The sequence below is a fragment of the Chelonoidis abingdonii genome, chromosome 2 (genome assembly GCF_003597395.2).
Source record: "Chelonoidis abingdonii isolate Lonesome George chromosome 2, CheloAbing_2.0, whole genome shotgun sequence".
Classification (NCBI taxonomy): Eukaryota; Metazoa; Chordata; order Testudines; family Testudinidae; genus Chelonoidis; species Chelonoidis abingdonii.
Window position 1 is genome coordinate 18237736 of NC_133770.1, and position 57304 is coordinate 18295039.

Consider the following 57304-nt stretch of genomic DNA (forward strand, 5'->3'; position numbering starts at 1 on the left):
CCTTCTATAATGAGATAACTGGCACTGTGGATATGGGGAAAGCAGTGGATGTGAAGTATCTTGACTTTAGCAAAGCTTTTGAAACGGTCTCCCACAGTATTCTTCCCAGCAAGTTAAAAAAGTATGAATTGGATGAATGGACTATAAGATGGTTAGAAAGCTGGCTAGATTGTTGGGCTCAACGAGTAGTGATCAATGGCTCGATGTCTAGCTGGAAGCTAGTATCAAGTGGCGTGCCCCAGGGTCGGTCCTGGGGCCGTTTTTGTTCAACATCTTTATTAATAATCTGGATGATGGGATTAATTGCAGCCTCAGCAAGTTCGTAGATGACACTAAGGTGGGGGGAGAGGTCTAGGTTGGATATCAGGAAACACTATTTAACTGGGAGAGTGGTAAAGCACTGGAATGGCTTACCTAGGGAGGTAGTGGAATCTCCATCCTTAGAGATTTTTAAAGCCTGTCTTGACAAAGCCTTGGCTGGGATGATTTAGTGGGTGTTGGTCCTGCTTCGAGCAGGGGATTGGACTTGAAGACCTCCTGAGGTCTCTTCCAACCATACATAATATTCTATGATTCTGTAATTCTAAATCAGAGAAACAGAGATCTTTTAGATTACAGCCTCGCTTGTTCTTGCGGCAGGCATTTGAGCAAAGCCCACTTAACAAAAAACAAAGGTAAATATCAGAGTTCTTGAGATCCTATTCATACTCTGTAGAAGCATGGTTCTGTCACTCACTTAGTTGGGTATTCACTACAGACTTCATCATAAAACATTAACCGAATTCTTATGGCGCTAATCATAAAGAGTCAGTTTTGTTCATAAACCAGCCCATTTAGGGACTGTAACTGAAAACTTTCTGAAGCCTTAGTAAATTGTCGGGCTATCTGAAGTCTTGGTAAATATCCACTTCAGAATTAGAGCTATAGCATATGTCCAGGTAAAATTATATCATCCCTATCTTGTTAGCCTTGAAAAGATTTTAAAGAGACCAGATAATATAAAAGTACAATCCTTTTATATAATTGAAAATTGTGGCTGGATCTTGGAAACGATTTTGAAATGGGCAATATCTAACAGGCAAGGTCACAGCTAATTTGATTTAATTTATTGAGCTAAACAGACTGACGGTTAATGAGTTTTTACAGTACATACTCCATAAAGGGATATTTATTGTTTAAGCTGCTATGTGGTAAGGAGGAAAACACTTTCTATTATAGGGTAGCCTAATAATGTTTGAGTTATTTGTAGTGGGCTCTATGGAGAGTGTAAGATTTTAAATGTGCCTATGCATTGACAGTACTTGACAGTGCAGCTCCCTAGCTTTGTGTGGAAAGGGTGCAGTTTACCTGCATCGCACTCTCTGTCTGCTTTTATCCTGACTTGTGGGGAGAGCACCTCTAGGCATAGGAAGGCAATTCAATCTTCAGGATACCCGTTATTACTTTTGTAATGTGGACACTTGTGCATGAGGCAACCAGTTGTTGTAGTCTCAGATATTAACTACTTTTGCTCGCTATTGACCAGAGCTAGATAGCAACCAGTGATCTAATGCAGTAGATTTAGGTTCCACATTGGAGCACCCATTTCCAGAGCCTTCTGTTTCTCTTCTCTGTTCATCGGATATAAAAGGAATTTTTCTGACTCTCTCAACCTACTTGTAATGATTTCTTCATACTCTCCATTCTGTTGTCAAGACAATTTATCAATTAATTGTCACTGCTATGAAGTAGGTAAATATCACCATTTCACAGATGCAGGAAATTGAGGTAAAGAAGTAGGGTGGAGTGATTTAAATTGCCAAGTGGAAAGCCTTGATTTAAATAATTGATTGTAATCAGCCTTTTCCATTTGTATTTCAGTTATTTGCTAAAGAAAGGCACATTCTGATTAGTTGATATAACCATTAAAATGTGGATTTACAACTAAATAACACCTTTACACTAAATTTAGTACATCTTTTTGCTATATGAGGGGGAATACATTTTAACTATATACACTTACTTAAGCAATTATATAGCTTAATATTTCAGATTCTTATAAACTGTTCATGTTTAGTATGTTACAAAATGGTGAATGATACGTTACTTATTTACTAGATAATTAACTTTTTGCTTCTGATTTGTGTCAAGCTACATGAAGATGGTATTTAATTAAACACACAAACCAGCATATAACACTTATTTTTATTAAACAAAACCTTAAATGTTTTGGATACTACACTTTTTTTCAAAACATGTTTCACGTTTAGAGCTAAATGATTTACTAAAGGAACAGAGGGATTAACTTTAGTCAGTGAATTAAACAGATTATTTCAGGTCATCCTGGAAAATTTTCACATGTGCCTAAGTGAAAGTGACTGGAGCTTAGATTCTCACTTGTCTAGATCTCATCTCCTCCTTCCTCATTTTTATTCATAGACTGGAAGAATGAGACAAGTTTTCCTGCTTTTTCAACTCCCTGTTCTATTTCTCAACTTTGAATGAATGAAGAACATATTATTTCTGTGCCCGCAGAAGAGGCTACTGTCTGTTTGAGTCTTCAGAATACTCTGGTTCCAGGTGCTTTGCTAGTAATATCTATCAATAGAGTCATGTGACTTTCTTTTAAACTTCAGTAAATGTGTAGTGTTTGAATGGTTCACCTCCAGCCTTGAAATGTATTATGGCTGTCACTACTGATGGGTGATATTAGATGCCCATGTCATAGGAGCAGCATCTTCTTCAGTGGTTAGGCATCTACCCTGGATTGATAATTTTCACAAGAAAATGAGGCGGAGTAAGTGCTAGATCCATCTGCTTTTTTACTGCCTGCAATTTAACTGTGCTATCGGGTATTTCTTTCTCCAGTGTTTCAAAGTTATTTCCAAATTTCAACAGCATTGCAATACAGCAGCAATCTTTCTGCAATTTGTCCAAGGCCATGGAAATAGGTTTCAGTATATTCAGTATATCTTCTACATTTCTGTTTAGTCCAATGTTCACTGCTTTGGCTGTGCTAATTTCATTTATTTTGTTCTCAATTTTCTTCACAAATTGTCGTCAGACTAGGCCAGTTCTTAATAAGTAGCTCAAAACAGTCAACCACTGAATTCCATCATAGTTCTTGCAGGAGAATTAGTTTGGATTCACTTGCCATCTTCAGTGAAGCTGAAGGAAGTGTTTGTAATGGAAGTATTTTGCAATTTCAGCAACATTTTCCTTTATTTCCGGAGTTGTATTTCAGTTTTTGGCAGAAAGATGCATCAAATAAGCCCTGTGTACACATTTTAGAAGTGTCAGATTCTCTTCATTATTTTCTAGATTTCTTCTAGTTTTTGTTGCATTTGCAGCATTGTGCGGGACAAAGCTATGCACTTGACGTGAATTTTTGTTCAGTTTGTATTTGATGCATCTAAAGACCTACTGAAAACTCTTTTAGGTACACAAAACTTGGCTATGCAGGAAATACGGAACCACAGTTCATTATTCCATCATGTAAGTAACTTTTGCCGCAGCTTCTGATGTACAAAGTTATTCACGAAAATGATGAGGAATAAATAATTTTCTTTCCAGGTCTTAACTCAGTCTTCCAAGGTCTCTTTCCATATTTACTATATCTGCATCCTTGACTCGAGTATAGCTAATGAAAACCCCTTCCTGCAGTTTGCCAGGTCTATTCCTCATTAAATCAGCTTCTGGTTGCTATGACTGAGATGAAAAATACCTAGTACCATTTCCTTCCTATCTCTATTGTTTTTCTTCCAGGACTCTGGCTTAGACAGAATACAAGGTACTTCCTCTCTACCTGACTCTGTGGTTACAGCTTGGGTAGTATGTGGGAGGCCTCTTGTCAATTTAAGTACTGAAATGCAGGTACCACTTGGCAGCAATGTGTATCCATCTTTATGCTGACTAGAACTCTAGACAGAGTAAAAAAACCCAACCAAATATTAAATAACAGTGTCCCTGGGTGGGAGTCATATACGGTATACTCCTATATATCTGAACCTCTTCATTATCAGAATCCCTTCCTTGTCCCCCAGCATGAGATACATGCTGCAGACGGCATAGAATTCATGTATCTCATGCTGGGGGAACAAGGAAGGGATTCTGATAACGTGGCAGTTCGGATAATAGAGCAGATCCCCCAGCCAGACTGTGAGGAGGAGGAGGAGCAGGACAAATCCTGAGCTGCAGGGGAGGCCACCTTGCTGTTGAATGGCTCTTGCAGCAGTGCAGGGAGCCTGTTGCAGCCCAGCCGTCATGGGAGTCAGTGAGCAGGGTTGTGACAGCTGAGCTGCAGAGGGCTCCCTGTGCTGCTCCAGGCTGGTGTTACCCAACCCGGCCAGGTGCAAGATTTAGGGAGGGAGGCTGCAGTCCTAATAGGGCAAAGCAGAGATCCCTGGCCAATATTCTGCTTTACCCTGCCAGGACCACAGCCTTCTCTGCACCTTGTACCTGCAGGGATAGGATATCACTGGCTCTACAGCAGTGCAGGGAGCCCTCTGCAGTTCCCCTATCATGGCAGTGGGGCTGTGACACTGGAGCTGCAGAAAGCTTCCTGTGCTGCTGCTGGGCTGATGACACCTAATCCCTGCAGGTGCAAAGTGTGGGGAGAGGCTGCAATCCTTGCGGGGCAGAGTAGAGACCCCTGGCCAGCACTGTGAGGAAAAAGAAGAGCTCCTGGCTGTGGGAGAGGCCACCCTGCAGCTGAATGGTTCCTGCCCTCTCAATTATCTGAATAAAATTAATAACCCTCACACTATTCAGATAAGAGGAGGTTACTTACCTGTAACTGGAGGTTCTTGGAGATGTGTGGTCCCTATCTGTATTCCACTCAGGGTTATACACCTGCTCCTGTAGCTGGAGCTTTTCAAAGTAATATTGCACAGTGTCACAGCATGCGCCCTTGTCTTGCCTCCTGTTTTCACCCAAGGTGAAAAAGGGTGGGGCGAACTGGCCATGTCTCCAGTTCTTTCTCCACTGTAGACCTACAGAGCCGTGGCAGAGGGGAAGGAGGGTGAGGTTGGAATACAGATAGAGACCACACATCTTGAAGAACCCCAGTTACAGGTAAGTGACCTCCTCTTCTTCAAGTGATCGTCCTTGTTGTATTCCCCTGAGGGTGATTAATAAGCAGTACTTAGATAGGAGGAGGGTGTGAGGAAGATGGTCCTTTGTTCTATGCTTCTGCTGCTGCACCAAGTGAGGATAATGAGAGGAAAAGGTATGTACCAAACTCCATGTGGCAGCCTTACATATGTTTGCAAGGGGTTTGTTGTGGAGTACAGCTGTAGTCGATGCTTGTGCTTTCATGGAATGAGCTTGTATCCATTCTGGTGGGGAGAACCTTGACAAGTGATAGCAGCGCGTAATGCACTCTAAGACCCACTTAGAGATTCTCTGGGTGGAAATGACCTATCCTTTAATTCTCTCCGCTATGATGACAAATAGTCTGACAGACTGCCAGAATGGCTTTGTCCTAGCGCCCTATGCACATTGAGGGAATGAAGCCACTGTTCCTCATTCAAGGCATGTGGTTTTGGAAAGAAGGTAGGCAGATGTATGAGTTGGTTGAGGTGGAACTGGAAAACTACCTTTGGCAGAAACTAGGGAAGCAGTTGTGGTAGACCTTGCCTTATGGAACATGGTAAAAGGGGGGTTTGCCATCATGACTCCCAGGTCACTAACCTTTCTCGCTGAGGTAATGGAGCAAGGAAAGTGACTTTAATGGAGAGGAGAGAGAGAGAGGGTAGGAGGCCAGCAGTTCAAAGAGTGAGTTCACTAAAGAGATAAGGACCCATTGGGAAGCAATGGGCTGAATGAGCAGATATTTACGTAAAAGGCTCTTCCAGAATTGGGTGGTCAAGGTGTGGATAAAAATGGAATGCCCTTCCACTGGAGGATGGAAAGTACTAATGGCTGCTGCATGCACTCGCATAGAGCTGAGAGCCAGCTTTGGGGGCAAGATCTTGCTGTTGGGCCCAGGACTTGTACCCTTTAAGGTTGGAAGGGACCATTGTGTTCATCAAGTCTGACTTCCTACACATTGACTCTATTTCTCCATGTTAGGTAGTCTCACACCTATTGTCAAACTATCTGTAATGAGCTATCTTGATTATCACTATGAAAGTTTTTTCTCTTAATTAATTAGCCTCTTAGAGTTGGAAAGGTGGGAGTTGTCCTACCATGTTCTCTGTATGTATATATATCTCCTCACTACATGTTCAGTACTATGCAGCCGATGAAGTGGGCTGTAGCCCACAAAAGCTTACGCTCAAATAAATTTGTTTGTCTCTAAGGTGCCACAAGTACTCCTGTTCGTTTTGCAGAACCTAACCCAGCCATTCCTAAAATAGCCCCCTAAGCTCTGGTTGAGTTATTGAGGTCTTCAAATCATGGTTTAAAGACTTGAAGTTATAGAGAATTCACCATTTACACTAGTTTAAATCTGCAAGTGACCCAGGCCCAATGCTGCAGAGGAAGGCGAACACTCTCCCCCCCCGTCTCTGCCAATCTGACCTTGAGGTGAAGTGTGTCCATTTGCCTGATAGCATCGCCTTGTGGAGTCCTTTCGGCTACTGGAGAGGATATCTTGCACTGCCAATGAGCATTCTCGTACTAATGGAAGTGTCCATCCAAAACCTATTCTGTCAGTTATAGTGTCCATGGGTCTGGATGCCTGGGTCTGCCATTGTTTTGTGTCAGAAGTTCCAGAAATGTCTGTAGCAGGAGTGGAGGTTGTTTCAACAGACAGAGAAGACGAGGGAGCCAGAATTGGCGAGGTCAGATTGGAGCAATCAGAATGGCTGTCACTTTCTCCTGCCCGAGTTTATGGAGGAAGCAGGGTAGGAGTGTGTGTGTGTGAGGCATAGTTCATCTGATCTGACCACTCCATGACCAGAGCATTGCCAGTGAGTGGGCACAGAGTCCTCTCCTGGAGCAATATTGGGTACATTTAGTGTTGGTGTGAGATGCAAAAAGGTCTCTGATTGGTGTACCCCAGGGACCAAAGATGTCCACGATTGTGTCGTGCAACTCCCATTTGTAGTCAGTTGCAAAGTTCCTGCTGAGAGAATCTGCAATCACATTCTCGGTGCCAGGCAGGTAGGCTGCTGATAAAAGGATATGTAGTTTGATGCACCATTCCCAGGGGGAAATCACTTCTATGCACAGTGCTGGGGACCTCATGCCCCCTTGTTTGTTTATGTAGTATACTGTGGAGGTGGTGTCTGACATGATGAGGACGTGGCAATAGTGGATAGCTGGTAAGAACTCGTGGCGTTCTTTGTGTACTGCCCTGAGTTTGAGAATGTTTATATGCATCCTGGCCTCTTGTGTGGTTCAGGGGTCTTGTGTCATGTGATCTCCAGTGTGAGTGCCCCAGCCTGAGAGTGATGCATCTGTTATGACTGTCACGGTCGGTGACGATAGGAGGAAGGGCATCCAAGAACAGACTTGTATTGGGTCTATCCGCCATTGAAGAGAGGAGATGTCTTCTGGTGGAAAGTTGAGCATGGTGCATAAGGGAATAGACTCTTTGCAGCCATAGCTGTAGACAGTGAAGGTGCAGGTGGGTGAAGGAGGTGATGTATGTACACACTGCCATGTGCCCTAGGATGGAGAGGTAGGACCTGGCGGAGACAGAAGGATTGGACTTTATCTGTGCTATTTGCTCCACTAGGCTCTGGAATCTGGCTTGTGGCAGATAAGCTCAGGCAGAGGTTGAATTGATGCGAGCTCCTATGAATTCCAGGGGCCGAATAAGGTACAGAGTTGATTTTTCAACATTATTTCTCACTTCTAGGTAGGAGAAGAGTAGGAAAAGCTGGAATGTGCATGCTTTCATGGCTAGGCCCCAACGCGGGGTCTGTAGCATGGATACTGGTTGATCTGGATCTCCAGGGTAGGGGGAGTGCTCTTGTATTGCTCAGACTGATGTTTGGGAGGTGGGGGGACTTCCTGACCAGGATCTGACTTTGGGCCCACAGGGTGCTTCTTGAGGTGGAGAGCTCAGCCTTCCTGTGTACGGGCTGTGAAAGAGAGGCAGATACTGCCATGTGGCCTTCCCCCAAACAGTATAAACGGTGTTGGTGTTCGTTGCTGATGGAAAACGAGCGAGGGCAGGAAGCACAGACTTTGAATCCTGGCATCTTCAGCATAAACCAGTACCCAAACCTGGGAGCTGCATGCGGGTAAAGGGGGGAGAGATTGTTTGGGGAGAAAAACTGATGAAGTGGCGTCCCAAATCCTTAATTATAAAAAATACTATGAATTACCAAAATACAACGAAAAACAATAAAATTTTAACTAAGGAATCAAAATAACTGCTTTTGTTAAAATTTTTTTGAAAATGCGTCACTAACAATGAGAGGGCAGCAGAAGCTCCAACTTGGACCACATGGCTGTGAGAAGGAACCGGAGACATGGACGATCTTCCCCACCCTTTATCGCCTCAGGCAAAGCCATCAGGCAATACAAGAGTGCATGTGGGGACCGCCAGGCAATACTACTTTGAACAGCTCCGGTGGCATGGTGTTTGTGCATAACTCTCAATAGAATACCATAGGGACCATCACTTGAAGAAGAATCAGCAATATACCACACCACTTTTTGTGGTGCATATGTGCTGTGCCCATAGCATATTAAAATGGTCTCGTTATTTGGATTTGCTACCTATTTTTTTATTGATCCATATTAACACCAAAAATGTTCAAATCTAAATTTGATACCTTTCTAAACTCCACTGATTTTAGTTGTCCTTTATTTCAGTAATGTCTTGTAGTCTTGTATCTTACGCTTAAAAACTTTGTATGGACTATATATTATCTTAACTTTGAGGTGCTAGTTATGCTTCTGCTGTATTTGAAAAGGTTTATGGGGGACTTTGTTCAGTTAATCTAACAAAACATCTAGTTTTCTAATGTCCATGGTATTTTTTTGCCTACCTTGAATGCTGATTTTTTTGGATAGATGCTACAAGGAAAGGAAATAATAAATAAGCCCAGATGTCTAAGGAATTAACTGGGGAAGCACTCTCTATGAGAACTATAGTGCAGTAACTATGCAGTTAAGTTAACATAGTTTTAAGTATTAAAGCAGTTTTCTAAATCAAAAGAGTTTATAAAGATGTATATATGTGTTGTGCTAAATAGGTTTATGTATTCACCATATGGTAGAAAATATTTCCAATAACTATTAATTTAATGTAAATCCTGCTTTTGTCAATTGGAATGTTTTGGGAGGGTCTGGTGTATGTTTCTGAAAGAAGTTTTCAAACTGAAGAAGTCCTTTGTCCTAATACTATTAGAAGTACTCTTAAGTGATTATTCTACATAATGCTTGTTCTCCATTATAGGTGGTTGAGTGCGTGATTCTGGCTTACTGAAACAAGATTGTAAATAAACAGGCTACATTTTATTCTGTTTTTATTTATAGTTTGCCCTAGATTTCTTGCTGCTTAATCTTTCTGTCTACACCAGCCTTCTGCTAGTGATTTTAGTGATAGTTGCCGCCTGCTAAAAGCAAGCTTGTATGTCTCAATAGGCTTCTCTGTAGGGCTGCAAATTGATTTTTTTTTCTACCAGCAAGAATAATGGCTCAGTAATTTAATGTTTTTGAATATTTTCTTCTTGCTCCCACTTCCTCCTCTTTCTCTTAATTCTCCAACTTGCCTGGTATATTGAGACCCAGAAAAACCTGTCATTTCCTCACTTCAGGAATGCCTACTGGATTGGAAATCAAAAATACACAGTTCTCTTGAATGCTGTAGTTGGTAATAGGGGAAATTTTTAAAGTGGTGTGAGTGTGTGAGTGAGTAAGAGAGAGGGGATTTAGTCACAACTCTCACTGATGTTAATTGGAGATAAATGACCAAATCCCCTGCACTGCACTGAAAATGTATCTTAACATATTAATGTGTCAGCTTATCACTTCCTACGTGCCAGTCTTTGTTTTCGAGAAAAGAAGACTTGCTTGCTTTATTTATATCAGTGGTCTAAATCCTGCTTGTTTCTCTAACACTTAACACCTCACATTGTTCTATGTTTAGAAAAAGTTTCATTTTAATGTATTCTTTTGTGATGGTTTGTTTGTTTGTTTGTTTGTTTAGGTATTGCAATCAGAGAGTCAGCAAAAGTAGGTGACCAAGCCCAGAGGAGAGTATTGAAGGGAGTTGATGATTTAGACTTTTTCATAGATGAAGCCATAGATAAATCTACCTATGCTACGAAAGTAAGAATATATAATGAAGCTTTAAACATCTTTCAGAAATCTTTTTGAATTGACTCTGTATTTTTATTATTGTAGATGGTTTAAATGCCTGTAAAGAAGATTTGAAATAAACACTTATCTGAAGTTTGCTATCATTAAGTATACTAGTAATTGCAGTTGCAGAATGAAAGGATTGAATTTACGGTAGTTGGCTTCAGTTTAGCATGTGCAAATTTGGTTGGTTGGCCTCTTTTAAAAAAAAAAATAGTTCTACCAATGCTTTAGTAACAGTTGACGACCGATCCATTTTGAGAGGTTCCACATGGACTCCTCCTGAGGGTCAAAATGACAGTCTGGACCTATACATTGAATGCTTCCGCCGACGTGCACAGACAGAAATCGTGGAAAAACAACATCACTTGCCTTATAACCTAAGTTGTGCAGAACGCAATGCCATCCACAGCCTCAGAAACCACCCTGACATTATCATCAAAGAGGCTGATAAAGGAGGTGCTGTTGTCATCAATGAATGGTCGACTAACAAAAGAGAGCGCTGCCAGAACAACTTCTCCAATACCAATTCATATACAGCCGACTTCCCAGATACCACAGAGAGAAATACACTAGAACTAGCACGACCATCGGTAGTCAGTGACACTCCTACACTATACACCACGATGGAAGAACCTTCTAAGAGCGAGAATTTGTTCTCATGAGCCCCTGACGCGGAAGGGTGATTCCTAACATGCTAATGACCTGTGCACCAAGATCCACGAAACACCGGAAATCCTGCGACGCTCCCATCATCTTGGCATGGCAGTCCTCACTGAAGGACTGTCTGGAATATGTGGACTCTCTAACTAGAGACCCTATTCCACCGAGCACTCAGCTATCCTCTGTGACAGTCGAGTGATTTCCGAGGAAAACTACAATGCATGGTCACCTCCCAGGAAAACACCATCCTAGCCCCATGGATGTAGAAGGCTCTCGTAACAACAAACATCCCACACAGGCCCAGTATGAATGTCAAGCTGTCAGAGAACATGTATCCTTGTGATGCCCACTAATCACAATCTTGGCATGGCGAACTCGTGCCTTATACTCAACACGACAATGATCAATATTTGATGACAATATACTATCTCGACAGCAAGATATCTCAGATATCTCTGTAGAGATTTCAGGAATATCAGAGTCGCGTCGAGGCAACCCGCACAGTGGCCACGACAATCATGGATTACCAGATAAGGGGGCATGTGAGATGGTGACTCCGAACAACGGCGCGCGAGGCTCACGCACGATATAGGCTCGCCGACTACTCAACGCACCCTCTGTCTCTACCTACGCTAGCATCCATAGACGAGTCTATTCATGCACATTGGACCCGGACGAGTAATGCTGTAGGGATTCTGGAACCGACATATCCAGACCTCAACGATTCACAGCTTCCACCCCATCCATCAGACCGTTCATGCACTAGGGCGACACGCACCATGTCTACGAGCAGAGGTCCACTTCTAAGACACCACGGTGCAAAGAGAGCGTAGATAGGTCACCACATAGCACCGTGACCCTATGGAGTCTACGGATACCCTATTCGTGAACCCTCACTTAGCTCTTACGTTGCATCACTCCAACTTCCATCCGTGGCGTCACACGCGGTGGCTCACCACTCACACGCTCCCCAAATTGTGCTACAGCATAGCAGCGCAGTGTACAATGGCATCTGCTCTAACCCCGGCTAGACAGAGCACCAACGAGCGCCTAACAAAACACTCACGGCAGCAATCTGCACCAACTACAAATAACCCGCACTGAGGAAATAAGGAACAGATACACAGGCCAGACGTGTACCCAGAGCTCTACTACGCAAGACAAACCCAGAAAGAACCACGTACTTCTACTGGCCATCACGTACAGGCCCCCAGCCTAAAACCCCTCAACGCTACCTCAGAGATCTACAACGCCATCCCGGACAATGATCCCACCACTTTCACCAGGCCAGGTGGCAGGCAATCCTCGTCCAACAGACACCTGTAACTGAAAACGTATTCGCACCGAGCAATGCACACACACCATAGCAACTTCGAGCGTCAGTGAACAATCCATGCAAACAAACTCGATGCCACATCTGCCCACCATATCTACATCAGCGACACCATCCACAGACCTAACCAGATTCAAGCCACACCATCACCAGTTTCCATTCACCTGCACTTCCACCAATGTAATTAATATGCCCAAATGCCCCTCTGCTAAGGTACTCGCCAAATGGAACAGTCCTACGGAACAAGATAAATATGGGACCCCACAAAATCAGGATATTAGGGAATGGCAAATATACAAAAACCTGTGGAGAAGAGCACTTCAACCTCCCTGCCACACTTAGCAGACCTCAGGTGCCATCCTGCAGGCAAAAACCTCAGAGGACCAGACTTCAAAGAGAAACTGCTGAGCTTCGATTCATCTGCAAATTTAACACCATCAGCTCAGGATTGACAAAGACTGTGAAGCTTGCCAACACAGAACCAGTTTCTCCTGTTGGTTCACACTCAGCTGCTAGAACAGGACACTCATCCTCCCTGATTGACTAACACCGTTATCTCTAGCTTGCTTGTAGCAATATATATACCTTGCCCCTGGAAATTTCCACTACCTGCATCTGATGAAGTGGGTATTCACCCACGAAAGCTCATGCTCCAAAACGTTTGTTAGTCTATAAGGTGCCACAGGATTCTCTGCTTCATTTTGAGAGGGTCCATTAATATAATGCACTTTCTTTTCACCAGTAATGTCAGTAGCTGATAGTCATAGATACCAAATCTTTTTATTTCCTCTTGCTGAAAATTACATGAGACTTATATTAATGATAAAATTACTGACTGTTTTGGTGCTGATCAGTTTAGTTTGAGAAATGTCAGAACATGTCCCCTGGGCACTGGCCCCTGTGCACAGGGTCATCCTATAAGTTTACTTCTCTGAGAGTCAGTTTTTTTTTACCTCTAAAAGACCCTTTTCTGTAGGGGATTAATAAAGTATGGTATATGTCAAATATTCATAAAATACATATCCAATATTACTTCCTTATATATTAGCTTAAGCACCAACTGTGTGGTGGGCACTAAACAAAATGCGAAGATAGCCCCTGCTTATAGGAACTAAAATAATAGATCTAAAATAATATAATACCGAAGTCTAGATTTGTCTTCTTACCTCTGATCATTCATAGATTGCAGAATGCTTAGGAAGGATAAGTAGTATCATTATCCCTAGTTTACAGATTGGGTAACGGATGCACAGGGAGGTGAAGTGCCTTGCCCAGATCACACAGTAAAACAGTGGCAGAACTAAGAGTAGAACGTAGGTCTTCTGACTCCCAGTCCAGTCCTCTATCCACGAACAGAATCGTAATGAAACACCCAAGAGAGGATGATGACCTAAAAATTATTGGCTTTCTTTTAAAAGTAGAACAGTGACACAATGTTTATAGAGGCTAGTATTTATGGTTCTCATAGAAGATACTAGGATTTTGCTTCTCATGTTCGTTGTATTGTTACCTACTGGCTCATAACACTGACATGTTTAAAATGTTCTCTTGCTTCAGTGGCCCATACGACATGGTCTTGTTGAAGACTGGGATCTCATGGAGAGATTCATGGAGCAAGTAATTTTTAAGTATCTTCGCGCTGAACCTGAGGATCATTACTTTTTGATGGTGAGTAATAGAACTGGGTAAGAAAATGCTTCCACAAATGGGAGATGGTATAATTGTGGTGGATAACATTCCCAGTACAAGTAGGTTTTGTTATGTATATAAAGCCTAGAAGACTTTTGTAACTTTTCATTTTTTTTTATTTCTGTAGAAATAATATATAAAATCACATTAGAGCCAGTTTCCAGTACACTTCGGAAACAGGCTTCATGGGTTGGGCTTTATTTTTTTTAAAAGCTTTGGATGGCTTGATTGAATTACAGATGCTGCTTAAAATAATTGGCTGACTTCAGTCAAACAAAATAAAGCATTACAGTGAAATAGGGGGAAATGTCACTTAGCAATATGCTGTATGTTAGCAATCATGTGCACAATTATGTATTACCTTCTGTGAAAGGTTTCTGTTGAAGATGAAATTAGTTACTTAATACAAAATGCTTTTTTAAAAATCAGTGGTTTTGCATAGGAGGAGATAAATATAAAGAATACATAATTCATAGCTGGATTTTTTTTAAATAAAGACCACTGTTAAGTAGTTAAGGTCCCAAATTGGATCAACCTTGAAACTTGTTCACCACTAAACATCAGGCTGTTTATATGAATTGTTTGGAAAGATGGTTGTAATTTATTACGCTAAGTAGCTGTATGCAACCAGATTTCCTTGCTTGTTTTGCAGGATTCCACGTAATCTAATTTTAGTTTATTTTAAAATTAATGTACATTCTTTCATCTGTTTTCCTTGGTAATCATCCCCTCCCAGGTAGGAGTAGCAGCAATGTGAAGAATCCTTAGATGTTAAGTCTGATCCCTGTACTTAATGCAGATTATCCCTTATTCACCAGTCTTGCAAACACACATACACTGTGTTTAACTTTATTATGGTGAGTAGTCCTATTGAGATCAATGGGACCACTTGCGGTAGGAAAGTGAGGCAGTTGCACAAGTGTCTGCAGGATCAGTGTCTTACTCTGGACGTGTTTCCTCCTTACATGTACTTATATGTCAAAGTCATACTACTCATTGTGCTCACAGTAAGTCATTTCTGTTCACATGTCAAACCAAACTTTTTTCCCTAATCATCTGTAATTTTTCAAAGAAATTTTAACACCTATGTTGTGGAAGGTTGGGCCTGTGTCTACCCACCAAAGAGTAAATGGATCAGATCTGTTTACCTGGGACTTATTTGGGATTCATGAGTGCACTCATGTCATAAGTAGATAGGTAAGGTAAGGGTTAATTTTCTTTTACTGTAAAGGGTTTACAAAGGGAACCAAACACCTGACCAGAGGACCAATCAGGAAACCGGATTTTCAAAAGTAAGGGTGGGAACCTCTGGGTTTTATGGCTTTGTTCTGGTTCTTTTTGTTTTCTCTCAGACTGTGAGTAACAGTTCTTCTTTCTAACTCCATCTTCTTTCAATTTCTAACTATCAAGGTGTGGTACAAAGAAAACAAAGTAACGGCTGTGAGTGTGCTTTAATTGTTTTACTGGGTGTGATTTGTGGACTGGATTTAATTTGGGCTATCTTTTAAATCGGACTGTTTTATTCTATTTTCTTATAAGCCATAGTCCTGTATTAGTTTTATTTAATGCAGTATTATTGTTTCTGTATTTTCTTCTTTTATATAAAGTTTCTTTTTAAAATTGTGGGAGTTTCTTTCCTAGTGAAGGCAGAGGGAGAGGAATTCTGTCCAAGGCTAGTGGGGAGAGGGAAAAGCCAAGCTCTGTGTCTTACTTTCTCATTGTCCAGGGTGGAAAGGCTACGGACAAAGGAAGGGAACTCTTGTGTGAGCTGACTAGAGTGAATGCATAGCCTCGGGGAAGCTAGTTGCCCTCTGGTTGGTATTCAAGGAATGGAGCATCGCACCGGTTAACCCAGGAAGAGGTGGGGGAAGCTAGGGATGAGTAGAGGGAGACCCAGGGGCTCTGGGTCTTGGAGGGGTCCCCCAAGGAAAGGTTTGGGGAACCCGAGGGGGCCGAAACCCTGGAAAACTTCAGCTGGTGGCAGCGATATCAGATCCAAGCTGTGTATAAGCTTGGGGGAGGTTCACAGTAAACACTCAGATTTTGAACGCTAAGTCCAGATTTGAGACAGACGTTTACCACAACTCATAAACTTAAAAATTGGGTTACTGCTGCATCAGGAGCCAAGTTTAATAAAAAGCCTGAACTGCATTAGATATTTAATAAGGTGACTTTTCTTTACAGTCATAACCTCCATTGAACACTCCAGAAAACAGAGAGTATCTTGCAGAAATCATGTTTGAATCTTTTAACGTACCAGGACTTTACATTGCTGTTCAGGTGAACAAAGTGAATCTATACTTCTAAAGTATGATATAGCTAGAGTATGTATGTCTTCTGCAAGCATATACCTGAAATGTTTGAAGCAGGATCTTCTAAGATTATCTGTTAACGTGTTCTATCCATATCTAAATATTAACTTTGTTTCTTATCTAGGCAGTGTTGTCCTTAGCCGCATCTTGGATTTCACCGCAGGTTGGTGAACGTACATTAACAGGAATAGTCATTGACAGTGGTGATGGAGTAACGCATGTAATTCCTGTGGTAGGTGGTAGGATGCAGTTTAAGACCTTAAACTGTTTGTGTGACTGTGAAAGTTTTCTTGGTCTTCAGTTAATAGACCAATTTTATTTTTTCTGGATTTTGTGGATATTAATTGTGACACTGTGGAGGGGTATTGGAGGTTAGGGAAAAGGAATGTGTATCTATAATGTGTTAAAGGGACACTATCATATTAATTTTAGGACCAAACTATAGATAATGCATTAGAAATTTATGCAGTAGAGGATATGTAACTATAAATCAGATTTTTAAAATTTTAAACTTTATAGTGGTGATATTTATACAAAAGTCAGCATTTTTCAAATGAGTTTTTTTAATATGGTTACAGTAGTTGTGGTTTTGAAAAAATTGAAATCCAAGTTCATTAAATACCATTATAGCTCTTTCTCTTTGAGGTCAGTAAGAATTGCCATTCTGGGTCAGACCAATATGTCCATCTAGCCTAGTATCCTGTCTTCCGACATGAAGGCCATGAAAATGGAGTCAATATGTCTATTGGAGATTCTTATTCTTGTATAAATCCTGTCCATGCATCCTGCTGTATCCAAATTTTTCCCATGACCAATATTTGTTAATACTGCTCAAATCTGGAAAGTTGGTCAGTGTAATGGATATTCTCACATGATGGAGAGATTTCATCTTTGCCTCAATGTGTAGCACTTTTCTGTGCAAGTTCCGTATCCAAAAAGTTTTTGGTTAGAATACTATATAAATGTCTATCTTTCGAATATGCAGTATTTCCTCATGCTCTTGTAAAAAATTTAGAGTACATGTTGCTTGTGTGAAACAAAGGCAAGCTTATATAAACACAGAACAAGCGTCTAGTCCATTTCTAATTGCCTAAACCTCTCAGGATACAAAGATGTAATCATTATTTATGCGCTCTAATTTCTGTTCCAATTATGGCATCCAGTATATTTGCGAAACAGGTAATATGTCTGAATGACATCTAAGTACTGAAATATATTACAGTGCTGTGGGCTTCATTAACATTTTTAAGCTCATTGCATGTTGGTAGTTATCTATACCCTGCAGTATTTGCTATATGGAACTTAAAATGGGAACTACTAGAAACAACACAATCTTGCCATATGAATAGTCATTGCTGTATTTACTATTATTAGTTATGGCCAATATATTACTCTGTTCCTTTTTCTCTTGTCTTTATTTATTGCCTTTTTCAGGATACATTTTAAAACATCTCTTTTCCTGACTGTGTTTTTTGGTCACTTTCCCTTCCTTTAATAGTTTTTGTTGTTGTTTCTTCGGTATTTTTGTAACCTTTGTTTGTCTCTATCCATTTTTAAGTCTCATGCAGGATACCTGCTTTCCTTCTCATGAGTACTTTTTGCCTTTTTAGATCTTTCCTGAAAAAGACCTCATGGTTGGAACGTCTTTATCTTTAGCATGCATTTAAGATTATCCTTTTTTTTTTACATTCACTGCTGATTTTTGTATTAGATAATATTAAGCAGCAGCATCAGTTCTGCAAATAGTAATCAAGGGCCTTAGCATCATTAGGGTTTACAAATTTGAGGGCACTTTGAAAGGTGCCAAAGTTTCACTTTTAGTTTTTTTTAAAAATCCAAGAAGCTGCTGGGTAAAAATGAACATTATATTCTGCTGTTAACTTTTGGTACTTCATACACCATCTTTTTCGAAGCATTTTTTTTCCATAGGCAGAAGGCTATGTAATTGGAAGTTGAATCAAACATATCCCTATTGCAGGTAGAGATATTGCATATTTCATTCAGCAGATCCTAAGGGAGAGGGAGGTGGGAATTCCCCCTGAACAGTCTCTGGAGACAGCAAAAGCCATAAAGGTAAAAATTTGATGTGAAATTTACCTTTCTTTTAAGAGAGGTAGATTTTTGTGTTTTATTTTAACCAGTGGCCCTTTTTACATATACAAATATAGGAATTGTCTAACTATAATTTCCCTTCTATATAAGTTCTTCACAAAACGAGGGAGAAAAGATGTAAAGGAGAAACAAAGAGAAATATGAATAATCATCACGCAAGACTTTTCTTTAGAATTAATATGTACTTGTTTTAAAGGTGAAATTCGGATTTGATTCAGGCTTTAGAGTTTGCTTCAAATTTGAACTATGCTAGTTAAGAAAATTCTCCATAAAACCTGGACCTCTGAGTCTTGCATATATTGCATAATATTACTGGGATGATCACCTAATTCTGATCATGCAATGAAATGTGTACAGGTGGACCCTCTGCTTTCAGAGACCAAGTGATTTCAGTGACATTCCATGTAAGCTAAGGAGTTGGCCAGTATGGAGCCCCTTTGAAATCAATGGGCTCTTGTGCATCTCTTAATGCAGGATTCGGGGCCTTACCAATTGATTATGTAGGATTTTTCCTGAACACTCTGTGTCTTAAGAATAAAGTTAGAATTGTAAGAACAGTAGTTACCAAGTGTGAACCCTAGGTTGGTAGATTTAGACCTTGCTTTTGATGCTCCAATTAAGTAATTTTCACTGTTTTTATGAAATATTCCTTAGTGTATTTAATAATTATGTATGATCAATTTAGGCAACTTTTAATGCAGGGTATTTCTTTACAGGAAAAATATTCTTACATTTGCCCTGACATAGTAAAAGAATTTGCCAAATATGATATAGATCCACAAAAATGGATCAAACAGTACACAGGCATCAATGCAATCAACAAAAATAAATTCATTATAGATATTGGCTAAGAAAGGTTTCTTGGACCTGAAATTTTCTTTCATCCTGAGGTAAGAATGACAGTGCCTAGCAATACTTTTTTTTTTTTTTTTTGCAAAAAAGCGCAATATAATTCTTGATGCAAGAGCACCACCTTGTGGAAATTATAAATACCAGTAAGTCTTGTCAGAGAGGGCTGGAAGTTAATATATGCACGGAAGGACAATAATAGGTAAATAACTGCCTAATCCTTTGTTTTTCCTGTGAAGATATATAATGTCTAAATCTTTCAGTTTTTCAGAAACATCAACTAAAACAAGAAAAATTTACCTGAAATCTCAGATCTTGACTGAGGCTTTTTCTTTTTTTTTTTTAAATACTGGTTTAAATTAGCAAACTTCATGAATTTTATATACAGCATATTCAGCTGTATAATCAAACCCTTTGAATATCACTCCTGCTTATAGCAATTTACCAGAAGTAGTATTTTAATTCTTGGACACTTATATTTGAGGTGCCTTTTAGATAAGGAAACTCCAATGAACAGATCTTCTTATAGTGACTGTCCTTGTAAAACTGAAGGCCAGGAGTAGCTAGGAGAAGTGTGGGAATGTCCTACAGAAATTATTTATGTGATAGAAACCTCCCCCTTTAGAGTAAAGAGCATATACCATCCTAACAGCACCTTCCTGCCCTGTGATTTGAATAACGCGTTTACCCATCTGATAATGGAATTATGTGACCCATAACCAGAAATATTCCTTGATTGTATAAGCATAACTGACATGTCATGATGCTTCCCACCTAACAAACAACCCACCAGCAAGTAGCTCAGTTGCGAGAGCTGTGTCAAGTAGGCCCCTCACGGTAGGAGAAAGAATCCAGTTTATATGACTGAGACAGGGCGAAGGCTAGGAAGGAGAAGGAAGCAGAGATGCTCACCTTTCTTCCAGGCAGACAGCCTGTGTAGTGTATCGTGTAGGTGGTAGGTAGGCAGGCTTCTGCAAAAGACCTTGGGTGAGGGGAAAAGGACATAATCGATATGTTGAACTTGTGTTAAACAGCTTAACCTGAAGAAATAAAACTGAACCCAGAAAGGAAAGGGATGGAAATCCTGTGGCTGGAAAGTGTTTTCTGGTACATGGGCCAGTGAGTTAGCGCACCTTCTTGAAGTCATGGAGTATACTGCAGTGATTCTGGACAAAGCTAAAGCATCTATCCACTCTGAAAACAGTTACTCTTCCTGCTGGGTGTATCTCATTTAGAGCTCTTATAGGGTACACAGAAGGATTCTTTTGACATCCAAACTTTAAAGTCAAAAAACCCAGAACCCTTTCAGCATCTGTGCAAATGCTTCATGTTTGGTGTAAAGTCAATCATGATCAAAACTGGAGAGATACTGAACATACAGCTAGATCCAAGCTGCAGCGTGATCAGGAAAGAATAGAATAATGCTGGCTACTGGCAGTTGTGGAGATCTGGTACTGACTAATACAAAAATCATATATCTAAAGGGGGGGAAAAACAGGTGCAAAGTGTGGGGGAACTTAATGTTACAGCTGCATCCATCCCCATTAAAGAAACATTTATTTTCATCTCATCTCATTAATACTGCCCGAATGTTACTAATGTATGTCACCAAGAACTGTTGTAATTGGAAGGAAAGGTTGGCCCATAAGGGAATCTCTGAGAGGTGATCCACAATATGAAAAAGTTTCACCCATATGTGTCATCTTATGGGTTGGCACTGGTTTCAGACAGCACCTCTAAGCTCATATTCATCCCTAGCATCTGAGTGAAGGGCGGTGATTCTTGAAAGTCCTAAGATCTCTGCTCACTTAATTTTTTAAAATGTTTTTAATCATTCTTCAGGCCCCTACTCTACATTATGACAAAAACATGGCAGGCTGGGTGTAGTTCCCTCTGGAGCCCTCTAACACTGATCTTGACATGACAGGAGGCCAAGTGCACTGCCTGCGCTACTCCAGAATCTGGGAGCAAAGAATCACTGTTGAATGTCTGATCCCTACCCCAGATTGAATTGGGTTGGCATGTCAGCCGAATGTGTCAATTCTGGTAAAACACAAAACTAAACAAAAAATGCTTCAGTCCATTCATGCCACACCATGATGCAGGGTCTACAAGAAACATATCCTGTGACATTTTTAATAAACACTCCACAGATGGTCCCAGCTGTAGTGAAATGCTTTATTGTCATCTATTGGAGTGACTTGCTGACTGACTTGTAACTCTCTATTACTCTGCCACATGTGAGCAAAGTCTATCATTAATTTAGGCTACAAGCTATTAATGTGTAGTGCTTGTGTACACATACTCTTGTTGTCACTTATTGAGCTAGAGCAAGTATAAATAGCAGTGTAGCGGTGGGAACGTGGGGAGTGGTAGTAAAGAGACAACAGAGCTGTGCCGAGTACGTATCCTTGGTTTCAAGAAGGTTTGTATTCGGCAGGGCTCGCTGTACCTCTGCTGCCACTACTAGTGTTACTGTGTCTACACTACTGTTTATACTCTTGCTAGCTCAGTGATGGCCAGCTCAAGTATGTACATGTGAGCAGTGGAATCACATCCCTAGCTCGTAGTGTAAGACAGCCGTAGAAAGACCATGTCTATTAAGTCTAACTTACATAAAGATATTGGCAAAGAGTCCTGTGGTACCTTATAGACTAACAGGCGTGTTGGAGCATGAACTTTCATGGGTGAATATCCACTTCGTCATGTAGTGGAAATTTCCAGGGGCAAGTATATATATGCAAGCAAGAAGCAGGCTAGAGATAACGAGGTTAGTTCAATCAGGGAGGATGAGGCCCTCTTCTAACAGTTGAGGTATGAAAATCAAGGGAGGAGAAACTGCTTTTGTAGTTGGCTAGCCATTCACAGTCTTTGTTTAATCCTGAGCTGATGACCTCAAATTTGCAGATGAACTGAAGCTCAGCAGTTTCTCTTTGAAGTCTGGTCCTGAAATTTTTTTGCTGCAGGATGGCTACCTTTTAATTCTGATATTGTGGGTTCAGGGAGATTGAAGTGTTCTCCTACAGGTTTTTGTATATTGCCATTGTCTACTGCAAGACAAACCCAAGGAAAAAACCAACAGAACTCCACTCTCCATCACATACAATCCCCAGCTAAACCCCCTCCAACACATCATCATTAGGGATCTACAGCCCATCCTGGGCAATGATCCCTCACTTTCACAGGCCTTGGGTGGCAGGCCAGTTCTCGCCCTCAGACAACCTGCCAACCTGAAGCATATTCTCACCAGTATCTGCACACTGCACCATAGTAACTCTAACTCAGGAACCAATCCATGCAACAAACCTCGATACTAACTCTGCCCACATATCTACACCAGCGACACCATCACAGGACCTAACCAGATCAGCCACATCATCACTGGTTCATTCACCTGCCGAGAGAGATAGAACAGGTTGGCGCCATAAGGGAATCTCTGAGAGTGCATCACATATGAAAATTTCAACCCATATGTGTCCATCTTAGGTTGGCACTGGTTTTCAGACAGCACCGTCTTAAGCTCATATTCACCTAGCAATCTGAGTGAAGAGCGTGATTCTGTGAAAGTCCTAAGATCTTCTGCTCACTTAATTTTTAAAATGTTTTAATCCATTCTCAGGCCCTACTCTACTTATAGACAAAACATGGCAGGCTGGGTGTAGTTCCTCTGGAGCCCTCTAACACTGATCTGACCATGACAGTAGCAAGCTGCCTGCCTAGCGCTACTCCAGAATCTGGGAGCAAAGAATCACTGTTGAATGTCTGTCCCTACCCAGATGATTGGGGTTGGCATTCAGCCGAAGTGTCATTCTGGAAAACACACACAACTAAACAAAAAATGCTCAGTTCATCAGCCACACATGATCGCAGGGTTACCAAGGAAACATAGTCCTGTGACATTTTAATACAACACTCCACAGATGGTCCAGCTGTAGTGAAATGCTTTATTGTCATCTTATGGGTGACTTGCTGCACTGACTTTGTAACTCTCTATACTCTTGCCACATGTGAGCAAAGTCTATCATTAATTTAGGTACAAGCTATAAGTGTGTAGTGCTTGTGTACACATACTCTTGTTGTCCACTTATTGAGCTAGAGCAAGTATAAATAGCGGTGTACGGTGAGGACCGTGGGAGTGGTAGTAAGAACAACAAGAGCTGTGCCGAGTACGTATCCTTGGTTTCAAGAAGGTTTGTATTCGGCAGGGCTCGCTGTACCTCTGCTGCCATACTAGTGTGTTTACTGTTGTCTACACTACTGTTTATACTCTTGCTAGCTCAGTGATGGAGCCGTCAATATGTACATGTGAGCAGTGGAATCACATCCCTAGCTCGTAGTGTAAGACAGCCGTAGACAGACCATTCTATTAAGTCTAACTTACATAAAGATATTGCAAAGAGTCCTGTGGTACCTTATAGACTAACAGGCGTGTTGGAGCATGATTTCATGGGTGAATATCCACTTCGTCATAGTGGAAATTCCAGGGCAAGTATATATATGCAAGCAAGAAGCAGGCTAGAGATAACGAGGTTATTCAATCAGGGAGATGAGGCCCCTCTTCTAACAGTTGAGGTAGAAATCAAGGGAGAGAAACTGCTTTTGTAGTTGTACATTCACAGTCTTTGTTTAATCCTGAGCTGATGGTGTCAAATTTGCAGATGAACTGGAGCTCAGCAGTTTTCTCTTTGAAGTCTGGTCCTGAAGTTTTTTGCGCAGGATGGCTACCTTTAAATCTGCTATCTCTGTGTCCAGGGAGATTGAAGTGTTCTACAGGTTTTTGTATATGTGTGGCAATTGCCGTACTGTTCTCTGGTCTCGCGCGCTTCTCTCTTCTCTGGGTAGGTTCAGGGCGATATTGCTTGCCTCTGACCAGTTTACACTCCCCTAGTGTCCTTGAGGAGGGAGTGGAGAGGGAGGACCTGGGCCCGCCTCTACTCCAGGTCCACACCCAGGGGCCCTGGGGTTGTGGTGAACCACTTGACTAGCGTTTCTCTTCCCCTGGGTTACTTCCCTACTCATACCCGTCAGCTTGTGAAGGGCTTCTCGCTCTCTTCTATACAAGCCTGGTGCCCCTTACCTAGGGTTTCTGTTGGGCTTCCCAATCCACCGCAGCACTCCTCCAAACCTTTCATTCTCTCTGGACAAACTCTGCTCTTCTGCATACTGCACTCTCTCCATCCAACTTTCCTCCTTCAACTACCACACCCTGTCTTGATGAAGCAGGGGTTTATATCCCATGATGGAGTCAGGTGCTCTAAGTGAGTCAGGTGCTGTAAGTGGAGTCAGGTGCTCTAAGTGAAGTCAGGTGCTCTAATTGGAGTCAGGTGCTCTAACTGAAGTCAGGTGCTCTAATGGAGTCAGGTGCTCTATTGGCCACAGCTGTTCTAGTTAATCTAAAGCAAACCTTCCTCCCTTGGCAGGGAATAAGGCCCCCTGCTAACACTCTTATGCTGCCCTCTGGCCATGCTGTATCAACAATGCCATTCCTCAATACTGATGTGTCTTCGTTTAATCCCTTTCCCGTAGGGACTGTCCAGTTTGGCTGATGTACATAGCAGAGGGGCATTGCTGGCATATGATGGCGTATATTACATTGGTGGACGTGCAGGTGAATGAACCGGTGATGGTGTGGCTGATCTGGTCAGGTCCTGTGATGTAGATATGTGGGCAGAGTTGGCATCGAGGTTTGTTGCATGGATTGAGTCCTGAGTTAGAGTTACTATGGTGCGGTGTGCAGTTATGGTGAGAATATTCTTCAGGTTGGCAGGTTGCCTGTGGGCGAGGACTGACCTGCCACCCAAGGCTTATGAAAGTGAGGGATCATTGTCCAGGATGGGTTGGAGGGGTTTTAGCTGGGGACTGTATGTGATGGCCAGTGGAGTTCTGTTGGTATACGGCTACCCCTCTGATAAAGATATTGGGACACTTGAATGTTTGGATACCAGGGCGTTTGGCTCTTCAATTTCAGAGGATGTTAGCCAGGTTTGCATTTAACCTAGTGTGTGCTTGGGCATGTACAGATAAGAACAAGACTTGTTTTACCTCTTTTTGTTGTTGTAAAAGGGAATTAAACTAATGTTAATGCAATATTGGAGTGATCCATGCTAACATTGTGGCTCTCTATCCACTCTAGTGGCCAGATCATTTGTATAGGTTTGAGTCTGCTACTGCCTCTGAGCTAGTGGACCTTATTCATTAGCTCAGTAAACTTTCAGCTCCAGAGATCCCACGTTCAGTCCCTGCAGACAGCAGAAGAGGAGCATGGTTACATTAGGATTAAGATGGCTAGCACTGAAGTCTGAAAATTCCAGATCTCTCTTCTGCCTCAACGTTAATCTATCCATGCTGCATATTTGTTATATCTTCTTCTGTCCCTCTTCCTTAAATGTAAATACTATTAATATGCGCAATATGGCTGAGTTTAATATTGCAGAAGAGCTCATAATTAATTTTCCTAAAGCATGAGTGCTTGATTTCTCAATCTTAATTTTTGTGTACTTCCTAAATATATACATACACATGCACTCTCTCTCTCTCTCTCTCTCTCACTTTAGTTATTGTGTATATTTACATATCTGTAGATAGACCCTCAATATATCAACTCTTTGCAGTGAAATACACGATTTGGAGTTGAGACAGGGCAAATATTAAGATTAATCTAAAGATTTGAGAGTGAAACGAAGCCTATATTTTGCTACAACAGTAAAAAAGTTTAACACCTCTGTGGCATTATTTCCCTTTTATTTATATAGAAAAAAGTTTATTTTGGTCACTACAAGTACATACCATATTTAATAAGTAGAAACGACATCAGTCCCTGTGAATTTTTTACAGAAGAATGTTGCTGTAACATATTGTTCATGGAAATTAACTGTAGAGTCCTCTCATGTCATTTGTATGTCTGTATTCCACTTCTTTTAGTTTGCTAATCCAGATTTTATGGAATCCATTTCGGATGTAGTTGATGAAGTTATACAGAACTGTCCCATTGATGTTCGTCGTCCATTATATAAGGCATGGTCTTTTTGGGGTAAGACTGACTCACTTCACCTGAAAATTAAAGGTCCATATTCTCACAATGAACTATTTAATTATGTAAGTTCTATTCTTATCTGGTATGGGAAGGGAAAGTTCTGGGTATAAGTACCACTAGAAAAAAACTTTTTGGGGGAATACAAATAACTTGGATTTCTCATTGAAAGGTACTTAGTATTTACTGCTTTTCATTTTCGAAGTACTTGAATTCTTGCAAAAGCAATGGAGGAACTGAGCAGAGAAGTTAAGTAATGTGCCCAAGCCACATGTGGAGTCTGTAGCAGAGCTGGGATTATAACTTGAGTTCCTAGAAATTTATTAATATACCATGGTTTGGAAACTTGTATGTTTTTGTTAATCTTGACTCTTGCATTTCCTCCCCCACCATAGCTAAATACTGAAGCTAGATATTAAAATATGTAAAGAAGAAAAAATAGTGACATAATCCAGGCTGTCAACCCTGTATAGGTTTATCAGACTTCAGCCAAGAGAGATCTTTGTTAGAATATTAAAATGGAGATTTCTTAACTGCAGCCCATAAATCTTCAGTCTGACTTTAAAACATAGGCCTGCAGTGAGCTTTCTCTCTGAGTTGGAAGGATAACCTGTGTTGCTCATTGTTTTTCACCATTGCAGCTGTAGGTTGCTTTTGGTCACAAATGGGCAACAGTGATCTCTACTCACTGTTTAAGATCTCACTTGAAAAATAGAGTTTCAGGGTGCAGTATCTCCCTGCTGCTTAGAGTGACCAGATGTCCTGATTTTATAGGGACACTCCCGATTTTTGGGTCTTTTTCTTATATAGGTTCCTATGGCCCCCCCACCCCGTCCCGATTTTTCACACTTGCTGTCTAGTCACCCTACTGCTGCTGCACTGTGGGATCAGCATTAGGTGTGAATCTGTGTTCTGTTACGAGACTTGAAGTCTAGCTCCCAGCTGAACTATCCTGACAGCTTCTGGTAGCACATTCTGCTTCTGAACTAGAGAGCCATGTCTCTTTCCCAAGCTGTAAGATACTCTCCACAGTATGTGGCACAAAGGAGTTCTACTTGTGCATATCTTTTGGAATGTGGAGGGTTAAGAACAATTATGGATGGTGGAAAATTTTCCTCTGATGTCTTCTAACGTATGTCATTTTAAACCCTTTCTGTAGATTGCTTAAAAAAATGCACTGAATGATAGGTAGGGGGCACTGTCTGACCATCATACTGTGGATATTTTCAGGTCCAATAACCAAATATGGTGATTTGTGAATTACAAATGAGGATTTATTCTGCAGCGGTTCTCAGCTCAATTGTCATCAGTTTTCTTTTCTGCATTTTTGGTTATTCCAAAACTATGTGAAGCTTTGGAAATGTTATTGAGAACCTTGCTAATCTGTGCTTTAGCAAATAGAAAATCCGCAGTTGGCAGTTTAATGGGAGTGCAGAGCAGGGAGGCTGGCAGGAGGGGCCAGTGCTGGTGATGATGCCATTAGGTCCATGTCACATCATCTCTTGGCACTGAGTTTTGACTACAGAAGTTAAGCAACTTATTTCTATCTTTCTTCCTGCTACTCAGCATGGGGCACACCATCCTATCAGTATTGTTGCCGTAGTACAGCCACTGCAGGAGCAAGGAGGAACCCTTCTCTTCCTCTTCAGTGGCAGCTCTTAAGAGAGCTTGTGTCACTTCTTTACTCTATGACGTTCAGCCCAGCTCTTGGAAGAGATTAAAGATGGCGGCTGCTATTTCCCTGTGCTGAGGAGAAAAGATCTCCTGACAGCTCCAACCTCCACTTGTTCTCATCCAGTGAGAAGTGATGTGCATTCCCTTAGCAGGCTGTGAAGTGTATGACTACATACTGCACATGGATGACTAAAAATGGTGGTGATGGACACATGCTCCAAGTACAGTGTGTTCAGATGCTGCGTAAAGTATCTTAGACTTGACTTATCCACACAGTCTGGGTCCTTTCAAGGCTTCTGCTTATGCCAAACTCTGTGGTGGTTTTACAGTTCAGACAAATGGGGACTAGGACTGAGCAATGCTCATTTTTAGTTTGTTACAACTGGAATTTGACCCTTATTCCTTGTTATGAAGAACTAGTACATGAACCAGTTACATCACCTAAACCTTTGCTGTTACAAATTATAAGTGAATGGGGACTATACCCAAAACAAATGTCTGCTTGTACAAATGTAGTGTAAAAAGTAGGTTAAACTTTACATTGTTGTTATTTGAGATGATCTGAATTAATTTGTATGATCTTGGAATTTGCTAACAAATTGTTAAATTGATTCTGTTGCAATGTCTTAATTTATTTGGACATTTGTTCAAATATTCTACGGTCTGATTAGAGACTTACTATTGATGTAGTCTGGTTACGGGCTTGACATACTGTGCCTCTCTTCTTCTTAAGGGATGTGTACAGTGGAGATGGAGGTGTCATTTCCAGTTGGGGTAGACATATCTGTGCTAGCAGGCTAAAGACAGCCGTGAAGCTGTGAATGCACAGCCAGTAGGGCAGGCTCGCTGCCCCGAGTGCAATCCCATCTGAAACCCCAGGTGCATACTTGGGGCAGCCTGCAGGTGCTGCTACGCTGCTGTTTTTAGTGTATTTGTGTGGGTATGTCTACCCAAGCTGGAAATTACACCCAAATGTTAAGTATGTACTGAAAATGTACTTTTAAGGGAATTTTAAGTCCTGTTTATTCATGTCTAAAAGTCAAGTTTAGTTCAGAAATACATTGTTGATTACAAGGGATCCTCCTGACATGCAGTGTAGTTGTAATAGGATTTTAATCAAATAATTAAAATATGGCTCCAGTTGTGACTCAATTTATTTACCTTTACCTCTAAATAGGTTGTTTTCCTACATTGAAGTTTGGGGAGAGGAAACAGTCTAGTTGCTTTCATAGATTAATTAAAAGAATAAGCAAACAAATATGAAGCTAAAAAAATCATATCTAATTCACTTCTGACTTCCCAAACTAATGAAATATAACACAATGAAATGATCTAATTAAGGTTACAATAGAAATTCAATCAATAGATCAGTAGTTCAATTTAATCAGCTCACCAATACAAAGATTATTAAATCAGTTTATAAAGTTAACATAAGAATTACTTCAGTGCTTCCAAGGGAATTAAGGAAGAATGCCATTCTTTTATCTAATAAATTGGGCTAAGAGTCTGCTAAAAGCAGAATCGCTACAGTAGCACAGCTGCAGCTGTAGCGTAGATGTTTCCCATGATGATGGAAGGGGCTTTTTGGTCTATGTAGTTAATCCACCCCTTGATGGTAGCTAGGCTGACAGAAGAACTGTTCCATCAACCTAGCCGCATGGACACTGGGGTTAGGTCAACCTAACTACGGTGCCCAGACATGACATTTTTCACACCCCTGAGCAAAGTAGCTAGGTCAATCTAATTTTTAAGTGTACACCAGGTCATAGAACAGCAGTCCCCAACATGGTGCCCGTGGGCACCATGGTGGCTGCCGGGGCGTCTAAGTGCACCCGCGTACTGGCTGGCGGATGAGAATCTGCCGAAATGCCGCCGACAAGCTGCGTCATCCAGAGGCGTCGCTGCCGAAGTGTCACAGATTTTTGGTGGTATTTCAGCGGTGATGCCTCTGGATGATGCAGTTTGTCGGCGGTATTTCAGCAGCGATGCCTATTGAGGTTGCTGCTTGTCGGTGGAATTTTGGCGGATGCTCGTCTGCCGCAACGGTCCTCCATGGCTCATTGTCAGGTGCCCACCAGATGAAAAAGCTTGGGGACCACTGTCATAGCATCTGGAATTCATGTGATTGGTCTGAGCTAAGAACTAGTTCTGGTGTCCTAAATAACTTGAGCTTGTTTCATGTGCAAGGGGAGGTGGTCGTTTTCTTCTATTAGTTGTAGACTTAAGGCTTGGCTTAGCTGATGGTTAGTCTTTCACTTCTTCTCCGGATGGCTGGTCCAGGGAAGATAGCAGGATACAGGTTCAGGTGTTGATGTGAGAAAATCCCCGCTTTCCTTCTGCATGGTTAGTCTTGTAGAGGGTTCAGTGTCTCCTTGCCTCAGGGTCCATCCTTTTCCACTTAGAGATTCCAGTATGTTGGCTATAGCTCCTCATGGGCCAATCATTTCGTTTCTTGATCTGAGGTCATAGTAGAAGATTCCAATCAATATTTTTTTGCAAAATCTGTTGCTGACCATAAGCTGATGTCTTCATTGTAAGCAGCACATGTAAGAGGCTAGTATGAGGAGATGGTAAGAGACTTCTGTCTAATGGAATAAGGCCCATTCTCACTTCGCTAAATATAATTAAAGGTTAATTGTCAATTATCCTTTCACATACTTCCACTCATTCCTTGTGACAGTAAACATGACAGGGCAAAAGGGACTCTGAGAGGGGGCCAACCCCAGGATGAGTGCATGGCCTACTCCAGTGCCCTTTCACCTAAAATCAGAGCTGCTTTAGCATTCCTTAGTATAAACTCCATTTAGCATTTGACCAAATAAAGTTATCCAAGCCCAAACTCAAGTCTGGACCATGTTCCCTACAGCAAGGTACTGTCTAACCTTTTGTCTGAGTGTAATACTTTGTGTGGATAATTATCCGAATCATAATATTTGCTATTTGTATATCACTTTATCTTAAAACTACTTTACAAATATTAACCCCATAACATCTCTGAGAGGCTGGTAAATATTGTCCGTTTTAACGGAGAACTGAGACAAAGAAATTAATTGACTTGCTTAAGGATTCTGGAGGATTCTCTGCAGCTTGAGGTCTTCAAACCACAATTTGAGGACTTCAGTAACTCAGACATAGGTTAACGGTTTGTTATAGAAGTGGATGGTTGAGATTCTGTGTCCTGCATTGTGCAGGAGGTAAGACTAGATGATCATAATGGTCTCTTGTAACCTTAAAGTCTATAAGTCTGAGTCTAAGTCACATGTGGCTTCAACTGATTTTCCTTTGTTGCCTAGCAATAAGTCCTATTAGTGCATCATGCACAGCTTGCATCAAATTTCTGTGGTATGTTCAACCAGTTTTATTTCAGATAATCAATAGGAAGGAGAGACCCATTTGACAAGCTTTTGAAAGTGAAAAGTTGAAACTCTGGTAAATATGAAAGGCAATGAAACCTGTTCAGCCTAGTACAGCAAGGGCTGGGAGATGTCTCATCTGTACAATCTCTCAGACTTCAGTATCCCAGGGGGTGTTTGCTTAATGTAAGTGTAAGGGAAGTCTTTTCTTCCTGACGGTCAATTGAGAACAGTGGTTTTCAACCTGTGGTCCTTGGACCTCTCAGTGTGTGCAGACTATGTCTAAGATTTCCAAAAGGGTCTGTACCTCGATTCAGAATTTTGTAGGGGTCCACAAATGAAAAATATTGAAACCCACTGCTTTAGAGGGTAATGTGTTCTCTACTTGGAGGGGTGGAGTTAATTTTCCTAGTTGTCCCTGAAATGTGAACTCACATGGGGCTCACTGTATTGTTCAGTCCATCCCGTGTAGCTAGTCTTGCATATACACCTCTACCTTGATATAATGCTGTCCTTGGGAGCCAAAATATCTTACCATGTTCTCAGTGAAACTGCGTTATATCAAACTTGCTTTGATCCACCAGAGTGCACAGCCCTACTCCCCAGAGCACTGCTTTACCGCGTTATATACGAATTCGTGTTATATCGAGTCGCATTATATCAGGGTAGAGGTGTATATGTTATTTGTCGATTAAGGAAAAGTACTTTTTAAAACCCACTTCTTGTTTAGGACTATCTTTTTGAAAAATAAGATCTTTTAACTGGATCTGTCTTGCTCCTGAGAGATATCATGATAGTGTTTGCAGTGGGTCCGGTGGTCTGCTTAGGTTTCTTCTGAGTCTACAGATTCTCCATGTTCAAGCACAATATTTTAAAAATCTTGATTAAAAGAATTACCTGGATGAGAACAGCTGTTTAGACTTCACCTTCCCTGACAGGCTTCCTCTAGAAGGTTGAAGAATTCCAGGGCATGTCACTGTGGTGAAATGCTGAGCTTTTTAGTATGACCAGTCTTTTTTAACATGCTTCACAGAAGTCTTTTGCTCCAGTAGCGTTTGGAATGTAATGCTGAGTTCTACCTGGTAAAATATCCAAGACAACAGGGTTTTGGGGTTTTTTAGTGTTTACATTTTTTTTTTTTGAGGAGGATGGTGTTGGCAATTTGCTTTGCCCTTGATTTCTAGATGGTTCTGATGCTTTGGTTGAGTGACAAAAATGTATGCAAATTCCTTTTGCCTTGTGCACAAAAAAGTTTTGGCTTTTATTCTCCTGGGGGAAAACAGATCTCATGAGTTCAGGCAATGTGTTGAAGCCTAGATGTGAACACAGCTGTCTTCTGCCAAGGTGGTCTTAGGTTTGGCCCAGCACTGGCAGCCACACATTTAACAGAGGAACTCTGAGAGATTAACTAATAGTCTATTAGCAAGTGTGATCTAATATTTAGAAGAAAAAATTGGTATAGCAAATGTGCCATTAAAGAAATACTTAAGATCTGCAACAGATTTGATGTGGCTTGTCCAGATATCAGTTGAGATGCTTCACTATTTTCCCAACATGTTTTAATGCCTCTGATGTTCTTCGTGTACAGTCATTTAGAAATATTTTCTGTGTTCTGTTATAGTATAGCCAAGTTGGAAGTACTTTCTGAACAATGTGTAATTTGCCACCTTAAAAAGTTTGCTGTAAAAAAGTTTGCTGTAATAGCAACAGTAGCAGTGGGAGGATATTAGGTTTGTAGTTAGTTGCACACTTCCTTTCTAGGAAGAGCATTTTAAATCATGCGCTCTATAAGACTCTTAAATTTTTTTTTTCTTTTTTTTAGTTGTTGCAATATCACTCCCATTTCATCCAAGAAATCTACAGTTGAACTTGCTTAAATCCTGAACAGAATTATCACTGTCCCTCTCTATGCTGTCTTCCAAGCAATAGATTTTTATGGCATCTTCTTAATTGCCATGTCATCAAATAAGTTCCAGTGGTCTTTTTTTTTTTTTTTTTTTTTTAAAAAAACCCCCACATCTCAGTGTTCCTTTTGCATATTGAACATGCAGCTAGTAACTCATCTGGACAGAGAACAGACCTTGCTTGACTTTTCTGAACTTCATTTTGGTATTTGCTGCAGTTGCTCTGGTTGTAATGGCAGATTCAAGCTTTTTTTTCTTTTTCTTTTTTTAAATTAACTCTTTATTAATGTTTTTTTTTTTTTAAGGACTTCTTCTCCATGGCATTCTTTTTTTTGCTTATGTTATTAAATATAATCTGAATGAACCCCCAGGTCACACTTTCTGTCAACAGGATTTTATGACAAATGCCCAGATTATCACCATAAACAGAGAAGCAAGCTGTTCTCTTATTTTACAAGGGAAAGCAGGGTTTTCTTCTATCCATTATTAAAATAACCCCAAGCAGTTAATTCTGCATCCTGCAAGATGAATGTTTATTACAGATGTCATGGACTCCAGGACTTTATTTAAAAAAAAAAAATTGACATGGGGACTGGATAGTTCAAAGGATTGGTACAGGGAATCTTTCACTTCTGGTTCATTGGCTGAATTCCAGTGTAGGTCTGTGGTGCCAAAAAACTGTTACCATTTGATAGAAGCTTGGTCTGCATGAAATGAGTGCCTGATCACATTTAGTTAAGTTCCTAGTAGATGTGGTCTGCACCACAAAAATGATTGCAGTTAAGTGCTAATTGGCACCTTGGTTTGCAGTTGCTGCAGATTGAATGGACACAGGCTGAGTTTCTTTCTGACCCTTATGGAGCATGTCTTCAGTCAGGGATTAGACACCTTGTAGAGGTGCTTGCTGTGCCACTGCCTGGGCTGTGTTAGATACACAGGATTTAAGTTTCCAGCATCCTGTTTGTCAAATTCTAAAGCACTGAAACAATTTCATTAATTCTCAGAGTTGCAGGACAGTAAGTGAATGTACATGTGATTTTTAAATGTCCTGTATTTAGTGTCTTAACACAATCCATTGGAGTGCATAGGACCATACTAGTGGGCTTTCAATAGGGCCCTGAAAACCTATGGCAGTACAAGACAATCAGGTAGAGGTGGGCACCCTCTGAAGTAAGACACTTAAAGAAAAGAGAAGTCTGGGATATTGTACCTCTCTCTGTTATAGAGTTTGATGGCCAGGTACCTTTGAAATCATGAAGTGGCACAAAACTCAACCGTAACTATACTTGGAGGGCTGGGTCTGAAAAGGTCAATTGGTTAATGAAATATGTAACTTGTTGTTATGATTTCCCAAAAACAAATAAAGCTTTAGGTTTGTCATGGTATGACACCAAGAATAAAACTCCTTATCTGGATTATCTCCAGTAACTTCACTGATGATGCAGTATAGAATACATGTGCTTTTATTTATGCAGCTATATTGCTTTCGCATGAGGGTAATAAAACTTTAAAAACACACTAAGCAGAAGTGGCTACCAATAAGCATGTACATGGAGCACCAACATGCCGTTTTAATGTCTGTTTTTCTCTTTTTAATCACATACTTGTTTTAAAACCCTGAAATGTAGTTTGAAGCTGGTATTTTTAACAATTTTTGTCAAGCATAAAGTGAAATGTAAAGAAACCAATTCAATAAAACTGACTTGCCTCCAAGTAAGACAGAGTTGCAGGCCTCCTGTGCGAACCAGGGGGTGGGGTATTTTGTATATTTTGACAGCTTCTGAACAGTTCTTGTTGGGAAATTGACTTTTGCATGTCAAGGAAGAGTTTATTGTCTTTGTCTTGTAGAATGTGGTTCTTTCAGGAGGATCCACAATGTTCAGGGATTTTGGACGTCGAGTACAGAGAGACTTGAAAAGAGTAGTGGATGCAAGATTGAAACTTAGCGAAGAACTCAGTGGTGGTCGGATAAAGGTGAACAAGAATTTCAAATATATCAGTTACATTAGCGAGTGAAATGAATGTGGATGCTTTAAAGCAACTATTGCGTTAATTAATAGGAGATTTCATTTCTGCATAAGGACCTGGGGAGCATGGGACATATGAGGGTAACCAGATGTAGAGTTCAGCTGCGTCTGCACCATATTAATAAAATTACGTTGTATGTACCATTAAAACAGGTGGTTAACCATACACCTGGTGGTGCAGTGGTAACCTATTGTATTGCTTTATAGGAGACTTAGGTTAGCAAGCATCATCAAGGGCCCCTTCTGTCAATGACAATGGAAACTAGATGCAGAGTGATAATAGAACTTAATCTCTAGTGGGGAAGGGTGTGTCCATTGCAATGCTCTTCAATGTATGGTATAACTCAGGGCGTGGAACTTCATTAACAAGTCCTGAGGAGGGGCTGAGACCTGCTTTCCTGAAGGAAGGTGTGGATTGTGTGCTTTGCAGTGTGGGTGGAGGAACATGGGAGCTTCCAGCCCTGGATAAAGATGTGTGCCTCTCTCATTCAGAGAAGAGACCCTTGCCAGCAAAATAAAATCATATGACTGACTACATTTGAACCATTTTACTTTCTAACCCAAACCGGTTGAAGTTCAAGTGATAACACACCATATGCAGCGCTATGCAGTTTGGTTTGGAGGTTCCATGCTTGCTTCAACAGTATGTCTTTATGAAAATCCTTCTGAATTGTCCTTTCTGTGCCATTTTTCTGCCATTGGACATGCTTGAAATGCATACCCAGTTTAATATGCTTTCACTTTGGTGAAATGGTAGATGCTATACTGAAACTTAACTTATTGGGCCAAATCTTAGAATCTTTACCCAGTTTTTAATTGAGAAAAACCCTCATTGAACCGAGGAGTTTTATCTGATTAGGGACTTCAGAATTTGACTGACTTTTGAACTATCCTGTATTTGACATTTATAACATGGGATCATCTGGATTCCATAAATTAGGGCTTAAGAATTGCAGAGACTCTTGGGATTCAAGGCCGAATCCTATCTTATTAATCATAAGAGAAACAAATACAAGACAATTGGGCACAATTTATACTGGCTTCACAAGACCCTTCCCCAGACTGATTTCCACTCATTAACTTTCATTTGATTCCTCGAAGAGTTCCTAGCTTGCTCTGTTCTTAAGGGAATAGCACCCTTTTCAGGCACTGTGATCCAGAAAAAAGACAGTTACATAGATGAGCCTTTACTCGTGTACAGTTTAATTGACAGGTTTCTGCAGTTTTATGTTTTTGATTTATTTTTGTTTTTTCTTAGCCAGAGTTTTTCCAAGTATGTCACACCAAGAAGGACTATGAAGAATATGGCCCTAGTATTTGTCATCATAATCCTGTCTTTGGAGTCATGTCATCACACTTGTCTAATGGAAGTCATAGGTCAGATATCTTGCTGGTGAAGAAACTCTTCTGAAATGGAAGAAGGCAGCAGTTACTGTAAAAACTGAAGCAAGATGTGGACGTTGATCTCTTGGAGCTTTTGGATCTCATAGTACACTACATATGGCCCAGAACCATTTCAGTGAAAGCCAATTATGTGCCAACTGCCTTTAAAGCCTATCTCTCTTTCCTTCCTAAATGTGAGCTTCTAGGTAACAGGCAAGTCTCCATTTAGGAGAATGTGCATAACAGTACTGAAATCAGTCTAGGTGATTATAACATTGTCTTACTGCCTCTGGAAAGGAAAAAGGATTTAAGCCTTTCCCACTTAGGCCGTGATCCTGCAATCCAACCTCAATAGATGGATCGCTGTGCCTGTGTGGAGTCCTATTGACTTCAGTGGGACTCTGCATAGGTATAAGTGTCCACCTGCACAGATTACATTGCGGGATTGGGGCCTTTCTTTGTACATAAATGTTCTAAACTTGGAATACAAATGTAAGTTTCACATTATTTTCAATTTTATGATGTTGGGAGGGTGAAATGACCAGTTCTAAGCACAAAGAGCTATCCGTGGCATGGAGTGATGTTACAAGTTTCCAATTGTGAGGCATGTATTGGATTTGTACTGGTGTGTCTTGGTGCCAAAACAAAAAAAAATCTTTTTTTGTTTTGCCACATGTGTGCTAGAAAATGGTATTTTGTTTGAGTGACATGAACTTTAAGCAGTTTACTGGATTGTCTGAGATTTATTACAGCCTATATATTACTTTTTGTTATGTTTGAATTTTTTGAAGCTATTTTATAGACAATTAAATTTTGTTTTGGTGTTGTGAGTGATGTATGAAATGCTGCCTTGCACCAGTGAAATAAAAGCTGTTAATGTCTTTACAAATACTGTTGTAGTTTGACTTATAAATTCCTTTACCTCTGTTTTATGTTTGCCAAAGATATGTTTATAATTCCCAGGACAGCTTTCCATATGTTTATCAAAGTATATGATGCACCTATTCCAAACTGTAGGTGTAGGTACATAATTATTTAAATCACTTACATTAAATCAGATATAGAATGATGATAAAGTATCGACCTAGAATCTCAAAGAACTTGGCAAAAAACTCCCATTCCACCCAGTTCAGGTCACCTCCTTAAGCAAAAGCCTGAGTAAATGGAAAGCCTGGGAACCAGCGCTTGAATGTCAATGAATTAGAACTGTCAAAAAATCAGAGGAAATTAATCCTGAAATTAACCCATTGAGAATGCCCTGCTTCCAGCTCCCACATGTGAATTCTAAAGGTTATTAGTAAAGTCTCTTCAGCTGGTCTCTACTGAGGTGGAAGGTGAGGATAGAGGTAGATACTTAGTCTTAGTTAGGTGCTCCAATACGAAGGTGATGTGGCAGATTAGTGAGCCTAAACATAAAACATGGGATTTCATGGAACAAAACCAGTGTTGACAGTTAAAGTAGAGAGACCATTAATTAGACATCAGCTGTGTGGTGTTTTTACAAGTCATTTTTAAATGAAACAAATGCACTGTAAGAGTTCAGCCTGGATTAAACTGGATATTTTTGCCTTTCAACAGGTTGTAAACTCCCACAAAATGCTAGTTATTTTGGAACCTCATACCCAAGGGCAATGACCAACTCCAGTTGGTATTGAGACAAAGCTACATGGTACTCAAGCTGAAGAGTAAAATAATTAGGAAATATATCTGGCCATTTGAGCACGTTTATTTTGTGTGTGTGAACTTTGTGCTTATGAAAAGAAACAATTAGTTCACCATCCTGGAGACGGAAGGTTCCTAACCACAAAAAGAAGACCAAGAACAGTCATGATGCAAACTCACAAACATTGCTCCTGTGAAATGTGTTTCAGGCTGAACTGTAGAAGAATCTCCTTTAGGAATGACAAATTGGTTCTGTTTCTGGTTCTGTTTCCGTTCTTCGTGTATCTGAGACTAGCGGACACAAGTTGCAGTGTGGGCTAGCGGATAGAGCTCTGGTTTGGGACTTGAGCCTTGCATTCTATCCCTCCCTGTGCCGCTCGCCTGCTGAGTAACCTCAGGCAAGTCATTTCACCTCTCTGGGCCCCCATTGCCGGTAATGATATTGACCTCCTTTGTAAAGCACTTTGAGCCATACTGATGTGTAGTAGTTTACAAGAGCTAGGTATTAGTGTTTAAACCAACCTGAATTGCTGTCAGAAGTTAGAGCTGTGTAGAGCAGACTGAGAGACAGAGATTGGTGAGAGAGATTGTGTCTCTCTCTCACCAACAGACATTGGTCCAATAAATGATATTGCCTCACCCACCTTTCTAATATCCTAGGATTGACATGGCTACCACACAGCATACTTCACAGGTCTAACAGGTGCAGATTTTGATGGTGGTTTATAATGTGGTCTTTTGACTATTAGGAATTGAGACCACCAGCCCATTCCACTGAGTCACCAAAGGAGTTATCAGCTACTGGTTTTTAGTTAGGCCAGCTCAGGCTGGGTTTGAGCCAGCACCCTGAAGGCAGAAGGCAACATCTCCCATTACCAATCCCCTGAGCCTTCTCCTTTTCCAGTTGTAAGTGTTTAATAGCACTGAAGGTTTTTTTATAAACCTAACAAATAGTGTGCATATGTTCACTGTGGTACTTGCAATTAAATACAATTAGTGAAGACTTGATGTGACCCGAAGTACTAATCTGTCTGTACATAATTCATTCTTTATGATAGCTGTGTCCTCTCTCATTTTGAAAAAAATATGGTTGTGTCAAACATGCAGCTGAGATGGATCATGTGTCAAGGTTCTTTAAACCTGCTAGTGATATCAAGCAGGAATAGATCACCTCCTGCCTAATTGAAGAGCATTACATAATGTTAAAATTATGTGCAGCGGTGGTGAAATTATTACAGTAAATGGAGGCTCTGAGGTAAAATTGTGTGGTACAGTTATAGCTAGTTATGTCACTCTTGAATGGCCAGATTTTTGTAATAGCATTTTTAAACAGGGAAAGGGAAATGGTAAGGAGAAAAACTGCCACCTGTGGTATTTGCGTGATTTTAAAAGGTTTAGTTTCCATACAGAATGCTTGTGACATTTGAGAGGTTTAGACTCTAACACAATCCTTGTAGATTGACAATTTGTTGGTTCTGTGGTCTGTTTTAGTCAATGTTTCAACTCTGACAATTCTTCCAAGGGTTCAGGGCAGGGGTAGGCAAACTTCTGGCCCAAGGGCCACATCTGCGTGGGGAAATTGTATGCAGGGCCATGAATGTAGAGCTGGGGCAGAGAGTTGGGGTGTGGGAGGGAGTGCAGGGTGTGGGAGGGAGTGCAGGGTGTGGGAGGGGGTGCAGTGTGCAGGAAGGGGCTCTGGGCCAGGGTTGTGTGGAGGAGAGGTGCAGGGTGTATGAGAGAGCTCAGGGCAGGGGGTTGAGATGCAGGAGGGGGCTCAGGGCAAGAGGTTGGGGTGCGGGAGGTGTGGCAGGGAGCTCAAGGCAGGGGGTTGGGGTGCAGTAGGGGGTACAGGAAGGTTGTGGCAGGGGGCTAAGGGCAGGGTGTTTGGGTGCAAGAGGGGTGCAGCAAGCTGTTGTGGTGAAGGGTGCAGAATAGGTTCTGGGTGCGGGCTCTGGCCTGGCACTGCTTACCTGGAGCAGCTCCAGGGTGGCAACAGCACACAGTGGGGCTAAGACAGGCTCCCTGTCTGCCCTGGCCCCGCCCCACCCTGCCCCACTCTGCTCCTGGCCCCAGGGGGAGGGGGAATAGAGGGCTCCACGCTGCCCTTGCCTGTGGGTACCTCTCTTGAAGCTCCCATTAGCTGGATCAGGCCTGTGTACCATAGTTTGCCCACCCCTGGTTCAGAGCCTAATCCAAAGACAATGGAAAGACTCTCATTGTAAGGATCTGGTGGTTAGCATGTGAGTCTGTAGGGCTCTGGGTGACTGGTGCTTCCACACCACCAGCTGATAGCTCTGGCAGACCTGTAATCAATGTTCTGTAAACCCTGGGAGATTGGACACCAAAGGAAGTGCTGCCCACAGAAGACCCAATTAGCAACACTCCCTGTGACCTTCAGTTGGTCCATGTGCACTATTTAAGCATGGAGGGAATTCCAGGAAACTCTGTGCAACAAGCCAGATCCCTGACCTGCTGCTGAGACAAACGCTGCCTTGTTCCTGCACCCACTTCTGATTCCCAGTCCCTGCATCCTTGTCTGGTTACTGGGTTCTGTTTCTTTGCTTTTATAGCTTTGGTCCTGCATTGGACACAGATCTGCTCCTACCTTCCCTGACTCCAGTTATCCTGGTTCTGACTTTCGGCTCTTGATTCCTGGCTCTAAGTCTAGTTTGACTCTTGGCTTGGTCATTTGGCCTCTGACTCTGTTCTGACCCCCTGTTCCTTTTCTGGTGCCTGACTCCAGCTCCGACTGTTAGGCCTGACTGCCCATGCCTCGGTTCCTGCCACTCGTTGGCTTTGAATCAGGCCTGTGATGGTCTTGAGCATATCCCTGTTGTTTTGTGTGTTTCACTCTGCCTCCAACATGCTGTGTGGCTGTGGGTAAGTCTCTGCACCTCTGTATGCCTCCATTTCCCCTTCCACCCTTTTGTCTGGAACAACAGAGTGTGGGGCTTAATTAGTAGAAATGGATATGTATGGGGTGCTTTGCCTACAAAGAACATCAGGGAGCTGCAGAGGTGGGAGGGAGACAACTAGAGTGAAGCTGGAGTGACAGACTCCAGCAGGGAACCTCGAGGTATCAAGTGGGATTGAGAGAGACAAAGGAAAGTGCTGGGAGTGAGTAGGCACCAGCAGGGAACTCTGACTCTAGGCAGGGAAAGCCTGGGAGACCCTCAGTGGACTTGAGTACTTTATTTTGGGAATGATTTATTTATTTTAATCTAGCCCCAAGAAGGCGCATTACTGAACAAAATAAGTCATCCTGATGGTTTCTTTAAAGAGGGGAAACTGAAGCTGGGGGCCATTTGTGGGGCCATCCTATGGTCATGCGGGGGCATTAACCCTGTTACATCTCGTCTATTTATAGATGGTAAGATCTTTAGGCACAGGGACTGTCTTACTATGTACTTATATGGTTCCCAGCACAACGGGTCTCTGATTTTGGTTGGGGCTTCTGCCGTAGCCCAATAATAGTAGGGTAATGTGTCATGGAGCAGGCACTAGTGTAGTGAGGCTTGTGGGAGGAGACAAGGTAATATAGAAACGTTCAGATCACTGCACCACATGTGGAAAGTGTGACTTTGCAAAGACAAGTGAGTTATGTTGCTTCTACTTCAAAACGATTCCAGGAAATGCTTTCAGTTCATGCCTCAAAACCTACAGTCGCCTTGTCTACACTTACAGCAGCGCTTTGGGTATGTGTAGCTACACATGACAGGGAAAGGCTCTGGCAGCTCCCTAATGAGAGAACCTTTGCCCGCTGCTGGAGCCTTTTACTGTGGCAGGAAAAAGCACCAGCACTGCTGTTTTTGCCACAGATCCCTAGGAAGCCCCCTCAAGGGCTGAACTCATAACCCTGGGGTTAGCAGGCCCATGCTCAAACCACTGAGCTATCCCTCCTCCTCTTTATACCTGCATTTCCTGGGTGTGCAGTGTCTGTACTGCACACACTGCTGTAAGTGTATATGTACTTGGTGGCTTGTTTTGGTTTTCACAGCTTTATTCTAGCTCAGTGCAAGTCCAATATTTTTGGGTGACAATTTACTATAGTTTGTCAGCGGTTTAAAAATGACTCATATAAAATGCAGCTTATTCTCTTACAGGTAAAGCATGTGTTGAGACAGAAGATTTGACAAACTGCAGGAAATGCCAGATCCTCCAGTAGCAGCCATGATATATATTATGTTGCATTCCGGACATAACTAATACCATTCAGTAGGAAGTGAGTTTTACTAACCTGCACTGATTTATGGCACGTTATTGTGTGAGAGGAGAAAACTCCACCATCCACCAGTACATAGATGGCATTTTAAAAGGGCAGTTATGTCTTACAGCATTCTTCCAGTCAGATGAATGTCTTCTGATTGAGTCTAAGAACATATATACGTTGCCTTCAGTTATTGTAAAAGTAAAACAGAAGATAAATCAAAACGTGTGGCCTCTCATACAAACAAAACTGAGCAGAATTGCAGGGAGGGTATGATTTGTGCCATGCTCAAATGGTATTGTAAGTTTTATCATTGCACTAAGTATAGAAGCACAAGCTGGATTTTTTGTGTTGTATGGGGTACAGGGTTAATGATCTAATTAGTATTCTTAAACAATAAAATGGAAAATCTCCCATATATTGCAAAGGGTAAAGGAAATTTTCTTTTCAACTGATCTTTTTCCACACTCAGGACAAATTCAAGTGGTAAAAATGTTAAATATGATCAGTGACATTTAACCCTTCTGTCTGTGTAAACGGGAGGAAAGAAGGAACTAATTTGGACCCTAAAAGCAATGTTTCAACATCACACTGCTTTGTTGCGAGTGATGACTTATTGGTGGGACAGCCTCTCGGCGTTGCAGTGTTGAGCTGTCTCGGAGACCATGTTGTGCTTCTCTGCAACAACATTTAATAAAAAAGTGACTCTTCAGCCATGAAAACGATACTTTGATAGACAAACGGATAGTGCAATTTTTAAAGCTGGAAGGTGAGAGTCAACCTTGGTATAATCCTTAATGTCTGCTTTGGTGTGTCATTGGTTCCCCACTGCCTTAGGGGACAACAACAAAATGGCAGCTACTTTTATAAGGGGAGAAAAGTCTGCACAAGTGTGAACGGGTGGTTGGTTTTTATATGATTCCACCCCGCCCCCCCGCAGACCCATATGGTAGCCTAATCTCAATTTCCATGGTGATTTATAGTTTTGTGTAGGAGATTGAGACTTTGTGTCTGGGTTATAATTCACACCTATGCTGAGGACCAGCATGAGGCCTGTGCAGTGCAGCCCAACTGATAGGGCTTCAGTGGAACCGAAGTGGTGCATAATAGACTTTGTTGTCTTTCTGCACAGGAGTGAATTTCACCCTGGGTGAATAGTGTGCTGTAACCTTGTATGAAAGGTTGCCCCAAAAGATACTGGACTGCACCCAAATCTCACTCTCTGTAGTACATGCTGTGCTCTTTTATTTACAAAAATGGCATAAGCTTTGTCAGCCTCACTTTACTGAGCTAAAGGTGGGAGGATGTTGACAATAGCATGGAGAATATAAATTACAGATATGGCTGCACTCTAATCCACAGGGGCCTCAGGGTAAATGCTCGGTTGCAGTTTTATTTCACTTTGGTGTGGGTCAGCATTTACTGCAGTCAAATTAATATAACTTCTGTTCAAACATGAGTCAGCCTTGTGACATTTATTCCTGCCCCTCTGCTTGATGTGATTGACTGGTGGCTGTTTGGCACGTTTTGCTCTGCAGTTAATATTCTGTACATCCCAGGACCTAGGGAACCCAACTGTCGACGTGACAAAGATAAAGATTGGCACTATGGATTTTGATATTTCTATACTATATTTTCCATTGCTTATTAACCATGCATCATGTTTAAGATCCTACTTTGCTGGCTTGGCTGTCACTTTTATGTGGCTGACTTAGAGAATGTTTTAGTTCATTTGTTCATTTAGTTCTACGGTATGTCTTTAATGTATTAAAGGATTATGGCCAGGAAATAATTATGGCCCTGTGGAATAAAGGCTTCAAATGATTTTGCCGCAGTCTATAATTGTACTGCATGAGCCCTGATGGCAAGGATTAATAGAGGATTACAAACTGTTTTCTTGTACCATGCAGTTCATAGCTATGTCATTTACAGTTCAGTGGCTTTAAGGAGTTAGTGACCTCTCCCTGGAAATTTTATTAAAGGACAATTCCTAAGTGGAATTTCTCCCATATCATATTTTGCTTACGTCTGTCCATCACTTCAGATTTATCACCCTATGAGTAGTCTCAGAAGCTAAGATCAGCTGAGGTTCCTGAGCCAAAAATCCATAGGTGTAAATAGATGGAGACTGAAAGCAGAGTGGCCATAGTCTGATTGTGTGTGAGTAGAAAGTTGGCAATCCTAACATCCTTGCCCCACTCCAACCCCTCCCCTTCTCTGAGGCCCCGCCCCCACTCACTCCATTCCCCCCTCTTTCTGTCGCTCGCTTTCCCCACACTCACCCATTTTCACCAGGCTGTCTCAGGGTTGGGGTGCAGGAGGAGGTCACGGGTGCAGACTCTGGGCAGCATTTACCTCAAGTACCTCCGTGAAGCAGTGGCATGTCCCCACTCCGGCTCCTATGCAGAAGTGGCTCTGCGCACAGCCCCATCTGCAGGCACTACCCCTGCAGCTCCCGTTGGCTGTGGTTGCCTGCCAATGGGAGCTGCAGAGCTGGTGTTTGGGGTGGGGCCAGCGTGCAGAGCCCCCTGGTTGCCCCTACGCATAGGAGTCAAAGTGGGGACATGCCGCTGCTTCCAGGAGCCATGCAGAGCCATGGCAGGAAGGGAGCCTGTCTTAGCTCCGCTGCGCCGTGGACTGGATTTTAATGTCATCAAAAAACTGGACACCTGGCAACCCTAACCGTAGTGCAGGGCCCTTGATTTTCAAACTTGATCCTCTCCTTGGTCTGCTAGAGCTGGACATGGTGTAAGGCTCATCCATTCACTCATACTTCTTCCTTAGTGGTGTAGGGGTGGAGCTGCATGGGTGGGTGATGGTTTGTCTGTTAAATATTGCACAAGCACTAGGAGTGTGTTAGAGCCTCACTTATAAATCAGAAAATGATTTACTATGAGAGAAGGCTTTAAATGTAGGGATTTTGAAAGGGAGAACTGCGGCGATTTTGTTATATTGCAGATACATGAATAGTAATACCAGTCACGTTAGATAAGAATACAATAGTCTAAGTATCATCTTTTGAATAGCTAGGCTCCCTTGAATCACAGGTTCAGATCCCACTAGGGCTGACTTATCTGTCATCCTTCTAAATTACATTAGGTAGAAAACTACATGTCCCTTATTTTGTTTGTCTTTTAGATCAGTGGTTCTCAAAGCCAGTCTGCCGCTTGTTCAGGGAAAGACCCTGGCGGGTCAGGCTGCTTTGTTTACCTGCTGCATCCGCAGATTCGGCCAATTGCAGCTCCCAGTGGCCGCGGTTTGCCGCTCCAGGCCAATTGGGGCTGTGGGAAGTGGTGCGGTTTGGGGGATGTGCTGGTTGCCTTTCCTACAGCCCCCATTGGCCTGGAGCAGCGAACCACAGCCAGTGGGAGCTGCGATCAGCTGAACCAGCAGTTGCGGCAGGCAAATAAACCGGCCTGGCCCGCCAGGGGCTTTCCCTGAACAAGCGGTGGACCGGCTTTGAGAACCACTGTTTTAGATGACACTTTTTTGCGTAGAATTACTCTAAAATGACTGTAAAAATGGCACCTTTTCACTCCCCAGATCTGTTCCCTCTGCATATGCAGTGGCAGTGTTGTCAACACTTGACTCCTGTGATATTTGATGTGTTTCTTAAACTCCCAGCTCTTGGAGTCATGTTAGTTAATATGTGAGAATATCAGCTTTTTCAGAAAAAGAAAAGCAAGTTTCTAGCTATCATGAGTGCAGAGAAAATGTGAACCTTAAAGACTGAGATACCAGTGGTAAATAAAAGATTGAAGATTTATTGTTTTAAAATTTCATGATTTTTAAGACATTCGAATTATTCTGACTCAAGAAATTTGAGAGCATGGGGTTACCAATGCTGCATAGCTGCTATCTTCACTGACCTAAATCATCCTTTTACTGTTCTGTACACCTGTTAGCCCTGCAGTGCTGACAGTTAAGAGAATATGAGATGATCTTTTTAACTATTTATAGATATATTTTTTGCATCAGTAACATAATTGTTTACTAAGTTCTAATCAGTTATATTTATGTAAGCTTACCTGAGGGGTCTAGGGTTACACAGGTGTAACTAAAGGTCTAATTTGGCTTGCAGAATCTTTTCTGCTGATGGTGTGTGAGAAAGAAAGGGGAACCAGTTTGACTCTCAGATCACAGGGTGAGGTTGTACGGCTGGTAGACAGAAAAAAGAGCTCTTTTTTCTGTAAAGTGAGCGCACTTGATTTGGGAATCTTTGATACACACAAAACATGGAACCGTGCAGTGCTTTTCTGTCATAGTTAGAACTGACTTTTTTTTCATCTGTTCTGCATGAACAGGAAAGGTCCAATGTCTTTTCTTCCCCTCAGGAGTGGTTTACCGTGCCATCAAAATCCCTTCTTTCGAGTCTATTGTGTGTAGTATGCTTACACTACTCTAAGATCTTCCCAATTTAAAAATGTCACATGCTTTGTTTGCATAGGCAGTTTCAGAAGAAAAAAATGCAACCACCACCATCCAGCAAGGCATAATCCTTCAAAACTGTGGAATCCCAACTAATATGGAAAGTTAATGAATATGTAAAGCTGAATTAAAATCTGTTGCTAGATGCAGTTGCCATGGTTGTTTGGAAGCTGCATGACAATGAAAGGTAAATTGTGACACTAGCCCAAGAAGAGTGCGGCTACGTATGCTGTGGGGTGTTTTGTTTGTTTGTTTTTTTCAGAACAACTAAGCCTAGATCATTCTCTTTCAAATTCTATATTGGGATTGGATAATACAGAAAGGCTAAATGCACAAAGTAAAACGTAAGCAATCAAACACCCAAGGGAATAAAATTTGTACTACTTAAGGCATAGACACCCAGCTGTGGGAATTTCTTACTTATAGCTACTACTTCTTTAAAAACAACAATCCTGCTTTTCTTTCTTTGAGGACAGATGTAATCAGACATTGCACCCATATTATCATTAGTTATACAGTGTAAAAAAAAAACCCCAAAAGATTATGCTAAACAAATTATAGCAAAGCCAAATCAGCTTTATCCCAAGGGGAAGCCTGCATGTTAAAATCATTATTGGTACCATAGGTTTTTATATCAGGAACGCAAGAACCTTATTAAAAAAATCGCATTAAAGTAGGATCAGCCAGTCTTAAACACATTAGGCTTCTAGCCATGAGCAAATTTATGCCACAAGCCCAAAAACTTTGGTGCAATGTTCCTGATTTCTTAAAAATCTTTTAACGGTGTCTATTATTAAAGCTACTTTTTCCTCCTGGGTGTATGCAGAGACAAACAGCTCATGAATAAATACATTTCAGAGGTGCAGGCTGTAGTATTTATTGATTTATGAGCCGTTGTCTTCTCAGAAGGCAAAAAACCCCACATTTTATTTTTAAAGCAAGCACATTAAACTTTTACGCTCAAATAAAAAATTATAGGGAAGCAGGTCTGCCCTTAGGATCTTCTCTACACCTGCTCCAGCCATCACTTGAAACCATAGGTCAGATCCAAAATGCTGCTGAAGTCAATGAGAGTCTTTTCCATGCCTTCAAGAGGTTTTTGATTAGGTCCTCTGAGATGGAGTTCAACAGATGTTCATTTTTTGAATGCAATCTGGCCAGGGAGCTTCTCCCATACAGGAGAATGGGAGCATAATGCACATGAACTGTGGGCTCATAACATTCCATTTTGAATTGAAATATTTCAGTTGTCAGCCAGTGTTTCACTTTCAATCCTTGGCTGAAAAGTTGAAATTTTTCACTGAGAACTTCAATGAAAAATATCATTTGGAGCAATTTTTTCTGTAGAATGCCCCCCAAACCAACCTTTTTTCAAATCAGCTGTACTTAATTAAGCCATGCACACCTGGCACACTCCCAAACACTAACTGTCACCCAACACCACTTCTCTACAGTCCCTGTCTTATCCAGACTAAACACTCCTAGGAAGGGCAGACCTGCACTTGGAACACATCACTAGACACTTGTGGCCAATCATATACAGTCAGGCAGCAACCACTTCATGTAGGTGTGCAACAGGGACACGTAAACACCAGGATCTCAAGCTCCTACTGAGCAATGCAAGATCAGTGCTTAGGAGGACCCTTATTCAGAACTTTAGCACAAAAGAAACCCGCCCCCCCAAACCTGGCCGATGTGGTGGGAGCTGCAGGCTTGGTGCTAGCTCATCTCAGACAGCCAGGTTACTCACTGCATCTCAGACCTAGACCCCTAAAAACTCAAATGCAAGAACGGACACTTGGAGGCAAATTCATTTGAGCACTTTCAACTACTCTGAATCCAGAGACAAGTCCAACATGTGCATCCTGCTCACTTATGGAACTGCAGAAAGCAAAGGGTTCTGGAGGGGAGAACATTGTGATACTCTCTGGCATGGTGGTGAAGTTACTAAAATGCATTGTCCTGGAACCTTCAGCATCCAGATTGACAATGTTTCTGATGCAATGACCCAAAACTTCATCTTCACTATACTCACCCTAGGTTTCTCCTGGTTAGTCTCTGGACATAGGAGTGCAGCTGAGCTCACTCTGAACCAGTTTTTCAGCTTATATATAAATATAGGGAATGCAAGAAACACATCCCTATAAGACATGCCAAACCCATGAAAAAAACACAGAAATTGGGCTTGTTTTTGGCTTAATTGGCTTGTGAGTTGCTTGTTGGCTAGTTTTTGCTTGTAGCCCGTTGCTTGTGTAAGCAGCGTCAGGATGAACTCTATCCTGACATCTGGTGGTGAATTATGGCGAGTGTGGAAAAGAACTTAGGGGACTGATCTTGTTTGCATAGGCACACCCACTCCGCCTAGCATGAGCCCACGGCAGCCCAAAATGGTCACTTTCACAGCTGTGGGATCCCCAATTTCTCGGTTATTGGAGTAGGAGGAATAAAGTGCTGTTACCCTGATTATGTGAATGAAGGACTATGAGACTGTTTTATGACAGAGGGTCTCACCATCAACTAAGTATCACTCGCTAGACAAGAGACATGGGTTCCAAAACCCAGTGAATTGAGAAAGGTTAGGGATAGGTGTGTTTACCTGATGGTATGGGCCTCTTTTGAGGGCCTGGAAAACAATTGCACCTTTTTCCCTCTCTCCACTGTTGAATAGCAGAGCTAATTTTGATTCCATTAGAACTCCAGCTAGAGGCTGCTGAGCTGAATTTGCTTTGGGCTAATGGTGCATCACTACTGGAGCTCCTCTACTACAAGCTGAAATCACTAAAAGAGCTAAACTTACTGAGCTGAGATCACTGAGTGTGGTGTTAACTAGTGGGGGAGCCTGAAGATATATCGCTAAGCAGCTGGCAGAATTGAGCAGTTTGCAAAATGGTTGGAGCGGTGAGTGGAGCACAGCGGAGCTGAGCAGTTTGCTGGGACAGCTGGAGTGGTTCATGGGACGGCTGGTGGAATGGAGCAGCTGGCGGAGCGGAGCAGCTTTTGGGACGGTTGGAGCGGCCCATGGAACAGTAGGTGGAGCAGAGCGGAGCAGTTGGCGGAGATGGCTGGAGTGGCTCACAGGATGGCTGGAGGAGCGGAGCAGCTGGTGGAGCAGAGCTGTTCATGGTGAAGGCTGCAGCATAACTCCACAGAGACGCAGGGCAGTCAGCCTTGGCCCACGTAAGGTGCCCCTTAACAACCCGTGTGCTCCCCCCCAATTCCACCCAGGCTGGGGGGTAAAATTCTGCAGATAAACTTTTGAACTCTGGGGCAGCACTGAACAGGGACAGAGACTTTTGGGTTGTTGGACTTTGGGGTGATTTGGACTTAAGACCCTGAGGGGAAAAGGACATTGCCAAACTCACTTGGAGGTAGGTCTTTTGCTCATGGTTTGTGTTATGAATCCTGTTTGTGGTGTTTTCCCCAACATAATGCCACATTGTTTCCCTCCTTTATTAAAAGGATTTTGCTACACTCAGTCTCCATGCTTGCAAGAGGGGAAGTATTGCCTCCTAGAGGCGCTTGGGGGTGGTGGTATGTAATTGTCCCAGGTCACTGGGTGAGGGCTCAAGCCCGTTTTGCATTGCATTATTGAAATGAAATCCCTGGATACTGAACCTGGCCCTTGTTGCTGCCAACTCAGAGGGGCAGAAGGGTTACACTTGTTTGGCTTGTAGCTTGTTGCTTCTTTTTTTTGATCGGTTCCCGGTAAGCAGGGACAAGGTGGGGGCAAGCAGGAGCTAGGGGAGAGAGAGTCAGGGGTGCACAGTGGACCCACCACAGTCCCAGACTGCACGCCGAGGGAATCTATTCACACACAGTGTTGGAGTTCTTAGGGATTGGCTTGTTTTGGCCTTGTTTTGAAATGGGATTAGCTTGATTTTTGGCTTATTGTGAAAGTCAGGGTGCTTATTTACCATGTGACAGTTGGCAACTGTGGTCCCTTTGCTGGACTTCCCTTCTTCTGTGGGATGAGATCAGAATCCTTCTGGTCTTCAGGCACAAAGCAACAATAATGGATTACTCCTGGGATCTCCTACATACAGTCAAATTCCAAAACTTCCTTGCAAGTCCTTCTAGTCCACCAAACGGCCATGGAATAGAAGGTCTAGCAAATCAATATGATTGCTCATTTGCCACTCCCAATCTTTGGCATTAAAGCATCAACTCCCTCCCTATCAGCCTCCCAGATCTCCTTTGTTTTCAGACCTGTAACAGCATAAGTAGGAATGAAAAAAAAACTTGAGGCTCAGTGCAGGAAATCATGGATAAACAGGCTCCAGCACAAGGAATTTTTTCCAGCTGGTCCTGGCCATGAAAGAAGCATAGAAAGCCACCTCTCTTCCATCATAGCAGCTGAGAAGTCACACCCTGCTGACTTATTCCACAAGTCATCTTGTTAAGTCAGAATACTTCCGCTCATCTCCAGAATCCAACACCATCACTTCACAGAGCTGTTTGCCGAATGTCAGATGGCCACACCTAGGCCCTTCCTTCTGTGAGTTTTGCCCAGTCACACAACAGGAAGCCCTAGAAGTTCTTCATTTGTGTTTCATAATTCCACTTTTGAGGCCACTTTGCTTCCTATCTATACAGAACTATCAACATTTATCTTCTCTTTAGCAAACAACATTGCAGTCACCCCCCCTCACTGTGATCTTAACCAATACTATAGGCATAGATTAAGCTGAGTTGTTTATTATTTGTACTGTGGTAACATCTAAGAGCCCTAGACATGGCTCAGGGCCACATTGTTCTAGGCACTGTACAAGCTCATGACAAAGATGGTCCCTGCCTCAGAGAGTCAATACTTGGATCAGAGATCTCAAAGGAAAACCACTTCCTGCAGGCATCTGGATTTTAATGATGGAGATGGTTGATACTCCACCATGTGAGACCCTCTGGAATGAAGGGCCACAGCATGGTACTATGGATCATTGTACTACCAGAGGTGTAGTCTTGTGGGTGGTATGTACAAGCAAGTTCCTGATTATTTTTTGTTAAAGATCCCCCCACAACACAATTTATCAAACTAGCTTCCAGGACACATTCCATTTTGAGTAAGTACTATTTTGCCTAAATGTCTCCTTATAGTTTTAAACTGGATAAAATATTGTTTACATCCTATTCTAAGCTGTTGTGTTGTACAATCACCCTGTCATCCTAATGATGGATGTACTTCAGCAGAAGATGAAATATGGGGCCTATTCCTGCAACCAAATCAAAGTCCAAATTCCCCAAATCAGTTTTGTAACTTGCTCTGAGATCCTTTGAGATGCACATCTTTAGCCTAACTTGTCCAAAACGACAGCAAGAGCTACCGGAAAAAAAGGCTGTGGAGGAAGAGGAGGAGCTCAACTCTCTCTCTTACACGTGCACATGCACACGCACACACATGAAAGGGACAAAACATTCCAGTAACCTTCGAGGGAGGAAGGAGAAATTCAAAGTACTGGTTGGAACCTTCCTTATGTTGTTTCTTGTTTATGAGGAGCTCAGATATTGCAGAAGAGAGTGCCTGATAAGGACCTAGATGGATGGGGCTGGAAGGTGCCATATATCTGCCACCTCTTTATCTCGATTGCTCATCTGTTGTTCTCACATTAATGTTAACGAGAGTTACTGAGACCTCAAAGCCATTATGGCACCAGTGAGAGAGATGCAGATGTGTCTTTGCTGTGACAAAGCATTTTCAACAACTGATCAGCTGCTTTTCATGTCTTTAATTGATGTATGCCCTAGGCCAGACAGCACCTGCCCTTGAATTTTAATACCCAACTTAAGATTCTCTTCCATGTCTATGAAAAATGTGATGCACTCTTATGCTGAAGATCACAGAAGAAATGTTGTTTTTGTTCTCATTTGACCTAGGCTGATTTGTTGTGCAATCCTCTAGCTTGTGTGTATAAGGCTTTGGTAAAAGTAGGTAAGGTATTTCTCTCATTTACTGTAAATGAATATACAGACCAATACAAGGTTCATTACCTAACGTTTTTAAAATTTATATGTGGTTCATTTCTAGAAATAGCCCATATTCAGATAGGCACTCACGAATGAAAAAATTGTGTGATTGCATCCATTTACTCTTGTCGCCTATGCCTTACATACGCCTAAGTTACTTTCCAGCATCTCTGGTTTCAGCCATCTTTGTTTCTCACAAGGTCATTATCTATCTAGTCTACATATCTTCACACAGTGCGGCATCAGAATGGTTACTGACATAGTTGCTCTCTTCTCAGCTAGAGATGGACGTCCCCTTAAGAACTTCTGTTGATGAATCTTGAGGCACATCGCAAGTTTTTCTCCATCATGGGAAGGTCAGTCAGTGTGATCAGGTGTCCTGCTTTAATTGCGAATTTGGTGAAACCAAATGAAAAGAAAATGTAGCATGCAGAGAATGTGTGCACATGCTATATTCACCTACTGATGTTTGTGCAAGATAGTGCCTGTTTAGGCAACATCTTGAAAATTTCATATTGTTTAAAAAGCTGTAACCTAGCAGGAAATATGATCACCTCCAAATAGGTACAATAAACTATGCAAACTTAAACTAATGATACTTAGCATTTATATAGGGTTTTCATCCTCAGATCACAAAGCATTTTACCAAGGTGAGTAAATATTGTTTCTCCATCTGTAAAAGGGGGATAACTGAGACATTGGAAGGCTGTAACTTTCCCCAAGTCACATCAATGATTGAGGCTGGGACATACAATATTGGTATGCTGAAGTCCTCTAACAAAAGCAAAGTAGTATCTGTGGCACTGTAGAGACTAACCACATTTATTGAGCATAAGTACAGCAACTTCATTGATATATATATATATATATATATATACACACACATACATACACACAGAGAACATGAGAGAGAGAGATATCTATTTCATGTTCTCTGTGTATATATCTATCTATATATCTATCTATCTATATATATATGAGAACATGAAAGAATGGGTGTTACCATACACACTATAAGGAGAGTGATCAGTTAAGGTGAGCTATTATGAGCAGGAGAGAAAAAGAACTGTTTGTAGTGGTAATGAAAATGGCCCATTTCCAGCAATTGACAAGAAGATGTGAGGAACTGGGGGCAGGGGGAGGGAGGGAATAAGCATGGGGAAATAATTTTCCTCTGTCCCCTGCCTGCTTCCCCTCTTTACAGAGATACCTGGATATTAACATTTTCCTTCTATGGATGTGATGTTGCTCTGACATATTGCTCATACAATGGAGTTCTAATTAAATTGTTTGCAAATGTGTGATTTACTGAAGTACCCTAATGTTGTCTTAATAAAACTGGCTTCCCTGAGGGGTCAGTGTTTTAATATAAAGGGTATTTCAGCTGAATTGATCTGAAGCACCAGCCACATCCATGGGTGGTTAGGTTCATCACAAAGAAATTTTCTTCATGCATAACCCAGAAAAGGTGGGCAGCACTGCTTTCTGAGTGAATGAAAAGACACGAGTAGTCCAAATGGTGCTGTGACACTTCGTTAGAACAGTGAGTAACCTTGTTTACCCCTCTGCCTCAGCTAGAGAGAGATTTGCTACTGCTGCTATATTGTGCATCAGCTCCCAGCCCAACAAACTTCTCAGGGCTCTGTAAGTCCCTTGCCTTGGAGATAACTCTTGGTGTCCCCAATTCTCGAACCACCCCAAAGAGCGTTCCTCTGCAGTATCCAGCCCCTTTCCCTGGACTCTTGCAGAAATTACCAAGTTAGCTGTCTCCAAAGAGACAGAATACACACCAGTCTGTTGGCTCAGCTGAGGATGCACATCTGACTCTGACAGGACTGAGATGAATTTTATTATAAAACAAGAATAAGTTTATTAATTACAAAAAACAGAGATTTCAGTGTTTTAATCAAGTGTCCTTGTGTATTCCCCATTCCTGGGATGCTCCAGACTGGTGAAGCCTGACGAGCAGAGCATTAGCTAGCAGTAGCCATTGGAGCACACACATGCATGTCCCTCCCCTCAGCGAATGTAGAGTGTTCCAGCGTGAAGATGTAAAAAGGGCGTGGCAATCCAGTCACCTCACTTCCTTCTAACTGCGACCAGCTGAATGATTTGTGTGGAGCTCCAGCATCCTCCCGGTTTCATGATTAGTTAGCTGGCTTACATCTTAGTTGTTAAGCAGGCTGCAGATAGTTTAGTATTACAGTTAGTTATAATAGTATAGTTGGTACTTAATGGAGCCAAAAGAAGAAACCTAGTTTCAAAAGATGTGCATCTTGAAGGGGGTTTTCTGGTGTCTGATACATGTGCTAGGTGGCTGTCATGTTTAGGTGCAGGACACTCACCTTCCAAGTGTTCAGTTTGCACTACATTTACATTGAGAGCAAAGAAAGAGACAGAGTAGACTATAAGCAATTCTGTTAGCAGTGGTGTTGGCAAACACAGCTGGAACTGGCAGAGAACAGAGTCCCAAGACGATGCATAGACCATCATCAGCTCCGGATAGTTCCACCAAGAAAAAAAAATAGTCTTCCTCCAACTCTGAGAGGTCCAGTGACACAGTCCAGAGAAAGAACTTCTCAGGTGTCGGCCTCTGTGTCTAGAGTCAATTAGTTCCTTTTATCATCCATTTATCATAGTCTTTATATGAACATATTAGAGCTGAGAGCAATCAGATTGGCCTTACAGTCATTTTTACCTGAGGTCCAACACACCCAGATAATGTGATATTAGAGAGACAAGGTGTGTAAGGTAATATCTTGTATTGGACCAACTTCTGTTGAGCAGAGAGAAAAGCTTTTGAGCTTACGCAGAGCTCTTTGTCAGGTCTGCGTAAGCTCAAAAGCTTGTCTCTCTCACCAACTGAAGCTGCTTCAATAAAAGATATTATCTCCCCCCATCTTATCCCTCAAATAAACAAGCAAAGAAAGGACAAGGCCAGTGTAATTTTAATAGTGCCGGCATGGCCCAGACAGCAGTGGTATCAGGACTTAATTTACCGGCTACAAAGCCTAATGGAGCCCTTACCTCTGGTACGAGACTTGTTGGCCCAGCAATATGGGATGATCTACCACCCAGATCTTCAGTGATTCCATCTAACAATGGGGAGTGAGGGATGTAGCACCCTGGGACTGTTAGAAAAGACTTGCTCATCAGAGATGCACAATGTATTGTTGCCTTCTAGGAAAGAGTCCATAAGGTAATGCTACAGTCATAAATGGAAAGGATTTTTAATGTGGATTTCTATGTATGGGATAGAGTCACATATGGCACCAATTAGTTATATTATAAAATGTATGTGGTACTTAAAAAAAAAAAAAAAAAGCAGATCGCTCTCACTGATGGTAAAGGTAAAGCCCTGAGCCATATCTGTGTATCATGTACCTATGGAGGCAAAATTAATTTTTACTAATAAGGGAGTTAAAAGGTTCTTTAAAGGGAATAACAATTTACACCCCCCAATAAGATGCATTATGCCATTTTGGGATTGAAACATTAGTACTCTCTCAATTGATGAGATCTCCTTCTGAGTCTTTGGGAAGCTGTAATTTATTTCATTTGTCCATTAAGACTATGTTTTGATAGTCATTATGTCTGCAAGACCTCTCAGTGAATTGCATGCATCGATGGCTGATCTGTCATTCACTCTTTTTCTCATAAAGACCGGGTAGTTCTTTGTGCACACCCACGTCTTTTACCAAAAGGGGTCTCATCAGATTTCCATGTAAACCAATCCATACATTGCTGGTTTTCTTTCCAATACACCATATTCATGCTGTGGAGACTGGGTTGCATACTCTGGATGTTATAAGGGCTTTAGCCTTTTATTTAAACAGGACCAAATTGTTTATTGCTTATGAAAGAAAGAACAAGGGAAAACCTATTTCTATACAAACACTTTCTAGCTGCATTAGATTATGTATTAAAGTAACATGAATTGAAGTGGTTGTCCTTTCGCTACAGAGTTAGGAAACATTCTACTTGATTAAAGACAGTCTATGGTCTTTTCTAGGCAAATTCCTCTAATAAAAGTCTGCAGAGTGGCAATGTGGAGTTTAGTCCACACCTTTACTTAACACTATGCCGTAGATTTGGAATCTAGATCTGATGTAAGATTTGGCAAAGCAGTTCTTATTTAATTCAAACTCTGTGTTCCCACCTGGTGTGGTCTGCCTATTAATCTATTTTATGAGTGGGAATATGCAGAGGACATTTGAAAGGAGGAATGAAGGTTATTTATCTGTAAATGAGGTTCTTTGAGCTGGACTTTGCATTGTCACACTTCCCGCCTGCCTTTCCACACTATCTTGGAGTGCTACTTATCAAAGGGCTTGGGGTCATGGGGGAAGGAACTGAGATGGCTGGAGGGCCATGCCCTTTTCAAAATCTCACTCTGGAATGTTCTCTGAGGGGAGGCACAAGGGAGGCATGAGAGCCCACCAACAGCTACCGCTAGCTGAAGCTCTACCATTCAGGCT

General features: G+C 41.7%; 1 protein-coding gene across 1 annotated transcript; it reads left to right on the forward strand.

Annotated features, from left to right (window-relative positions):
• The first annotated feature begins 3422 nt into the window (after positions 1–3422).
• LOC116817569 (actin-related protein 3B) lies at positions 3423–37460 on the forward strand. The gene is given in 11 exon segments (XM_075062189.1): positions 3423–3474; positions 10091–10212; positions 13796–13906; positions 16112–16207; positions 16364–16471; positions 18169–18312; positions 19068–19241; positions 26122–26214; positions 35010–35133; positions 35746–35831; positions 36447–37460. Coding segments are annotated over 9 exon segments (1050 nt in total). The 5' UTR covers positions 3423–3474; positions 10091–10212; positions 13796–13834; the 3' UTR covers positions 36600–37460.
• The last annotated feature ends 19844 nt before the right edge of the window (positions 37461–57304 follow it).